Source organism: Notechis scutatus, chromosome 1 (assembly GCF_049901735.1).
Source record: "Notechis scutatus isolate UNSWTSFEM ecotype Mainland chromosome 1, rNotScu1.2, whole genome shotgun sequence".
Classification (NCBI taxonomy): Eukaryota; Metazoa; Chordata; class Lepidosauria; order Squamata; family Elapidae; genus Notechis; species Notechis scutatus.
The window spans coordinates 65,134,917-65,206,673 of record NC_142009.1 but is presented as its reverse complement, the minus strand read 5'-3'; the positions used below and the strand labels follow the sequence as shown (position 1 = coordinate 65,206,673).

Below are 71,757 nucleotides of genomic sequence, written 5' to 3'. Positions count from 1 at the left end.
CTGCCAAATGCCAGGAGTTCGATCCTCACTGGCTCAAGGTTGACTCAGCCTTCCATCCTTCCAAGGTTGGTAAAATGAGGACCCAGATTGTTGGGGTCAATATGCTGACATTGTAAATCGCTTAGAGAGGGCTGTAAAGCACTGTGAAGTGGTATATAAGTAAGAGCTATTGCTATTGCTAAAATACTACAGATAGACCCAGGCATATGACCCCAATTGAGCCCAAAACTTCCATTGCTAAGCAAGAAAGCTGTTAAGTGAGTTGAAGCCCATTTTATGACCTTTTTGCCATGTTGTTAAGTGAATCTGGCTTCCCCCAACTGATTTTGCTTATTGGAAACTGGCTGAGAAGATTACAGATGGTGATCACATGACCCCAGGACAATGCAACTGTCATAAATACATGTAAGTTGCCAAGTGCCCAAATTTTGATCATGTGACCATGGGGATGCTGCAATGGTCTGTAGGAAGTTAGCACCCACACCTCTCCTCGAAAGTTGAAATATCCTAGGAAATATTAAAAAGGCAGAATATTTCCCCTAAAAAGAATAGAAACTCAGAAGCAGAAACTCACCCCCCCACACACCTTTGTTAATGGGTGGGCTATAAAGGCCTGGGCCAGAATATTTTACATAACAAAGATCTCCAGGTAAAGCTATAGCAACTGCTCAAAAGCCTTTTCAGTGCATCATCATCCAGCAAGGCTCAACCAAGCCTGGAACTCAGGACAGCCTACAGAGTTGCCCCTGCATGGCCTCATGGGAGTCTGACAACCAGTTAGAAACAAGCTTCAATTCAAATCCCAACAAAGGTTATAAAATCCAGGCACTCTGAGCACCTCAGCCTCTTCTTGACCTTCTCTTTTCACCTTGAAGCATGTGATCATCCTTCCTTTTCACTCTGGGGCTCCAGGCCATGTGGTCCTGTCCTTTAAACCTTCCAAACAGCCTCCATGTTTCCAGTGTCTTTTTCCCCCACTTGGAACTGAACCCAGAAGGATATTTCTTCCAACAGTCGTAAAGATGAAAACTGGTCATAAGTCACTTTTTTCAGTGCCACTGCAACTTCAAACAGTCACTAAACAAACGGTTCGAAGCCGAGAACTATCTGTATTTGTTTTGATTTATTGTGAAAGGAGGGCAAAGCAATCCTAGTTAATGTTGAAGTTTTATGTAAAATGCCACTGAATGGCCAACTTGATACCACAAAAGTGAGCAGGATTGGCTGCCATACTCTGCACTAGGACAGACTGGCAAAGCATGGGCAATAATTGGCTGAAGATCTTCTTTAAGCATTCAGACAAACACCATTAAGACATATGAAGAATGGCTGCAGGATTTGGGTCCGCTAATCTAAAGAAAAGAAGAATTACAGGAGACGTGGTAGAAATATTACAGTATTTGAGGGGCTGCCACAAAGAGGAGGGGGTCAAATTATTCTACAAAGCACCAGAGGGCAGAAAACTAATCAAAGAGAGAAGCAACTTGAAATCAAGGAGAGACTTCCTAACAGTGAGGACAATTAATCAGTGGAAAAGCTTGCCTTCAGAAGTTGTGGGTGCTTCATCACTGGAGATTTTTAAGAAGAAACTAGACAGTCACTTATCTGAAATGGTATAGATTCTTCCAGAGGTGGTATTCAGCCAGTTCTGACCAGTTCTGGAGAACCGGTAGCGGAAATTTTGAGTAGTTCAGAGAACTGGCAAATACCGCCTCTGACTGGCCCCGCCCCCATCTATTCTCTTCCTCCCACGTCCCAGCTGATTGGCTGGGTCTTCTTTTGTTGCCCTGCACAGGAGAAAGGAGCTGGAAAGCAGGTTAGAGGGGTAGGAAGGGAATGGGGATTTTGCAGGTAACCTTCCCCTGCCACGCCCACCAAGCCATGCCCACCAAGCTACTCCACACCCACCAAGCCACACCATGCCCACCAAGCCACAGCCACCAAGCCATGCCCACAGAACCAGTACTAAAACAATTTGAATGCCACCACTGGATTATCTTGCTTGAGCAGCGGGCTGGACTAGAAGAGCGCCAAGGTCCCTTCCAGTTTATTCTAATCATTCTGAAAGCATTTAATGCCCACAAATAATGAGAGCGTTAAGAGATCACAGGCTGAATTGAAATCCATCCTATATTGGGTATTTGAAGTTCATTATGAGTATGCCATACCTGTATTTCATATTTTCAGATTGGAAAATTCTACAGGAGACTAAGGCAACATAAAATATACCATGCTGGTAGCCTGATAGCATACATTCTTTCCCATTAGCCAAAGACTGCTGAAGAATATTACTGTAAAAGGTGAAGGGAAAAAAGGAGAAAAGCTTTATACAGGAGATGTCAGGAGAAAAATCTCTCAGAAGGAACGTTTCTCAAGGTCTCCAGTCAAGGAAGAAAAAGTTCCCAAATAAGCAAGCAAGAGAACCCACTTCATTTGTTCAGAGTTTCAAAGAGTGCTTTAAATAAAGTCCCTTATTAAAGAATGACAGACCTATATTCAGGCCTTGACTTTAAGCATTATCAAGAAGCAAAGAGTTGTCAGGCATTTAAAAAGAATGTTTACCTGGTTAGTCACTAGGACGGCCACAGAGAGACCCATTTAGTCCAGTTCTTTCATTGTCTTTCATCACCAAAGGTGAGTCATCTTACAAAGGGAGCAAATGGGCTGGAATCAGGGCTTTGATGAGTCAGGCATGAGCCAGGAACTCAAAGAACAGGAGCCTGAGGAAGACTGAAATATATCAACACCTCCCAAAAGGTACGTAGTATATGAAACTAACATAGATTTCACTGATCGTAGTTCTCTCTGAGCTTAAGTTGATCTCACCTACACACCCTCATGATTCTGACTGCATGTTGCAGGCTCAGATGGATCCTTCTATACTTATGGAATCCGAATAGGTTTGCTACACCACTTTAGAGAGACACTACAATTTATAGTAGTAATAGAACACAGGTTTTGTAGGCTAAATGTTCCAGTTTTGGTCCTCATGTATAAGTGTCTGTCTGAAAATGGGGAAAACCAGGAAGTGGAGGCCATCCTGATCTAAAAGGATGGGGACTTTGACTCAGCCTACAGCAACTTTCTTCCTCTCCGATCACTATTCTGCCAATCTGGACACCAGATAGCGAACTGCCTGAAGTTGTATAACAGGTCCACTCAAAACCTCACACAACATACTAAAGGTTGTATTTGTATAACATACGAAATTAGCTTTAATCATTGTTAAGAGTTTTGTGTAAAAACCCAGCCTGCTGTATGTAAATAATAATTCATGACTGTGCAAACCCAGAAAATGGGTTCATTCAGAGAACTTAAGTCTCAGCCAATCTCCTACTGCTTCTCACTGAACTGCCTACTTAGCGTTCTTGGATTAATCAAAGTTATGGTCAGTCTGGGAAACTAATTGCTTTTCTAGCCTTTTCCGTATGTCTCCGTTACTCATCCTGTTTCTCCTCTTTTGCGTTTCTCTTCCTTCAGAAGATGTTGGAACCTCAACTTAGAGGAAAGACATTCATAGCTTATGGCTGCAAAAGAAATTGCCCTCCTGTTCTATTATTGATCAATACATAGTAACATAGGCCTAAGACAGAAGTAGGCTGCAATTAAACAATTAAAAATCTCATAAAGAACCTGGGGCATAGCTGTACCACAAAGAAATCTGAATGATGAATTCATAAGATGTTAGTTGCTTAGTTAGATCTCCGCTGTGTAAAAACGTATTAAGAAATTATGTGAAAATAGGCAAATCTGTTCTTTAAAAAAAAGCTAAGCCCACATTCCAAAAGATATTGAATGCATGTATGGGCTACATAGTATGGCTCTCAGTTTCAAAATGAATGATTGGAACTATTTTTCAGAAGGTTTGTTTGGATATGACAACGTACATGGTCACAACTTCCTCTGTTCCTGTAATATGATATCAAAATTCCTACTGGAAATGGTGACAAGCCCAAAGATTTATTCTCCTGTCCCAATATCCAAAGACTGCCAACACTGCAAAAAGAAATTGCCCAAAGCGTTTCTCACTGCACCAAACCTTAAAACTGGATGTAAAATTATCTGATTTGTGACTGTTGAGAAAAACAGTGGGCTTCCCATATCACTTTCAAAATCTGGCTAAGAAAACAACAAAAATAGCAACAGCAGAAAACTTTAAAATGAGTTAGTTTTGTAACCCCTGTCATTGCTTGGAAACTACTGACATAACAGTTTAATGTGATCACCGTTTAATATTTAGTTTATTATTGTGTTGGATCCTGGAAAGATGCATAATATGAATTGTTTGCCTGTTTCATTTCTCATCACAGCCAACATACATGAGGTCTCTCCTTTGCTTTCCTCTATTTCCTGCTGTCTTCGCTATTATAAGTTGTGTTGTGGGAGTTCTATTTATAGTACAAGGAAAGGAAAAAGCACTTCTGGAGGCAGGAAAACCAACCAAGGAAAGAATCAGAGGAAGTGCGGCTGCCATTTTACCAAACAATTTGGAAAGCATTGAGCTTCGAAACTCACAAGTGTTGTCATTGTTGCTAAGAATATGAACTGAGCACAATTCCTTTGTTTGTCCTCCAGAAGTATTCAAAAGGGCAGCTTGAATGAGAAGGATAACAGAATGAAGAAATCCTAATTTAATCTGTGTACTAAGTAGCAGAGCAGTACAGAGGTAAAGTATCCAGTCTACATTTTTATTTCTAGATTTCTTAGCGATGCAAATAAGGTTGTCTTTCATCAGAATTCTGCTTCCCTAAGCTCACTGCTCCATCTCTGTGTTTATTACTTTGATTGGCTGGGATCGATGGGAATTGTACTTTGGCACCTGAAAACTAAATGTGCTGGGGACATTGAATCTCAAGTGGAAGAAACTGGGATGCCAATACAGGTGCTGTGTCAGAATTTCTATAGATACAAAAGGAGACTGTAATAAATCAAAGAAAGATGAAGTCTGACAATATCTAATGCCCGTGTTCTTGAATTACTCATGTCTACATTACTGAAAAAGTACACTGTTAAACTTGTTGTGTCTGGCTTGTGGCAAATATCAGAAATTGTATGAGTGGGACATGATCTAAATGTCTGGTCTTACAAGGGCTGATCCTACTGCTAAAAGCAGCTAGAGACCATTTAGCGACGTATCTGCAAAATCTCCTGATGTCTTCTCACTGGGGAAATTTTGTAATTGCATGGATTTTGTTGGCTTGCTTTCATGGATTCAGAACTTTCATTAAGACACACTGGTCACTGTGAGAACGGGCTGTGATTCACAGAATCCTATGCCTTCATAAATGTGTTAGGCTTTACAACGGTCCAAAACTTTGTTATTGTTATGGTTGTTGTTGTTGTTCTAGCTTTTTTGGTTTCTACTACTCTCCTGAACCATTTAGAACATAATTTAGTAGAAAAGAAACTATAAATAAACTGATGGTGATGAATACTATCAAGATAGGATAGCTGTATTTGTTTGAAACAATGGCAAATAGTTTGTTCTTTGTGTTGGTAGAAAACATCAGTGGTGTAGTCGCCTCTGGTCTGAGATCTGAAAAGTATTAGCTGCCCATTCTCAACTAGCACTCTAATTTCAGCGGCTAACTTAAAAATCCAGGGTGACTTCTTTCCAACCTCTTGTGTCTTGAGGGGAAGTATAATGGCAGTCACAACTGTACAATGAAAGTCCATCCTTTTTCAGTTCATGAACCTTGTTGAGCTCCACTCCACCACAAATGTGCATGTTGCCTTATCAATCTGTATATTTCTTTTATTGCCCCACTTCCCAGTCACTGGCTTCATCTGACTTCCCTCCCCCAGTTGAGAAAATGACAAAGCCTAGTCTAACACATCTTTAAAAACCATAAGGCTCCCTTTCGCGATATCAGGAGAAGATGGGGACTCCAATACAGCTAGGGATGTTTATATAAGTCAACTTTCTTCATGTGCTGGGTGTAACATGAAGGTAGAGTCACAATGGAAGAATTGTGGTACCAGAGCATATTTCTACTATGGTAAGATTAAATATAGGCCCTTTGTCTATTCTGCATAATGAAATACATTTTTGGAGAAGTTTGTTTTGCCTCTAAGAAAATCAAATTTGTAGGCGTTTCTGGAAGTTAAAAGTTGAAGAGGCATATTACTGTTCTGCAGATATTTTTAAAAGTTAATGTTATGTACAAAATTACGTAGAGCCACATGAGACTTGCATGTTCACCTAATAACAAAAGTGTGTAAATAGAAAGTAGTATAAATTAATAAGATGAGAACATGGGAATATTTGAAACTCTGCTAGACTGAACTGAACAGTTATTTATGTTTGCAAGCATATACATGCAACTGGGGGGGGGATTTTTTTGTGCCTGCAAGCGCCTCCATGATATGCTCCTATCTAATACGTTTTGATTACACTATTTTAATTTTTGAAAATAAATGAAAAGCAGGCACATTGCAAAGCAAAATTCCAAATCCAGATGTAAAATTGATCTAAAAACACTTAAAAACTAGAATGTAAACCCTGAAAGGTGATTTTTTTAAAAAAATTTAGTGGTGGAAAGTAGCATCTGGGATTACTAAGAGAGCAGGTAGCAGGAAGTGGCCTCACCAGTTTTAGTTCTGGTGAATGGTACTTTGGGGTCTGACTATATTTCCTGCACTCATTTTTTGAAAGCACTCATAACATTATCATATGTTTTGGGACTCAGATATTACACTCTAATTCTAGAATGGAAGAGTGCTTGGGGAATGCTTTCTAGATGTCTTCTTGATGAAATGGATTACAGCTTCCAAAATTTGCAGCCAGTTCTTTCCCATAAAGCGAAGATATTAGATTGTAGAAAGCTGATGTGTCCATTGCCTCCTGACTGGTATAGATGTGAATAAAGAAAAACAAAAACAACTTTCTAATGGAAACCCTCACAGACATACAGTACAGTCTTGAGAAATAACTACACAACCACAATAATGCTGTTGTTCCAAGAATTTAGTCAGCTTGCATTCCACAAATAGCGCAGCATTCCTCAAAGACAGATCTCTGAGCTGTAGTGCTAATTCGTTTTTTGAAACTTAGAGGGTTTTTAAGGCCATATGAAGGATGGCAGGAGTTTGGTCAGTCAAAGCAGAACAGATTTTCTAAAAACAAAAATCTCAGTCTTTGGCTGCCTCCTTCCTTGGATCCCTGCTGACGAGTTTCAGCTGATAGAAGAGAAGAACTGTTGGGTTTGTTCAGTCATGATGTTCAGTCTTGTGTCTGACTCATGACATCAAATTTAAGATTGTATAGGCAGTAGAACAATAACAAAGCTTCAGGGCGATCAAACCATAAATGTTATTGTTCTTGGCTGAATCATGGCTTCTGTTCACATTTATTGTGTAATCTATGGGCAAAAGAAGTCCAAAACTTTGTCCTTTCATTGTTAATGTTGTTGTTGTTCTGCAGACTTTTGGTTTCTACTACTCTCCTGAACCATTTAGAACATAATTTAGTAATCCAGAAAAGAAACTATAAATAAACTGATGGTGATGAATACTATCAAGATAGGATAGCTGTATTTGTTTGAAACAATGGCAAATAGTTTGTTCTTTGTGTTGGTAGAAAACATCAGTGGTGTAGTCGCCTCTGGTCTGAGATCTGAAAAGTATTAGCTGCCCATTCTCAACTAGCACTCTAATTTCAGCGGCTAACTTAAAAATCCAGGGTGACTTCTTTCCAACCTCTTGTGTCTTGAGGGGAAGTATAATGGCAGTCACAACTGTACCATGAAAGTCCATCCTTTTTCAGTTCATGAACCTTGTTGAGCTCCACTCCACCACAAATGTGCATGTTGCCTTATCAATCTGTATATTTCTTTTATTGCCCCACTTCCCAGTCACTGGCTTCATCTGACTTCCCTCCCCAGTTGAGAAAATGACAAAGCCTAGTCTAACACATCTTTAAAAACCATAAGGCTCCCTTTCGCAATATCAGGAGAAGATGGGGACTCCAATACAGCTAGGGATGTTTATATAAGTCAACTTTCTTCATGTGCTGGGTGTAACATGAAGGTAGAGTCACAATGGAAGAATTGTGGTACCAGAGCATATTTCTACTATGGTAAGATTAAATATAGGCCCTTTGTCTATTCTGCATAATGAAATACATTTTTGGAGAAGTTTGTTTTGCCTCTAAGAAAATCAAATTTGTAGGCGTTTCTGGAAGTTAAAAGTTGAAGAGGCATATTACTGTTCTGCAGATATTTTTAAAAGTTAATGTTATGTACAAAATTACGTAGAGCCACATGAGACTTGCATGTTCACCTAATAACAAAAGTGTGTAAATAGAAAGTAGTATAAATTAATAAGATGAGAACATGGGAATATTTGAAACTCTGCTAGACTGAACTGAACAGTTATTTATGTTTGCAAGCATATACATGCAACTGGGGGGGGGGATTTTTTTGTGCCTGCAAGCGCCTCCATGATATGCTCCTATCTAATACGTTTTGATTACACTATTTTAATTTTTGAAAATAAATGAAAAGCAGGCACATTGCAAAGCAAAATTCCAAATCCAGATGTAAAATTGATCTAAAAACACTTAAAAACTAGAATGTAAACCCTGAAAGGTGATTTTTTTAAAAAAAATTTAGTGGTGGAAAGTAGCATCTGGGATTACTAAGAGAGCAGGTAGCAGGAAGTGGCCTCACCAGTTTTAGTTCTGGTGAATGGTACTTTGGGGTCTGACTATATTTCCTGCACTCATTTTTTGAAAGCACTCATATGTTTTGGGACTCAGATATTACACTCTAATTCTAGAATGGAAGAGTGCTTGGGGAATGCTTTCTAGATGTCTTCTTGATGAAATGGATTACAGCTTCCAAAATTTGCAGCCAGTTCTTTCCCATAAAGCGAAGATATTAGATTGTAGAAAGCTGATGTGTCCATTGCCTCCTGACTGGTATAGATGTGAATAAAGAAAAACAAAAACAACTTTCTAATGGAAACCCTCACAGACATACAGTACAGTCTTGAGAAATAACTACACAACCACAATAATGCTGTTGTTCCAAGAATTTAGTCAGCTTGCATTCCACAAATAGCGCAGCATTCCTCAAAGACAGATCTCTGAGCTGTAGTGCTAATTCGTTTTTTGAAACTTAGAGGGTTTTTAAGGCCATATGAAGGATGGCAGGAGTTTGGTCAGTCAAAGCAGAACAGATTTTCTAAAAACAAAAATCTCAGTCTTTGGCTGTCTCCTTCCTTGGATCCCTGCTGACGAGTTTCAGCTGATAGAAGAGAAGAACTGTTGGGTTTGTTCAGTCATGATGTTCAGTCTTGTGTCTGACTCATGACATCAAATTTAAGATTGTATAGGCAGTAGAACAATAACAAAGCTTCAGGGCGATCCTCAAACCATATCTAATGTTATTGCCCTTCTTGGCTGAATCATGTGGCCAAAACAGTTCTGTTCATGGCTTGTTGCTGCCATTTATTGTGTAATCTATGGGCAAAAGAAGCTTGCTTTGGCCCCAATATATATTTAATGGTACAGCTTTGTCCTTTCAATTGTGGTAATGATCTGTTTTGTCTGTCACTGGAAAAGCAGGATTCAGTGATGGGAGTATCTGCACAGACCTCTCTGCTAGAGAAACACAAATAGAGCAGTGGGGGATATGGGCATCCAAGGGCAAGGAGAACAAGTGTCATCATGTGCACATTGATGTCATCACACCTACAATATAAATGTATGTTATTTGCAAATTTCATAATTTGTGCCTTGCACAATGATGTCATGAGTCACTCATCATCATTGTAGTTTGTACCCATGCCTATCATGGTAGTTAGCTAGTTCATGGTGAATTGCTCTTAAATCCCTTTAAGTAGGGATTAAAACTGCCTACACTCTATAGCCCTTTGGGATTACTTGCTGCTTCACTGGAAAAAAAAATGAACAGCCTGATTGTGAAAACAAAAGCACATTTTTCATGATTGTTTGCATATGCATGATTCTAAACTTCTGCAATCTGGTTATGTCCACACAAGGTTGTAGTGTATTTGAACTGTCTACAACTAGTTCGATGCATCTGGTAAGTACTTGGACTGACAAAAATACATTTTAAAAATTGTGAGAAAATAACAGAAGATACCTACTACTTTCTCCTAGAACATCTCCCTCTGGTTTACAGATCAAGAATTCATACTAGCATAAAATGTCCACGCGGCACATGAACTGATGAACTCATGATAAAATTCATGTGCTTCTCCACACAGAAGTAGCTCACTCATCTAGAGTTAAGATGGTGTCAGTCACCTTCTTCCTTCCTGAGGATATTTTTATCCTCAATCCCACACTCTCCATCCTCTCTCCCTCTTTATCTTTCTCTCTCCCCCTCCCTTCCCCTTCCCCCCTCCAGCGAACATATACTTGCCATTCTCCTTTCCTTTCAAATGCTTCTTCCTTCCTCAAGTAATGGCTGCTCAGTGTTGGACAGTGGGTCCAGTTTACTCTTTCAGATTTTGAAAATGTTGATTGGGCCAGTGGAGTGCAAGCTCACCACCTTTCTCAAAGGTGTCCTCCTTGGGTGAAAAGCTATGTCCAGTAGTAAGTACCGTCCTCTTTCTGTTAAGCTCCACCTTCCTCCATCCCTTTGCCTCTGACCATGTGAGGGTTTTTTCTCCCTTAGTTTACTCAGAGATCTTTGGGAAAGGTTTTCTTTCACTGCTCTTTGTTTCAAATTCTGTTGGTGAACAGCCTCCAACTACAGGTCCAGTCTATGATTGATTCCCCATCAGCATTTCTTACCTGTTGTTATTACATTTGGGATCCATCTTTGTGTGGTTGAAGTATAAAACCTTTCAAGCTCAGAATTTCTTTTGTCTTGATCTTTATTGGCAATGTCTCATCCACATAATGATCCAAGGAAGGTTTCCAGAGCTCTTTCTCTGACTTTCCCTGTTAGATGGGTCCGCGGGAATAAGAGGCAGGATGCGGCAGGAACAGGTAACAGTCTTTATTTCGTGAATTAAGAAAAAAGCCCCTCAGCCGTGGCTGGCATTGGCTTTTGTAGCCAGCGCTGTCCAAGGCTTCAGCCACTGACGGGACTTTATTTCTCCCACCAGTGGCTGGGCCACTGAGTGGAGTCTGTTAGCCGACTCCACTCGATGGCCATATTAGGTAATACTTAACACCTTTCCCTTCCTAGTTAGAGTTCATCCAATCAGCGCCAGTGTACCTCACATAATCGCATAGGTAGGCGGGGCTTTGAGTGGTACAATTGGACCTGCGCACATCACTCATTCCTGGGGCGGCGGCCTGAGCGGGTAGGTCGGCCACTGCTCCAGTCCCTGCATCTTGAAGTCATCTTGTGGCGTGGCAGGAACTGTTGAGCCTGAGGCCTCAGACGTACTTAGGTGTCCCCGTGTTCTGTTCGGGGTTGAGGCTAGCCCATCAGTCCTTGTTCTGGGTTCTGCAGGTAGGGTCTCTGCTAGGGGTCGTTTCGCTTGTTCAAGTTGGATTTCTGGTCAGTTGTCTGCGGTCGGCCTCTAATTTGGTCGATGTGTCTTTCCCACTGTTTTCTTTCCTCTGTCTCCACTCGATAGGATCTGGGTCTGGTGACTGCAGTGATTTTGGTGGGTACCCAAATGGGTCCCTCTATGTAATTGTGTGTGTAGACCAGGTCCTCTATGGAAAAGTTCTTACATTTCCCGGTGGAGTCTATTGGAGTTTCGGGACTGTAGTTTGGGTGGATTCTGTATAGTGTTGATCGGAGCTTCCAGCCCATCAATAGCTCTGCTGGGCTGCAGTGTGTTGTCACATGGGGTGTGATGTGTTGGGCCAGCAGCATTCTGTCAATCCTTTCCTGCCAGTCCCCTTTACCCATTTTCCTGAGGGTTTCCTTGGTCGTTCAGACCATTCTCTCTGCCTGCCGTTCATGCTCAGATGTGCAGGTGCTGAAAGTACGTACCTGATTCCTAGTCCAGCTAGGAAACCTTCAAATGGTTGTGATGTTAACTGGGGCCCATTATCGGAAATGAGGATGTCAGGTAGTCTGTAGGTGGAGAACAGCTTGCAAAGGACTCTTATGGTCGCTTTGGTGGTGGTGGATGTCATCCAGATTACCTCTGGCCATTTAGAGTACATATTGACCACTATGAGGAATGTTTGTCCTTGACAGGGCCCAGCGAAGTCGAGGTGCACTCAGGCCGATGGGGCTGTGGGTGTCTCCTACTTCCTAGGGCTGGCTGTTGGAGGGGCTGGTCAGGTTACTTGACAGGGAATGCAGGTGGCGACCCTGGTCTCTATTTCTTTGTCCAGCCCCGGCCACCACACATAGCTTCTGGCTGGGGCTTTCAGGAGGACTATCCCTGGGTGGCCCTCGTGTAGTATTGTTAGAACTTTGTTTCTTAGGGATGACCACTCTCTACTACAGCCCTTGAGTACGAATAGCTTAGCCTGCCTGTTTTTATATGGTTTGAGTTCATCCCCTTCTATGGATTCCAGCCATCCCCTCCATACCTAGTTTGAAATTTGTGCCATGGTTTTGTCATGTACCGTGAGTCTGGCGATTTCTACAGATGTCATCAGTCCAGGCTGTAGTTCTTCTACTAGAAGTACTGTGGTGGAGGGTGCTGGGTCTTCAACAATATCCGGAAGGGGGCAGTGACTCAACATGTCGGTGTTTGAAGTACTGTTAGAACTTTGTTTCTTAGGGATGATCACTCTCTTTCCTCATAATATACAGCCCTTGAGTACGGATAGCTTAGCCTGCCTGTTTTTATATGGTTTGAGTTCATCCCCTTCTATGGATTCCGGCCATCCTCTCCATACCTAGTTTGAAATTTGTGCCATGGTTTTGTCATGCACCATGAGTCTGGCGATTTCTACAGACGTCATCAGTCGTCAGGCTGTAGTTCTTCTACTATAAGTACTGTGGTGGAGGGTGCTGGGTCTTCAACGATATCCGGAAGGGGGCAGCGACTCAACACGTCAGTGTTTGAAATGTCTTTTCCTGGCCGATGAATTAGACAGTAGCTGTATGTGGCCAGGAATACAGTCCATCTTAACATCCTGGGTGATAGGATGTTTGGTGTAGGTCTATCTCCGGCAAGGATGCCCAGCAGTGGTTTATGGTCGGTAATTTAGGTTGAATTGTCTTCCATGCAGGTATTCATGGAAGCGTTTGACCCCTGCTACTGCGGCAAGCGCTTCCTTGTCAATTTGGCTATAGTTCCTTTGTGTTTTGGATAGTGTTTTAGAAAAATATGTGATGGGGCTTCTATCCCATTGGGTAGTTTGTGGTTGAGGACTGCTCCGATTCCATAGGGAGAGGCGTCGCATGTGAGTGTCAATGAAGTGTCTCGCTGTATTGCATGAGAACTCTGTTGGATGTCAGGATGTTTTTAATTTTTTTAAAAGCGTTGGCCTCGCGTTGTCCCCAGGTCCAGTTGGTCCTCTTATTAAGCAGTCTGTGGAGTGGTTCTGTGATAGTTGCTTTCCAGTTTATAGTCAAAGACGTCGCTGAATTCCTGTTCCAGTTCTGCGATGTCTGCTGCCAGGTGCGGGGTGGTGGTCTCTGCTATGTGAACGCTGGTGATGTTGATCTGGAGCAGCTGGAACCATTCTCTTCCCAGTAGGCTTGGCAGGTTCCGGTCTACTATGGTGAGTGGCAGGTTCCCTTGATAGCAGCCATATTTTATGTGGACTGTTTTCCTGCCCAGTACAGGCATGCAGCTGCCCTGGTAGTCCCTTAATATGATAGTCTGTGGTTCCAGTTGGTCATGCTGCAGTTTGGGTTGGAGTCTCTTGAGGGTGTCCCACAATACCATGGATATGTAAGACCCCAAGTTCACTTCCATCTGGCAGGGCTTGCCCTCGATGGACATGGTGGCCATTACTTTGTTGGCCTCGTAGGCATTGGCGTGTCTCACCTGGGTCTGGGCATACCCAATGAAGGTGAAGTGTGCTTCTTCTTCCCTGGCATCATCTCTCCTTTTGAATTTCCCACCAGAGGCCTTCCACCCCTCCCCCTTGGTGACCATCTTGCCTCGTGGGTGACAATGCCTGCCTACCTTGCTTGTTGGTTGGTTGGATGGCCCGGCATATCTCCGCGATGTGGCTTCTGCGCTCACATCTTCGGCAAATAGTGTCTTTAAAATGGAATGCCGGCAGTGTTGATGTCCCCTGCAACCCCCGCACTCTTTATTTCTCGGTTTCCTGTCTAGCTTACCAGGCTTCACCTTGTGCACTTCCTCGTCTTCGTCTTCGCTTGCTTCGGAGGTGGAGGCATTGTGGTTGGGGTATTGATCCATCTTGGTTGCATGGATCCTCCCTGTCCCTCTGATCTGCGCTGGCGAGTTGTCAGAGGACTCTGCGGCTCGCGCCTCATTGATGGCTTCTTTGAAGGATACATCCTCCCGGGCCAAGAGTTTCTTTTCTAGGGCTGGGTCCCTCATTCCCAGGATTATTTGGTCTTGGATCATTCCTTCAGTGTCTGGGAATCTGCAGTTTTTGGCTATCTTCCACAAGTCCACCATGAATGAGTTGATTGTCTCCCCCTCTCTCTGGCTCTGCATGTAAAAGTCATACTAGCTTGCCAGGTAGAAGGGAGAGGGGCCGTAGTGTCCCTTGAGTGCCTGTTGGAGTTTGTCCCAGGACACGCTCTGCAGGTCGTCCGCTATTAGGGCATCTGCCATCTCATAGATTTTGGTGTTGCAGTAGGTCAGGAACAATGCTTTTTTCTGTGCATCGGGGGCTGCTTGGAGGCCGTTGACTTCCAGGTGCAGGTCGAATTGGCCCATGTATGAGGACCATTTCTCCTTTGCCGGGTCATAGGGGATCAACATTGGGCAGTGTGCCAGGCTGTTCAATCATTGAGCCATGTTGGTCAGCGGGGTTGCGATCATTGCGATGGCCAGTAAAATGGTGTCTGAGTCCCACAAGGTGTCCTTTGTTCTCTCCACAGCTCAGGATCCCACCTTCGTTGCCAGTGTTAGATGGGTCCACGGGAATAAGAGGCAGGACACATCAGGAACAGGTAACAGTCTTTATTTTGTGAATTAAGAAAAAAGCCCCTCAGCCGCGGCTGGTGCCGGCTTTTGTAGCCAGCACTGTCCAAAGCTTCAGCCACTGAGGGGACTTTATTTCTGTTAGCCAACTCCACTCTATGGCCATATTAGGTAATACTTAACATTCCCCACACAGCAATAAATGAGAATATATGAAGGGTCCTTGGTGCTCTTTGAACTTGCATATTTTCCTGCAGATATTTCATTACCCAAACCAGGTAACGTCATCAGTGCTAGTCCTGATAACCAACCTAACTCAGAGAGCACCAAGGATACCAGCAGTGCTGGTAGAGGATACCACCTGAGTAATGCTGAGAGGACATTATAGTCTTCTACTCATATGCCAAATTCTCTTGGCCAGTTTACATGACTGGAAGGAGGGATACTCTTACCACTGTGCCCCACTGTGTCCCAGTCATACCTTAGCTTCTGAGAGTGGATTTGGAATCTATTGTAAGGAAGGCAGAAATGAATCGGGAGAGGTCTGTGGTATGGGGGGGTTCTTAAAGGACTCTTCCCCAAAGAACTCTAGCCTCTTGGGATATCAATGTTGTATTAATGTAGCTATCAGCAACAGGCGTACAAGCATTTCACACATTTTCTTAATAATGTGTGCATGCAACTTAAAAAATGGCAAAAAGGATTTCCCAGTTGCATCTGTACATCAATGTCTTATGATGATGGGTTGTATGCTGCAAAGGAGCAGGAACAATATGAAGATAAAGAGTCTTTTCTTCTATGTCTCTAATATTGTCAATGTGGAATTTTAATCATGGTGTAGTTCATGAACTGTGGGCCCCACCTGACTGAGGGAACAATGTGAGCTCTTTTTCTATCTTAATTGTGCAGGCTGGAAATACACTAAACCTTTTTACCCCCTCAAAGCCAAGCATTTGTATCCTCTAGTCTGTTTAGGAAAATCCTCAAGATGATGATTAACTGAGTTCCGTACAGGTCACAAGATGTAGAGATGGCATGGGTAACGTTTTGTGTCAGCATTGATGTTGCTGTCCTGGCAGCCACTTGTCACCAAAGGCCATGTTCCTGAAAGTATGACCATAGTTTGAGGAAGGCTGAATTAGACATAACAGAGATGAAGTAGGCCAATCAGAATAATAGATATTGTAAATTGGAACAGACCCTTCAGAAATGCCCTTGCTATGGATATGAATATTTTACTGGTGGCAAACAAGCTAGGTAACTTGGTTGTCAAAGCTGGTGGCCACTCTGGGCATATGATGAAAGAAAATAATATGATCACAATATGCACCTACATCAATCCCGTTGAATGGAATTGTTGTGCATATAAACCATGCACATTGAAAGGAATTCTGCCTTCATGAGGTCATTCAAATTATTGAAAGAAGAGCTTCGGGGAACGTATTAGTGCAAATACGGTTGTTCTCTTTACGGTGTTAAATCAATCTCATTCTTTCTGAACTTCTACCTTTCTTCCTTTAAAGCCAACTCCTGCGAAGGTTTTGCACAGACCAGACTTTTCATTAAATGAAAAGCACAATGGTTAGAGTGCTGGTCTGAAGGCCTATCCATACAGGCTCTGTTCCCTGTTCCAGAAATAGCTCTGCCCCTGTACTGTCTTCTACAGGTGAACTGATGTATCTCTGGTTCACTTGCAATAGATCTCAAATGATAGAAAAAACAAATGGAAAGCTTACTACGTCAGGCAAGCTGGTTTTCCACTGGTCAGAACTCTACCTCATCCTGCCTCCTGGACTCTGTGGACTATATTTTGTTCCCCACTTCCATTAGTATCCCATTCCTGCTATCAGTCTATAGACATGTTTCTCTTTTTTTCCAGGTACATAACAATGTGGAACTATGATTAGATAGTGCAGGGCTATACAAATAGTGAAAACAGGAAGTGCAGCTATCTCTGTACTTGCAAGCATGGATGGGATTCTTTTGCAGTATTTACCTCACACTTTCAATCTGATTACATTATAGAAGCTATACAGCAATAGAGGAACAGTGTGGAAGGAAGGGAGGAGGTAGGGGGAGGGGGAGAAGTTGCTGCTAACTACCTTCTTGCCCCACTGCCATTTCTAAGTAAGTTGCTTCCTCAGGCAGTAGCTGGGTAATCAACTCCCTTCTCCACCTCTGACCAATTGGATCATCTGGAATCAAGGAAAGGGGCGGGGGGTCCAATCAAATCATGGCATCTTCAGAAGTCCTGGCAACATCTCTGGGACTCAGTTCTTCTCCTGTATTCCTCATGGGGTGAAGAAAAAGCATCCATGCGACTCTCCCTCTGCCCTCAATCTCTGCCACCTGCAGGAGGGGCTTGACAGAACTGTCTTGGAGGACCCACCTGAGAAGTTTGCCTTGGGTTCCAGAGAGTCTTACTTTAAACTCTGGAGAGTTTGGTGGTAAAAAATATAGATATGTGGTTATTTTGTCATTATGGTTTTTGAAAGACCCTTACATGTAACAGGGGAAGAATGTGTTTGGAGGCAAGAAATTTCCTTCTTAGCAACTGCTCAGAGGTGCAAGTTGTTTTGCAAACCATTTGCAAACCCTTTAAACTTGTACACAAGTTACAAATGTGCAATCCTCACGATTTCAACATTCCCAGAAAAACTAAATTCTTAGTTTACTGTTAGAAGTTCCTGGATCTTGTCATAATCCACTCCTATTCTAAGCAGGGTTTATATGCTTTCTACTTTGTATTTTAACAGGTTTTTTTTTTAATCTACAACTACATATAAACAAGATAAAGTAAAATAATTCATACACTACAATAGATGTAGGGAATGGGGGACTACTAGAAATGATTTTCTCTCCCATTCGTTGGGAGATGTTTGGGGGGTCAGGATGCTTACAAGGTGACAACTGTTGTACTTTCTCTTTGTCAACTACAGCTAAACTTTTATTGGCTTCCAATCTGGCGCTGCCTACTAGAAATAGGAGAATTAAGATGATTGCCCTACAGAAATTACAGTAATAATGATTGGTGTCAAATGGTTTCATGAGGAATTGAGGTTGGGAAACAATATGATGTGGCGATAAGCTAAGAAACCCTGGTTCAAGTCCACCTTCAGCTATGGAATCTCACGGAGTCACCTTCAGTGAATCTCTGTCTCTCAACTCAATCTTCCTTGTGGGCAGCAGCATCTGCAGAGAAAATCTTCAGGGAAAATAACGAAAGAAGGATTTGCCATTGTGATGCATGCAGTGCCCCTACGTTGTGATATTGCATGCATGTATAAAAACTTGTGTTGGTATGTTGTAACACTGTTGTTATGGTTTTGATAAAAGTGTCGATCCTGTAATGTACAGAGTAAACGTGAGTTTGAAGGAAATATGCAGGAACTGTTAGCTCAGCAAAAGTGACTAAAATATTTTTGAAGCCCAGAACAGGGAGTTAACATTTGGAAGTAGCTCAGGCAGATGCCAGGAGGAGGAGGAGGAGGAGGAGGAGGAGGAGGAGGAGGAGGAGGAGGAGGAGGAGGAGGAGGAGGAGGAGGAGGAGGAAGAAGAAGAAGAAGAAGAAGAAGAAGAAGAAGAAGAAGAAGAAGAAGAAGAAGAAGAAGAAGAAGAAGAAGAAGAAGAAGAAGAAGAAGAAGAAGAAGAAGAAGAAGAAGAAGAAGAAGAAGAAGAAGAAGAAGAAGAAGAAGAAGAAGAAAAGGGCTTACAAGATTCTGTTATTACAGCCAATCTCAGTTACAGCCTTCTTGTGGAATTGAATTCCTTTCTGATCCACCTAATGGGGCTGACATCAGCATAGCTCTACTTGAAGGTTCTTTGGAGAAAAAGTGTTATTTTACACTATTTTGAACTCCTAATCATCTAACAAGATTATCAAATATTTTATTGTTTCTTGTTGCACTTAGTTCCATGGACTTACACATAGATATGCATGCACACCCGTCACTGATCAAATGAAGTGTTCCACATCCTCACATTTGTGCCTTTGCTTTTTGTGGAGTCTGCACGTTATCTCTGCTTACAGTGTGAACCCTGTAAGACATTTTTCTGCGGCCATATCTAGAGAAGGTTTTTCTTTCCATCATGTCCTCCGGATGCCTTTAAGCTCAACCACTTCACATGAGAGCTGCTTATTTATTTATAGCCAGCTTTTAATCACACTTGGATATTTTTAAAATGTCTTGCCTGGTGATATCGGAGTTGCTTTCGTTCATATATTTGCTTAAATCTCATTGTTTGTCCAGCAATAGCAGAACCAGAAAGGTATAGCAGTAAATCCAGCAGCCACTTTCTTCTGGAAGCCCACTTAGGAGAAAAGCCTAAAGATAAACAATCTTACGGGATATGATTAGAGCACAAGCATGTTCTTTGGAAAACTCATGCCATACTTTCCCCCAACTCACTGCCCTTGGGCTGTGTCGGGCTGTAAATGCTATGAACCTTAACCAGCAGGACTACCGACAAGCTAGCTGGCAATATGGACATTGTAGTCCAACATTGGAAGGGTGTCAGGGTGGGTGAGACTAATCAACACAGACTTTCCACTGTTCAAATCAGGCTGATCTTGGGCTTTTGCACAGTCTCTTTGCATTGAGGCATATGCATGGATCGGATCAGGGATAATGTGTATTAAAGAAGGACCATTTAGCCATGTCAGAGGTAAGGAGCTGTGGTTGTAGAATTCATAGAAGATAAATTGAGACTAATGCGATAAATGAAGAATTCAGCTACATGAATGTTTTTGGCCCCACTGTCTCTTGCAACATCCTTTCCCCCCACCAGCCTCTCCTAAACAGAGAGGAATGAAACGGGAGAGAGGCCCACTGGGGAGAAGAGAATGACTATAAATTAAGCCTGGGCACTATCATCATCATCATCATCATCATCAATTAAATGTAAGTTTCTCGATTAAATTTAAATTTATTAAACTTGAAATCGATTCCTCTCTCACGGCAGGAGAGAGGAAAAACATTTGGAAGGTAACTCAACATGCTGCTTCAGTGGAAAGAAGGGAGTATAAAGAAGTTTATTTTGGAAACATCCTTAAGGTTCTATCTTTGAATCCAGGCAAAGCATTTTAGAATGCTTTTCAAGTGAAACCCAGGGACAGATATGGAAAAAAACTTACTCAGAAATCTCCTAAGGCATTCTAAGTATAAAAGACCTCAACTAAAAGTGTTAAAAGGTTATTGAAGCTGCTTCACATGCTTTCAAAAGGACGTCAATTCAGATTATCTAGGGAAATAGTGGGTGGGGTGGAAGATTATTTTGGGAAAGGTAAGGTTGAGCAAAGACCAAGCAATGAATTAGATCCTATCAAGGTTAAACATCAAGGAAACAGAATGTCCACCAAATATTTGTTTGCATTTCTTTTTTCTTTGGGTGCAGACAGCATTGGAATGCTACTTTCCAATCAGTGAGGTGATGGAAAGGTATGTTGGCATAAATTATGCTGCCCTCATATCTGATCCTTACTTTGCCTCAGTGATACGATCCTTACTGTTTTAATGCAAAACAAGTTAAGAAAATTGATTGGTAGAGTCTCCTAGCCTCATTTCCCTTCCTGCTGAGCACAGCCTGACAGTGGTGGCAAACAAGCAGCAGTTGCTATCCTTAATGCTGTGATGAGGCAGAGGTCAGCAAGTGCAGGTGGCTTACAACAACTAGTTTATTCCAAAGGTGTTTTTTTGAAGAGTCATGTGGACCTTGTTTTTCCTTGAAGATGTTTTGCTTCTCATACAAGAAGCTTCTTCAGAACTGAAGAAGCTTTTTGGATAAGAAGTGAAACATCTTCAAGAAAAAACAAAGTCTAGTTGCCTCTTGAAAAGCACTTTTGGGACAACTGGGTGACTGATAATCTCCATAGACCACAACTAGTTTAGCTGCCTGTTATTTTGCCTAACCAAGAGGCCGTACTTGCAGAAGTGGATTTCAGAGCTCTTTGAAAGAGTGCTAGAGTCCAAAAATAGTTTAGTTCACAAGTCACACAGAGTGAGGAGATAACTGATCATGAGCTCCACCTTCGACTGATCCTACCACAAGACTGGCATTGCTGGTAGTAAGTGACAACTACCAACAATGGGCTATGAGCACCCAGCTGTAGCCTATGGAGCAGACAAAGAAATAGAAATATGACAAAGTCTAGCCATGCTAGACACATTGTTGGCAGAAGCAGCAGAAAACTTGCAGTACACTCATTGATGACACAATCAATAACACCAGCAGTACTTGAGAGTAGTCATCTAGCTTTTCAACTCATATATACCCTGAGCTCTGGTGGCTCAGTGGTTAGAATGGAGTATTGCAGGTAAACTCTAGCCACAGCCTAGAGTTCAATCCTGATGGGGCTCAAAGTTGACTCAGCCTTCCATCCTTCCAAGGTCTGTAAAATGAGGACTCAGATTGTTTGGGGCAATATGCTGATGTTGCAAACTCCCCAGAAAGTGCAGTAAAGCACTATGGAGAAGTACAGTATATGAATCTAAGTATTATTGCTAAATTTAGTAATAAGAACGCTAAAATATCCAGTAGTCTTCAAAAGACCATCATTAAACCTGTGCATATAAGAAGCCCATATAAGATTTCACTTGGCATTATGCTTCTGAAAAAGCAAGCATTTGGTGTCTTCAACAGCTGAAGCCAAAATGGCTGGAGGGGGCAGGCGGTAAGTAATAATTGGAGAGGGAAGGAGGAAACCCATTGAAATAGGCAATAAAAGAACTAAAATAGGCAATAAAAGCTGGGCAGATACCAACCCCTGACCATGTCATACATCATATAGCTAAAGAAACATCATAGATCACATCCATGGTAAAAACTGTGTGACAAGGAATTGGGAAACACTACTTTAAAGTTGTGATCGCAAAAAAGAAAAATAATTTAAGCTGCCTCTACAAGGAGCTAGGAATGAGATGAAAGCAAAGACCTGAGATGGTGGCATTTAAACAAGAGTTTGGGGACATTTTCAGGGACATGAATTTAAAGGGCATGAAAATCAACTTTATTATTGTGTTCTGTTACATCCCCAATTAAAATTATGCTAAATTTTTTACAGTCAGCAGTCACTGTATTGTAGATCAGGGGTGTCAAACTGGATTTCTTTGAGGGCCAGATCAGCATATTAGTTCTCCTCTGCAGGCCATCAGCAATGGGGGGCGAGGTACAGATGCCTCCTGCAGCACTCTGCCAACTGAAAACTGGCTTGTTTTTGGCCCATTTTCAGGCCATTTTTGGCCCATTTTCCAGCCAGTTTCCAGCCCATTTTCAGCCAGCAGAGTGCTGCAGGAGGCCATGGAGGACAAAAATGAGGCACGGGGGGGGGGGGCACACACAGCCTGTTTTAGCTGCCAGAGGCACCACGGGTTGGTCCTTTGATACTTCCAGGCTGGCCCTGCGGACTGGATACACTGCAGGCCTTGAGTTTGACACCCTTGTTCTAGACAAACTACATTGGAGGGCAAGGGAGCAACTTAGAGCAGAAATAGATGTATGTATAGACTTTTCTTTCTTTTTGTTTTCTTTTAACATTCACTCTTTCCCACATTATCTAATCTTCAGAGAGAGAGAGAGAGAGAGAGAAAGAGAGAGATGTATTTAAAGTTAACCAGGCATGGAGAATTACATGAAAAGGAAAAGGATTTCATTTTCCCTTTATATCAGGGGTGTCCAACCTTTCACCTTCCCTGGGCCACATTAGAAGATGAAAATTTGGTTTGGGCCGCACATAATTAAATTAAATAATAATTAAATTAAATTAAATTAAATTAAATTAAATTAAATTAAATTAAATTAAATTAAATTAAATTAAATTAAATTAAATTAAATTAAATTAAATTAAATAATTAAATTAAATTAAATTAATAAAATAATAAAATAAAATAAAATAATTATTTATTATTTATTAAAAATTATTCATTTTTATTTTATAATTTTCCGCCAAATTTTGCGGGGTGGGGGGAGGGGGAGAAGAAAGCTCGCCGCCTCACGCCTACCTCTCCTCCTGCAAATGCAGCAGCGGTGGCGGCGGCGGGGCAGAAGCAGCAGCGGCGGCGGCGGGGGCAGAAGCAGCGGCGGCGGCAGCGGCGGCGGGGGCAGCAGCGGTGGTGGCGGTGGCAGGGGCAGAAGCAGCAGCGGCGGCGGGGCAGAAGCAGCAGCGGCGGCGGCGGGGGGCAGAAGCAGCAGCGGTGGCGGCGGCGGCAACAGCAGGAGGTGGCGGGGCGGGACTTTTGGGCTGCAGCTGCCCACATTTTCTGTTGCTCACCTCGCCGCCTCGCGCCTACCTCTCCTCCTGCAAATGCAGCAGCGGTGGCGGCGGGGGTTTTAGGGGGGCAGAAGCAGCAGTGCAGCGGTGGCGGGGGCAGAAGCAGCAGTGGTGGCGGCGGCCCAGCAGGAGGACTTTTGGGCTGCGGCTGCCTGCCTTTTCTGTTGCTCGCCTCGCCCGCCTCAATCTTTCATGAAGGTTGGGGTGGGCATTGGGCCGCATTACGCCCATGCGGCCTGTGGGCTGCGGAGTTGGACAAGCCTGCTTTATATGATAACAATCTATGTTATAATTCTTTGAGGAAGCCCTCAGTTTAATCTGAGAGGGATGAGGAATCAAGGACTAGAATATAAGCATATTCTAGTCCTTGATTCCTCATCCCTCTCAGTTTAAATTTCACAATGTTGCACATGTTGCCTTTCTTTCTCTTAGAACAGATATAGCTGGCTGGAGAATTCTGGGAGTTGAAGTCCACAAGTCTTAAAATTGCCAAGTTTGGAGACCCCTGCCTTAGAACCACATTAGTAAGTTATATAGTTCGCTTACTCCCCATTTCTCCTTTAATGTGGACAGCAGAAAGAGTTTGATTTTTATTGTTTTTTGCCAACCACACCTGAACTCAAACAGGCCAGCCTCAGGCCTTGGTTTATGACTATCTTCCTGAATCTAACCCTAGAGAAAGTTAATTCAGTGCCTTTACTAAGTTGCTACTGAATGTGAGATGGGCAGCTATACAAATCTGATTTAAAAAGTATGTACGTACATACATAGATATTAAAATTCCAGTTCTACTCAACTTGGCAAACAGTAATTAATAAAAAAATGGGGCAAAAGTTTCTATACTCCTTTTCTTAAACATGACTGACCAAGTGTGAGGCCAAGATCAATTTTGGTCAGCTCTCAAGCAAACATGGCATAATATGGCGTTTAACCACATCTGAACTCAAAAAATGTGACTAATATTTACTACAGTTGATTTACAAAAAGCTAGCCTCAGGCTATGGTTTATTACTATCTTCCTGAATCCAACCATAGAGAAAGTAAACTCAGTGCCTTTACTAAGCTACTATTGAATATGGGATGGGCAGCCATACAGATTAACCTGTGCATATAATAAAATTAGTAGGTAAAAACAGGGTCAATTTGAAATTCAGATCACCAAGGTCCACTCTCAATGGCAAGTCTGTGTAGCAAGATGTCCTCTAGATGCTAACAGAGATCAAAGGTTCTGAGTTGTCACAACAAAGGAGGGATCAAAGGAAGCACATTCAAGGTCAGTCTCAGCTTCTTACAAAAGTTGCTCTAGCATGTGAATATTCTCTCTCTCTCTCTCTCTCTCTCTCTCTCTCTCTCCTTTGTCTCTCCCTCTCTCTTTTTCTCTCCCTTTCTCCCTCTTCCTCCCCACTCCCCTCCAACCCTCCTCTCTCTTCACCTAGCACAGCCAGGGCTGCCTCAGCTGATTATTCTGATTATTTTCTTACTCCAGAGCAATAAAAATACAAATCCTGCTATTTAGGAAAAACAACAACAGCACAATAAACAACTAATCCCGGGGTGTAACTGTGAGCAATTTGGTATTTCTCTGGCTTTTCGTTCAGTGTCATTGACATTCAGACAGATTTCAAGACTTTGCTTGTCCATGAAGCCTGATTCCAGGGTTACTTTTTTCAAGATCACTCCAACATTTGGAGGAAGTTTTTTCAACTCTGCTGTGCTTTGCTTCTCCTGCTTGGACAAAGATATTGTATATCCTTACAAGGAATGTTTATCTCTAATGTTTATCAGCTGACCAAGCAAATATCTTCAAAGAGGCAGCAACTACAGAAGACAATACTAACATCAGAGGTGATAAGAGCACAGATAAAGTGAGATTCCAATTAGGATGCTCTGTGGTCTTTGGGGATAATTTGTGCACTCAGGAATGTGAATGACACTACAGTGAAAATATGCAAACAGCAATTTACAAAAACAAAATAGTTTGTTGAATAATCCATAGTGGTCTGGAACAGACAAAATGTGGGTGCCAATGCTAAACTATTCTGGGGTGATTGTTAAATCATATTGCAGATTGGTGTCTGATGTTGAGGTAAACCATGTAATAATATGGAATTGAATTTAAATATTAAATTTGAAAAGAAATATGCCATCTCTACTGTATGTTGTTACATTTTTCCCCAGTCAGAACAGATGGAAGAACTAACACAGTTAAGGTCAAACTGAAAGAAACGCTGGGAGGGATTCTTGATATTTGAAAGGGTGGGAATGTCCTTCCCAAAGAAAAATGATCAGAATACATTGTAAGAGTCTTCAACCTTGACCCAGGCTTGGCACTGTTTTCTGCCTGTGTGCTTTCAAAACAGCCAGTATATATGGAAGTGTCTATAAATTGTTGCTGTTTCTGCACAGCAGAGGAACTAAGAGATAATGCTGCAGTTTACATGGTGGTTGCCACGTAGGCTGGATTTATCCAGCTAGTCTACCATAATGGTAGTTAAAACCATGTTGGCAGCCTTCCGATATGTTGGATTATAATATCCATCACCTCAGCCAGCATAATTATTGTGTTGACTAATAAGTGGCATCATCCCAGTGATGATTTAGGATGATGGCAGCTGGAGTCCAATGTTTCTGGATTTGGAAAGCAATGGTTGGGGAAGTTGAAGTGAACACACTGACTTTGAAAAAAGGAAATTTAGGACCAAATTGTTATTCTACTCACAACGCCTGTGTCACTTCTGCTTTAACATACTTCAAAAGGTGTTATTATTGAAGATAACATGAGATAAGTTTGTTTTGCTGTTCTGAGCTCTTAGGTAGCAGATGGGTGTGATTCAAATGTGATAAACAAATCCTTTGGCCTTTTTTCTTCTTTCCCCTCATATTTCTTGCAAATACTTTTAAGCCTACTATCAATGAGTCTTTTTATGTTTTCTTCAGTAACTGTAGCAGGAAATATAATTAAAGCTGCCTTTGTTATTTACTTAAGAACTTGCAGTGGACAGTCCTCAGCTAGTGGAAGAATTAACTGAAAAATAAATAGGTCAGCTGTTTTTGAGATTATGAAATATTTGAGATAAATTTAACTCTGCTAAGCACTAAACTTACTGTGTTTCTTCCAAAAGCTTCTTCATCTCAGTTATTCTCTTGCTATTTAACAGTGGGTCCAGAAGCTTTTGGGATTTCATTGGTTCCTTGTATTCATTTATCAAGATATTATACCTTTATACTTATACTATACCCATATATCAGTCTCCCCTGACTGGGGATTTTCCAGATTTGCTGGAACCAATTTGTATCATTTGCAGATAGCAGATCCACTCACTTAGGCCTGATCAAAGTTGGAGTAGGCTCTATAGGAAGAAGTATTATGACTTCTGTCCATAAAGTCCATAGTCAAAATGATTCTAGGACCTCACCATTCAGTTCATACAATGTCCAATTTTGTAATGATTCCTTACTCCTTTCATATCACAAAAATATTTTTCCTCTCACCCGATGTTTATACTTTATTTCTCAATATATCCCTGAGTATTCCCAGAATCCTCAGCTATTGTGAAAGATTTCTCCCTCTACCTGAAATCTCCATTTTCATGGAAATAAGTCTTTTGGATCTCGCCAAGTTCCATTTCTTCCATTATTATTTTTTTGCCTTCCTCTATTGTCATTTTGAATCAAGGTAGTCATGTCTAAAACAGGGAAACAAAAATGATATAGGTGATACAGATATCATAAGTGCATGTATTCATTTATGTGTATAAAACTAAGCTGCATAATCTAGGCTGCAAACATCAGGAAATGGTAACTATTTGCTGCTATCTTTGTAACCCAGATCTGGTAGCCTTGTACTTGGAAGTAGTGTCTATAAATAAAAATGCAATACACCTTACTAAAGCAATGAAAACTGAGACCAGGGGATCAGATAAATGCTTGACTCATGCCTGACTTACCTCTGCTGTTCTTCCTACTGGTGGAACTTAATGTGTAAAAGGTTACGTAGCCCTTCCAAGTCTTTCATGTAGAAGACTACCCTCTATAAAGGTACATTTTTCTGCCTTCATCCCACATTGTTGCTTTGCCTCTCCAATTCTTCTCAGCTTGGGAAAATGATGGTTGGGACACTTTTTTCACCAACCCACCTCAGAGTTCTTAACATCTTCAGTGTGACTAAGACTAACAATGGAGAAGAGCAGAATGTGTGTCTGTAGATGTTATAGATGTTAATTTTGCCTTAAAAATATACAAAATATTCTGCATCATGGATCCTTTGGAGGAAAAAAAAAATATCAGGGTAAATCTGATTCTTATGGCATCTAGCATTTTCCAAATTCAGCTTAATTGTAGAATTTATAACTGTAGAAATCAAACCTGATTTTCCACTTCAATATTGTTTTCCTCTTCTTCCTTCTTTGTTTTTTTTTTCTTCTTGATTTTTTTATCTTCAGGCCTGAGGGAAAATTTGAAAGCCTATAGTCTATTTTGTGGCATGCATGTTGATCTTGATAAAGGCATTGTCCAACTGATGATTTTCAGGTGTTATCTATCAGCACGTATGTGTCTTTTGTATTTTTTGAAGGGGAATAAAAAATAAAATGTCCTAAGAAGTCACCATGCTAAATGTTCAGCTGGAAGGGAGAGACGGGTGGGTGCAATTTATCAAGCACAGATATGTTTCACGAAGAAATTTGTTCATTAAACAAAGTCAGGTGCACAATTACTTCTGAAGAATACTACTAGTAGTAGAGAAATACATTCCATTATTTTTGTTGTTAGCCTGAAGATAAGCTTTCTGAAGTATCTTGAAATTTTCTAGATTTGGAAATATAAACTAAAAGTATCAAATACTAATGCAATCCTGATTTGGGCAAGACCAGGTTAAGAGATTAGGGGTGGCGGCATTTGTGGGGACCTCTGCCAATAAAAATTCATTGTTAAATTATGTGATGGCACTGTTATATAGAAAATCCATTTCGTATAGTAGTCTAGAAAGTGAAAAACTGTGTTCTGGTCCTACATTAGGCACAAAGATAGTTGGGTGACTATGGGACAGTCACTCTCTCTTAGCCCAAGGAAGAAAGCAATGGCAAGCCACTTCTGATATTACCAAGAAAACTTCATGGATTTGTCCATGTTTTCACTAAGATTTCAGACTGATTAATGAGGCAATGGTGGTAGCATTGTGATGCCAACTAGCTTCTCATCTAATCTGTTTGCATGGACACAATTTTCTCATATCAAAGTAACTGGAAAAACAATCTTACTTATTTTAGGCATTCGTTCAATTTAACAAAAGTAACCTGGGTTTCCATGCTTCTGGCAGAAAGTAAGCAAATCTAAGAAACAGAATGAAATAATAGCACATTTTGAAACCACAATACATAAAGCAGATTTCAGAAAGGAAAAAGGAAATGGAAACCAAAATGCTGAAGATCATTTTTTTTTCCCTCTGAACATCAGACCTGTAAAGGCTCCATATTCAAAATGCAGATTTTTCTATGAACACTTGTGGAAAAAGGCTAACTTTTCTCACTCCAAATCAGGAAGTGAAACCATTCAAAAACGGCATTTTCCCAGGACTCATAATAATACATTTTAAATGACAATATGAACATGTCTGAATTGATCTGCATCGGTGTTAGGAAGATTATTAACGACAATAAACATCTATCATATTTTCTGTGCAAAGGACCATCATTGTCTGTTTATACTATAGCTTTCTGAGCTTCTTCAGCTTTTCTCACCTATAAATACAGTTGCAATCTTTGTTCCTTTTTTCCCTAAGCTTTTTTTTTTTTTACACGATTTAATTCAGAAGAAGATTCCATTTTTCTTACCTATGTGTTGGAGAAGCCTTTATTCAGCTGGCATTCAGGGAAGTGTCTATTTCTGACATGATAAATATAGGGGAAGCTTAGGTATCTTTTTTGTCATTTTTTCCTAAAGACTTCAAGATTCTAAGGTAGTTTTACAACAGTTTTCCTTTATTATTACAGGTACTCCTCGACATATGACCAAAATTGAGTCCAAAATTTATGTTGCTAAGTGAGAAAGTTGTTAGGTGAGTTTTGCCCCATTTTATTACTTTTCTTGCCACAATTGTTAAGTGAATCACTGCAGTTGTTAAATTAGTAACCTGGTTGTTAAGTGAATCTGGCTTCCCCATTGACTTTGCTGGTCAGAAGTCAAAGGGGGATCATATGACCCCATATGCAACCATCATAGATATGAAACCAGTTGACAAGCATCTGAATTTTGATCACATGACCATAGGGACGATGGTTTGAGCATGAAAAATGGTCATAAGTCACTTTTTTCAGTGCCGTTGTAACTTTGAATGGTCACTAGATGAACTGTTGTAAGTCGAGGACTACCTGTATTTTACAATACATGAAGTGAGGCCAGTGTATTATTAGTATCATATCACACTTCTCAGTTACCAAATACTTACAGTGCTCAGATATCCAGAATTCTGCTGGATAGCCTGGATTTTTTTAATCTCTTCTCCCCCGTGTACCTCTAGTCTCTAGGACTCACCTTTTGCCCTGCTCTATCCTGGATTACAAAACTCCAATCAACCATTGGATGGCAGCAAAAACCTTTAGCTGCCACATGATGTCCCTTGGATTGTTGTACCTCAGAGCTGGTAACCCTATACCAGTGGTGGCAAACCTATGGCACGCATGCCACAGGTGGCACGTAGAGCCCTCTCTGTGGGCACATGCACCGTCACCCCAGTGCAGCTCTGCCACGCATGCGTGTGTGCCCCCTGCTGGCCAGCTGGTCTTTGGGTCTCTGTTGTGCATGGGAGAGGTGGGGCGCATGCGTGGGAGGTGGAGTGCACGCACGGGGGTGCGTGTGTGTGTGTGGTGCATGCATGGGGCATGCGTGAATGCAAGGGGCACACGTGCATTGCATTTTGGGTATGCGTGTCCGCACGCTTTAGGCACTCGGTGCCCAAAAGGTTCACCATCACTGCCCTATACTTTTCTGGCTTCTAATGGGACCAGGCTTGGAGGCAGTAAAAGGGTGTGACTTGGCTGTCTTCCAAGGAGAATATAGTGGTGAGGCAGAAAAATATGTGAGTGGTAAGTTGTGGCCAAATAAATTGCTGGGGCAGAATAGAGCTTCCAATATTTTATCTCTTTCTGTACCATGATCTATTGGTTGTTAAAAAAAAACCTGAACATTTACTAGAATAACAGAGTTGGAAGGGACATTGAAGGTCTTCAAGTCCAACCCCCTGCCTAGGCAGGAAACCCTACACCACTCCAGACAAATGGTTATCCAATCCATTTCATCCATATGTGCCTAAGTGAAGGGCAGAAGGGAAAGAAACAAGAAAGCCATGTTATTTACTGGCCAATAATAATTTTGCCTCTTATATCCTATAGTAGGATATCATAGTTGATGGTATTGAACACCACTGAGAAATCTAAAAGGACTTAAAGCACTACTGGAAAATCTAAAAGGACCACAAAGGCTGCATTCCCTCATCTAAGTCCCAGTAAAAATCACATACCAGAGGAATCAGTGCTATTTCTACCCCATGACCAGGTCTGAAGCCTAAATGAGGTGGGTCCAGAGAACCGATTTCCCCTAGCATCATTTATAGCTGATTCCCCATCATAAGAGGTAGACAATGTGCAAAATTGTCACATAAAGCCCAAATCAAAGATTGTAGTTGTTTTTCAGTGGGAAGTGCAATCAGCTGCAAAAAAGCTCATGGCCATCATTCTTTCTTTGATTTTGACCTCCGTTCTCTAATGAGTGGGGGGTGGACCTTTTTAATCCTTATAGGATCTATGAATATTTACTTAATTAATCACCTGCCATTTAATCTATGAATTGAATCGGTGGCTTTTTTTCCCAGACTCCACTTTCTTTTTAAGATACAGTTGAAAGGTTAAGACATCTTACCATATTATACATGCAAAAACAAGTGTTCCAGTAATAATGGAAAACTAACTTTAATTAGAGGAAAGCTAACCTGTTCAAAATTTGCATGTTCCATGAAAGAACATTTCAATGAATACCTAAAACACATCTCCCAGAATTAAAAGTGATCATTTTAAAATTCCAGTTCAAGGGCACAACTATATAAAATCCTGCAGAGCCCAGTTTCTAAGGCCTCGGGGAACAGAACAATGGTTACAGCTAAGGCCACACGGACTTTTTAAAAAGAAGTTTTAAAAATCTCCTGGCAGGACAAAGATTGACAGTGATGTCACCAAAAATGGGTTAGTTCCAAATTTGTGTTTTGTTGGGGTAGAAACTTTGGAGACGGAGGCTGATTTTTTTAGTGTATTTAAATATGTAAGTTTTGTGCTAAATGACAATATGTTTTAATTTTAGCTATTAAAAACAAACTAAACTGAAATGTATTATAATGAAGGTGCTCCTTGGGCTATAAAAAGAGCCTTGATTAAAGGAATTCCCCACACACACCAATCAAGTAATTAGTAAGATGTTGCTGAAATCTGTCCACAAATTGAGCAATTGATGTAGGATTACTGTAATACCAGATGGAAAAATAAAATGCGCAGGTTAAGCTACAATGCAATGTTTTTATTTTCTATCATAGTTGGTCCTGCCTTTAGCTAAGCAACCTTATCTGTTTTATATTGAACGTTTATGGTTTGTAAAGGCTGAGTTGAAATTATAATTTTGAGTTGTAGCACAGGTTCTACTCACATGCTGAGATTGATGTTAAGAAAAGAAAGTGGTTTGTTGTTTAAATGGGGGTAGAAGAGTGATTGTTGGAGTCTGACCTCTTGGCACAACCAAGAGATTTATCAAAGGGTGCATGTGACTAAGTTAAGTAAGAGACACAGCCCCAGCGTGAAGGAAACAGCTGCTCATTTTTGCTTTCACACTTGGCAGCTGGACAAAGAAGGGAGATGTTTGTGTTGAATACCTCTGCAAAACTGAGTACAGTAAGTGATTTTCCCTGTTGTCCTTGGGTTGGGAATGTGTTTGCATTTTTTTTTAAAGCCAGGAATACTACTTTTTCTCTTGTAGCTTCTCTCGTAAAAGTTGAACTCTAGCTTGTTCTGTCATGGATCTAGTTCCACAAACAATCTTTTCTGCAAGACCCTTAACTAATACACGGACCCGGCTTATTTTGCTTCAGTGAAAGAAAAATAAATAATTGTAATTGCTTTTCAAGGGTATTCGACTTGGCTTGCCTGGCCATGTGCGGTTTAGAATGGGGGATGCTGCCTCTTTAAAGAGGGAATACTCACAGCTGCTGTAGCTGCTGTTGTTTGTTGTGTTGCTTTTTGCCGGAGAAGCTGTATCTTGTACAATTCTTCCTCCCACAAAACAAGGTACAAAACAATGCAGTCCTGCTTATGGTGTGCTGGCTTTTATTTCCTGGCAATGTCACGAAGAGGTTCACGATATCAAGCGCCTTGTAGAACACTAAAGCTGTTCTATAGCAATTTAGAACAGCAGCTTCTTAAAGCAGCTCAGCACTTTTCAGGGGCAGCTATCTGGGGAAAACACATTGCTGACTTTGGGCTAATAAAAATGCAGCAGACAAAGGCTAGCATGCATCATGGTGCCAGGCAAGGCTTCCAAAAATATTGTTCCTATCTGCATAGCTATTGGGATTGCCAGGAGAGAACTACTTGTAGCAGAGCAAGGAGTCCCTTAATTGCTACTAGCTGTTAGAATTTGCTTTTTGATAAGGACTCTGTTGTCTACTACATGCATAACTTACTTTAAAGTCTGAGGGGGGGAGGAGGAAAGCTGATTGTCTTTGGGGCTGTTGGCAGCTTCTAGGAGCCTCTGATTGGCCACTGTGAGAAATAGGATGCTCCCTGGGTGGACTTCGGGTCTTGATGTTCTTTTTTAACTCAATGAAACAATTCAAGGTTGCCCTTGGAGCCAGAATTATAGGGCCTGATATGATCAGTTGAAGGTGATGTGGCAAATAAGCCACCCTACCAGGATTACTGCTAGTTAACACAGCAAATTTAATTCCTACCTGTGATAAGTCTTCTCTGTGTTTTATGATCATGGGTGGCATTTGCACTTATCTCCACGGCTACGTTTTGCTTTAAAATAAATACAATCTTTTTCTACACATAGCAGAAGAGTAGATGCAAGGTCCTTTAAATTTCTGTAGTCATAATGATGCTGCAAGCTGTAGAGGCTCAGATGATTTCCTGTCTTGTCCAGGTTGACAGTTGTGATTGGACTACTATTTCAGGAATGCAAAAATGAAAGTAAAGCATGAAATGTCATGCTGGAAAAGGGAAGAACAGGAATGAAATTTGTGTTGATTTTACAATTGAAGTCATGGAAACCTAAAGGAATCCACAGTATAGTGGCTAAGATTGATAGGTGTAGTTTGGACTAGTGGTTTAGGCATCAACTTAAAAGTGAGCGACTGCAAGTTCTGGTCCCACTTTAGCCATGAAAGCCAGTTGGGTGGCCTTAGGCCAGTTGTTATCTCTCAATTGAACTCACCCTGGAAGGTTGTTGCCGTGGGGAAAATAGGAGCAGAAAGGTGTGTTGGTTATGTTTGCTGCTTGGGTTATTTGTAAAAATAATAAAGGCTGGATACAAATAAAACAAATAATCCAGCTCTCCCAGTTAATTGGAGGAATTATATTGCCCATCATTTAAATGCTAGTACTTGATTTTATGTGTGGGAATTTCCATTGCTGTATGGAAACCTGACTGCATTCTGTTTTTTCCCATGATACAAGTGATATAGTCTCACAATTTTCCTGTATTAATTCAAAACCTTTCAAAAATTACTTCTGTCTTTTTCTTGTTTTCAGCAGCTAATGTTTCTCTGTTGCAATAGTAGCAAAACAGCAACCATTCTATGTCTAGAGCTAGCAATCCACCAATACATTTTAAAATTTTCTGCCTGCCCATTGATAATTGAGTATTCTGAATTAGGATTAATTCAGATGAGGAGGCTCTCAGAAATACATTGCCTGGATTAGGGGGAACATATATATACACACAAAAAAAAATACTTCAAGGGAATAGTTTTCAGTAGAAAATTGGGGGAAATGGAATGAAAATCCCTCCTTGTATCAGGATCTTAAACCAGATTAATTTTAAAGGGAACAGAAAAACAGTCATGTATTTTTCAATCCTTTTAGCTAAAGAGATTCCCAAAGCAGATCTTCCATATCTACAACTTTTCCCATAGGAATTTTGTTGTAGTTTTTTGGGGGGGAAGAATATTCAGTACCAGATAGATCAGGGGTCGCCAACCTTTTGGACCTCAGGGACCACCAAACTCATAATTTTAAATCCCACAGACCACTAATATGAATTTTGACTGAGGGTGGCTTGCTGACGTTGGTGGGAGAGAGAGAGAGGGAGGGAGGGAAGGAGGGAGGGGAGGGAGATGGAGGGAGAGATCTGATCTAACCTCGGAGGACTGATGGTGATGTTTTCTCTCTCCCTCTCTCTCTCTCTCTCTCTCTCTCTCACACACACACACACACACACACACACACACATACATACTCTCTCCAAGAGAGAGAGAGAGAGAGAGAGAGATCACTCACTCTCACACACATACCCTCTAAGGCAGCCACATTCGTAACCTGCTTTTCAGCTCCGTTAGTAACCACTGAGATAGATAGCCCTCTTCTAAACCAGTGGTCACCAACCAGTAGGCCAGGGACCACTGGTGGTCTGTGAGAAAATTTTGGTGGTCTGCAGAGAAATGTCACCCCCAAAGCACCCCCCCAAAGTAATTAATCCAGACTGCATGGGAACACAAGGCAGCGTCGCCAATATGGCCCACAGGAACACAAGGTGTGCATCGCTTGCATTGCGAACAACATGAGGTAGTGAGGGGAGGGGGGAAAGGGCGGATGGCGGAACTTGCCCCATGCGCCTGACCTGACCACCGGGCTGCTTCTTTCGACTTCTTTCTTCTGCTTTTGGCTGCACGCAAGAAAAGCATCAAAAGTCTTTCTTTCTCTCCCCCAAACTCTGCCAGAAATGAGTCTTTGGGACCCTGCAAGGCATCCTGCTCCAAGAGGCTGCGCCGACAAAGGTTAATTTCTGGTGGAGTTTGGGGAGAGAAAGACTTCTGCTGCTTCTGCTGCTTTCCTTGCATGAAGCCAAAAGTCTCTCCCTCCCCCCCCCATCTCCCCTGAGAACAGAGCTGGAGACGGTATCCTGCGATCCCAAATAATGATCGATCGGTAGGAAAACGGGGTAGGGAATTCTCCTGCAGATTTTTTTCCCTGCAGCCACCGTCAGTCAAAATTCATATTAGTGGTCCGCGGGATTTAAAATTATGAGTTTGGTGGTCCCTGAGGTCCAAAAGGTTGGCGACCCCTGTTCTAAACTATTATGGAAGATAAATAAGGAACAGAGTTTAGTGGATTTTCCCAAAGAAAAACAATGGGATTTTTTTTTTATTTCTTTTTTTTTAAAACAAGTTTTATTAATTTTCAAAACACACAAGTCATCATTATCCATTACATATTTAAACCTTTTCAAATACTATAATAAAAATTTTATAATAACATCAATACCATAATCTTATTAAACTCTTTAATAAGAGTTTTTTTTTTGTTATTTCTAATTTCAAAGTTAGTACCCTGATCATTGATCTTTTTCCCTTTGGTCAATGAGAGTGAAAACACACACAAGATTTAAAAGACCTTTGCCTTTACAGAAAACATAGGACTATATATTGCTTCTTACTTTCTCTGTTCATGTCAGTGAAATTGTGTTTTTTTAGCATATAGTAAACTCCCCTTAGTAATTCTGTGAGTTAATGTGGACTTCTATGAGAGAGATTGGTGTGTGAACAACAGATAGCCGCAAGGGTCAGGAATGTGTGAAATCACATTTAGGAATTCCCAGACAAATTAATGGATTTTCCATTCTCATGGAAGGTGTTAAGGTAATTGCTGTAAATGGACAGGTGAATTTTAGTGGGAAGGGAACACTAGAAACAAAACACTAACAGGGAGGTCAAATAAAAGTGAAGGCATGGTCTTTCTAAACTACAGAGTTTAGAATACAAGCAAAGCATTGAATGTACAGTAAAGATGTTGAGCCCAGGTCATGCCTCCAAGAAAGTCCCAGTATGTACAAGGATTTGAGACTTCATACTATAGCTCAAAACTTCAAAATTCTGATGTTCAGGTATTCAGCCTTATCTTCAATCTTACTGGCTGTGAAGTTGCCAGCTTTTCTTTTGAGAGGCAGTGTCTTTAACTTTGGCCTGGCTTATGGAAATGTAGAAATTCTAAAAAGCATCTTCAACAGAAAAAAAAAGTAGGCACTTCTATTTAGGTGGTATAGTTGTTTACAGTTGGAGCAGAAAAGAAATTGTCTTTATGTCTTCAAATATGTGATTCAAAGAGAGCCTTGTCTGAATTCTAATGTGAATTCAATTCCGATTTTGCATTATGACAACCATGTATTGCCGATGAATCTTACCTGCAACAGTAACCTTCTTGTAGTGTACTTGTTCTAACAGACTTGTAATACTGCATTCCTATTGGACAGACACCATCGCCGGATGATTGGTTGTTAACAAACAAACCCGATTGGCCGCCTAAGCGGCGGGAAGTTTAAATAGATGCCATTGGTTGCGAGCCGCGAGCAGCCGCTATAAAAAGGGCTGCCGCAGCTCGTCTTTAGTTGAGTTACTTGGTTGTTAAATAAAGAGCTGAATTCAACTCCGTTCTCAAGCCTGTTTTGTTCTGGCGATAGAACACTTCTCCATCTAATTACATTAAAATATGTTGAATTATAATGCACTCTAAATGGCTACGTTGACTGGGAAGGTGCCTGATTGAGGATGGTAATCTATGGTTATTACGTACATGGATTGCAATAGTTAAGAGCTGAACGTGGTGTGAGAAGACCCAGAAGTGTGAGCAGACTCATGGAATTCACTGGAAGGGAAGATAGTGGCTATATGGATAAAATGAGGAGAGACCCTATAATATACTGCATGAGTTTTCCAGAACTGGCATATTAAACAGATACAAATAACAACAAAATACAAATTTGTAAAACAGAATCTTTATAATTTAAATCTCACTTATGAAAAAAGCATAATTGTGCTAAGGAAATACTATTATCATCATATGCTGGTGCCTATATGAGACCACTCTATAATGAAAGAAATAAGTCCATGGTGAATATTCCCTCCAAAACCGGCTTGGGTAAATAAATTAAGATGCATGTCATTTATTGAAATCGCTGATCAGGCACTAAATATAGCACAGAGTTGCTCAATGTAGCTTGATACCTGTTTCCTAGCATAACCTCTTTTGGGGGAGGGACTTGGTATCTTCTGATCTGATGATGAATCCTGATTGAATGGAAACAAACCTATATCAATGTAATAGCTCTATTCTTCATAAACATGATTATCTCAGGGTTGTTGTTGTTTTTGCTGTTTTTATTGATAGGTGCTTTTTGTCTCTACCAATTTCTTTTCTAAAGAGATTCTGAGATTTTAATAGCAAAAGTAGGTTTGGCAAATGCAACAGTTATACGTTATAAGAGTTGTGGTGGTACAGTGGTAAGAATGCAATATTGCAACTAAATCTGCTGACTGCCAGTAGTTCAATCCTGAGTGGCCCAAGGTTGACTCAGTCTTCCATCCTTCTGAGGTCGGTAAAATGAGGACCCAGATTGTTGGGAGCAATAAGCTGACCCCGTAAACTGCTTAGAGAGAGCTGTAAAGCGGTATATAAGTCTAAGTGCTATTGCTATTGTGCCTTATTCATATCTGATGTTTTATTTCATCTACTGCTGGGTTTGCTATGCTATTATTTACAATACTTCACTTAATTTCTCTTTATACTGATTAAACCGTTTGCCAACTTTTTTCAATAGAATATAAATATTTCAGATAAACAAATACAGTGATTTCACCCTCAAACTATTTGTGTTTTAAATTTAAAGAGAGAGCAGGAAAAATATATTTTTCTTGTTAGTACTTGTATTTCAACAGTTTCTTTGTCTGAACAAACTGCAGGAACAATTATCTATGTACAACAGTTATATCTTGCTGAGTTAAATAACATTTATTATAATTTTATTAAAAATTGTGAGTAATGATCATTCTTGGATCATTGGAGTAATGTTGCATTCTTGTGGCAAGCCATCCATCAGGAAGGATGCAATTCTTTTGGAGCCATTCCCCAAGTGATTCTCACTCATTTGTCAGTTATGAAAGCTTTGCATAAACTGTTTCTAAGATGCAACTCTGCAGGTTCAGGTTTAATTCCCAAAAGGTGCTAGGAAAATAAACATAGCAGCTATCTGTTACTCTTTAAAGCAGCTGCATCTTATCTTGGGCTCATGGGATAGCAACAAGAAAAGACACAGCTGCTTGGACTTGGAGATATGAGCTAGATTCAAACTGCCATCTTTTTGGAATCAAATCCAAAGCTTAGGACAGTTCTGTTAACTTTCTGCAAAGATGAACTGAATTATAAACCCTGATGTCAACGTCTCCTTTCTCATCATCTTTCCACAGTTTTTTGAAGTGTCACGGAGAATGCAACTTACAGTTATTGAATGGGGGCCTTCTTGCTTTTCGTTGCGGTGGTGAAAGTGTCATCATTTTTTTGACAAGAATCAAAGGACAATGGAGTCCAACACACTTGGAAAAGCTGCAACACTGGATGAACTATTAAATACCTGCATTAAAATGTTTGGTACAAATCTTAAATATATTTTTAACTCATCTAAACACTTTCCTCTTCATCATTGCATTCATAATGGCTTGGATTCTTAACATTTGGATTACTTCGTTTAGTATAGTTATATTTTATCTTAATATTATTTTAATTCAGAGTTGTTAGTTTCAAAGATTCCCCATAAACTCAAATTATGAACTAGTTGAGGCTGGCCAAATTAAAGCATTCCATTGCAGTACTGACCAAAATGAAAATTAGTGGAAGGATTTAATAAAATGCTGCTTGTGCCTGGCTGGATACAGCCATATCTGAAAAATCGGTCCATAATATTGGTTGTCATGGGAAAAGGTTATGATAACAAAAATAATGGCTAAGTTGGTGCCCACAATTTCATCAGCCAAGTACAGTCAATAAAAACTATTTTCATCATAATTTCAAGTGAGTTTCTTATGGAGAGATTTGTATTGCTCTGTCTAGTTCACTGGCCAGCTATAAGAAATAGTACATGAATAGGATGGGCTATAGGACAGAATGGACCTGGTGATGCAGGGGTTAGAATGCAATACTGCAGGCAAACTCTACCCAAGCCTGGAGTTCAACCCTGACAGAGCTCAAGGTTGATGTACCCTTCCATCCTTCCAAGGTCAGTAGAAAGAGAACCCAGACGGTTGGGGGCAATATGCTGATGTTGTAAACCATCTAGAAAGTGCTGTAAAGCACTATGAGGTCACATATAAGTCTAAGTGTTATTGCTATTGCCTCATTAGGACAACATCTGTAAAATAATTTTGCCAACTTGATACCATCTGATCATACATTGGAAAAAATATTTAAGGAAATTGAAGTCCAATATATCTAGCAGGTACCAGATTGGGGAAATGTATCCCCAGAGAACTGCCTGGTGTACACATTTTTAGTCTAGTACTATATGCCAAATGAATGGACTTTTCTGATAAATTCATTTCATTTCACAATGTAAAACTTTATTTTTATTTTTGTTTCTATTTAGAAACAAATTATTTAGCAATATTTGTACAGGAATTTAACATTTGGATGCTTTTTGTCATTCAGTCATATTCACTGTTCTGTTTTCAATTTATCTGTTCTTTTACAGACAACAAAGGGGAGCTGAACGGCAATAATTTGCCGAGAACGTTTCTTTTAATGCATCGATGGTATCTGTCATCCACAGAACTGGCAAATAAACTTCTCTCCCTATATCCTTTCAGAGAGTTATGTTGAGGATTCTTAAGCATCAGTTTATCCAGTAATAGTAGTCAAAATACTTTCAAGGTAGAACTTGATGGGGATAGTGAAGCCATTTGACAAACATAATTAAAATCTAGAAACAGTTATTTTTATTTGGAGGAAGATACATGAACTCTAAATGTACTTGTGGTTGCAGGCAGCTGGCATTTCAAGTCCATTAGAAGTTTCATTAAAATCCCTCTATATTATTGGGAAAAAATTAACAATGGTTAATTCTTGTGGAACAGAGATGGAGCAATTGCATATGGAATAAGACTTCATTTCTTCTGGAACTTCAGTGAACTTCTATAGGAGTTCCTATTTGTTGAAATAAAATAACTGGGATAACAAGAAGGTGCTAAGCTACAGCACTGTTAACAATGTACTGTAGATTTTTTGTTTTAAGCAATAAATAACCTGAGATTCAGGGGTGGGATTCAAATTTTTTAACAACCGGTTCTGTGGGCATAGCTTAGTTGGTGGGCATGGCTTGGTGGTCAGATGACTGGGTGGATGTGACTTGGTGGGCATGTCCAACTCAATATCACTCACATCGAGGCACACATCTCCTTGCTTGGCCTCTCATGACTGTGGGGATGCTGCAACAGTCGTAAGTGTGAAAAATGGTCATGTCACTTTTTTCAGTGCCATTGTAATTTTGCATGGTCACTCCACACAAGCAAAGTATCAGCAAAGGAGGAAAAAAAACTCCAGAGAAGTTCCTGAGACAGGAAGTCTAGTCCTGCCAAGAATGTAATAAGGGTTAACGGAGAGACAGTTTCTGTAAGCAACACCAGAATGTTTCCTTCCTGCCTTCCTTACAGGATTAGGCCAGTAATTTCTTCTCACAACCGGTTCTCCAAACTGCTTAGAATGTTAACAACCGGTTCTAGCGAAAAGGTGCGAACTGGTACAATCCCACCCCTGCTGAGATTGTATCCAGTTTCTTCAAAGTGACCGTGGTGGAAAATTAAGCCTTGTATAAGTTATGGATACCTTGTGACTTGCAAATGTAATTCTTGTGAATTACATAGAAATATATAGTATAGTATTGTATTGCAGTATTCTATCCCTATTCATATTGTACTACATTTAATATAGCTTTAAGTTTCTATTATAATCTTTGTAATCATGTAATAATGTGCTGAACTTTTTTAGTTAAACATATTTATATCCTACCTTTCTAATATTGTTTGGATATTATATTTAAGGAGAGAAGCTTAAAAGAAATATTAAGTATCCGATTCAATTACAATTAAATGATGTAACTGTAGTAGCTTAATCAAAATGCTCTTTTTAAGCAAATTAAGAAAACCAAAGGAATTTTTTTAAAACCTCTTTAACAAATTTACATATAGAAATGCCAATGGAGGAAACTGCAGTGAAATCCACTTAAAAATCTGTTACTTTATGAGGTAAATGGAATTTTAAATTTAACTAGAATATGTAGTTTTCAAGGCTTAGGGGAAGAAACACCCCCGCCCAGTTTAAATTGAAACTATTGGTGGAGCTAAATTAAGTGACTCCAAATAGCCATGATGGAACACTCCAGAATCAAATGCCCTCATACTTTTATTTAATAACCAATTTCCACTAGGTCTGGAAAGACATCCTTCCATATCTCTTGAAGACCTGTTGCCAGTCAGAAGATGTGCTTAGACAACTAGTGTCCTTGTTTGGTATAAACCTCTAAGGCAGTGATGACAAACCTTTTGGGCTCAGTATGTCAAAAAATCAGAAAATATCAACCTTAATACTGGTGACATGTCATTCTACCCCACCCCACCCCCTGGACAAAAGAGAAATGAAGAGCAATAAATTATCTAAATGTACTATTAATAGATAAATACTTACATAATTGTAAATATTTTTCAAAATGCCTACCTGAGGCAATTCTAGATTGCACAATGCTGGCTACTTTGGAGAATGCTCTTGCATGGCCTTGCAACTGTCCAAAAAGAGCAGAAAATCACATTGATTCTTACAGTGTATGTAGAGACCTCAGAGGCTCCGTGAGAGCAGAGCCCTCTCCAGTGGTGGTATTCTACCGGTTCGGCCCAGTTCGGCTCAACCGGTAGCTCCAAGGATCATCTGTGAGTGAACCAGTTTGCTCTGATGATCAGCTGCTGGTCCCACCCATCCTCCCGCCCCTGCTCTACTCTGACCTTTATTTCCTGGATTTCAAGCTCAGCTGCTTTGCGCAGCACAGCGGATTGCCACACGTCAGCTGTTTAACACACAGGGAGATTCAGTGGTGGGATTAAAAAAAAATACTATTGGTTCTGTGGGCATGGCTTGGTAGGCGTGGTGTGGCTTGGTGGGCATGGCAAGGCAAGGCAAGGATACTGCAAAATCCCCATTCCCTCCCCAGCCCACTAACCTGCTTTCCAGCTCCGTTCTTCTGTGCAGGGCAACCAAAGAAAACCCAGCCGATCAGCTGGGACTCAGGAGGCAGAGAAGAGATGGGGACCAGTCAGAGGTAGTATTTGCCGGTTCTCCGAACTACTCAAAATTTCCACTATCGGTTCTCCAGAACTGGTCAGAACCTGCTAAATACCACCTCTGGGGAGATTGCAGGATTGCAGGAGAAGGTCAGTAGCAAACCCTCTGTGCATGCGTGCAAGACGCATGCTCACCAAACCAGTTGTTACACTGGTTGAATCACACCCCTGAGCCATGTCCACCAAGCCACACCCACAGAACTGGTAGTAAAAAAATTTGAATCCCACCACTGGCCCTTTCATGTGACGTCCAGAGGGTCCAAAGGCCTGGTGTATCAGTAAAAATGTCATGGCATATCACCTGTGATACGTCTGCTATAGGTTTATCATCACCGCTCTAGGGTGATTAAATAGTACCCTAGAGTTGAGAGTAGAACTCTTTTGCAAGGGAATCCTTTTTGGGTTTTATAGAAGAATTATTATATATATTTCTCTGTTAGACAGAGAAAATGTCTAAAACTGAGTATTTAATATTTATGGAACTGCTGTTCATGGAGTAGAAAACATTCACTGGTTGAGAGACCACGTAGTAATGCAATTGGATCCATGCCCAGACAATATACCCAGCTGATATAATTGATTAAAAGTATGATCTTCTCTGGTTGTGAATTTTGTTAATACATAGTGTAAGAAATCCACGGCTGATATATCATTAATTCTTGGGTTAACAATTTCAGGTACTGGATTTTGGAATTTCCTGCAGAATTTAATCTGGATCTTGGTTTGGTTCATCTGATTGAGGAGTTTCAAGAATTAGCTTGCCATCTAGGTTATGAAGAACATATACACCTTATTGACATTTCTAGCATGTAAGGATTATCACCTGTGAGGTACCATTATTAAACTAGGATTCTCAACAGCATTCCAAAGAAGCAAAAATGAATTGGTGTGACATATTTGAAATGCCCTGTTTTATTACGTTATATAAAAGGTTTAATAATCTTCACATCAAATGCTAACTACCAAAGTAATAATATCAGTCATGTAAAACTATTAGTAATGATGAAGAATTATGTAATAGCTGCCTCTTTAGATAAGTGGAAAGAGAGTATGAGTTATTATTATCAATCTATATAACATATTTTTGTTTGGAATGTGTGTGTATGTGTGTGTGTGTGTGTGTATGTGACATTTTATATATATAATTATATATAGTATACTATGTATAATTTTCAAAACAAACAAGTTATTTTATGTTATATAGATATAACAAAATTGAAATGCTCCTTTCAAGAATGAATTGGCATTATGGCTGTAGGTAGGTTTTATTCCCAATTGATGCAATTGCAGTGATGCAATTAAATTTTAGGAATTGTCACTATATTCCTCAGAAGTATAGCGCTTTCCTAATAGTCCAGGGGTGTCAAACTCTATTTCATTGAGGGGCGCATCAGGGTTGTGTTTGATCTTGTGTGGCCAGGGTAGGTGTGGTCAGTGATGTTGAGCTGACCACATCCACCCTGGCCATGCCCATGCTCATGGGCTCCTGAGTGCTCTGCCAGTGAAAACAGGCTCCCGAGCTCTGTTTTTGGCTGTGATGGCCTTCTGCAACCCTCTGCCAGCGAAGACGGAACTTGTGAGGGCCACCTTGTGAGCCACAACCCTTGCGAGCTCTGTTTTCGGCTGTGACAGCCTCCTGCAACCCTCTGCCAGCAAAAAGAGAGCTTGGGAGTGCCACCCGTGGATCTCAGGAGTTCCATTCTTGGCTGCAATGGCCTCCTGAAACCCTCTGCCAGCAAAAATGGCACTTGGGAGGGCCGCATGCAGCTCCATTTTTGTTGGCAGAGGCACTGCAGGTCGGGCCTTCACTGTTTGCAGGCCAGCCCCGCGGGTCAAATCTAAGCACCCCTCAGGCCTGATCTGGCCTCCAGGCCTTGAGTTTGACACCCCTGTAATAGTCTATTGGATTGGCAGTTATCAGTCCTGATAATAAAGTATATGGCTAGCCTTCTATAGTCACATCAAAGTCCTGAAAAAAAAAGGGGGGGGGACTTTTCAGGCAACACGTCCCTAGATGTGCAGAAGATACCGCAGTATAACCTCAGAATGTGAGGTATACTTTTCCCAGTCTTGGAAACAACTCCCTTTTTTTTAAAAAAAATATCAAGTGTCTAAGGTATTAATTAGATCGTGACTCTACTGTTAAATGTTGCCGTTCACAGTTCTAGATCCTAAGTACTGACTACACTAAAATGCCTCTCTGTGTCTCTCTATTTAATTTTTGCACATATTGTTAATGTTGACCCAATATGAAAGATTGCTCTATAAAGATTTCAAAATTTATAGTATTTTGAGGCAGCACACACTAGATCAATATAATTATCTCACGTTCCAGACCGATTTCACAGTCTTGAAAAATGTTTCTGGAAAAAAACTTGAAAAACATATATAGAAATCATCTATCCTGATAAGAGTAAGTGAGCCTTTAGCCTTTAAGATGATATACTCTCTTAATGCTTTGGATATTAACTTCCATCATTCCAAACCAGCATGCCTGAGGTTAGTTTTCTATGATTGTGGGTTATGGAATTGTTTTGAGATATCCTTGTAAGAAAGAAAGAAAAACCAAGGCTAATAACAGTGAACAGAGGGAGTCTCCCATTCCAGAAGTAATAGCAATCTAAATAATTGCTTCTGGAAATAGAAAAAGGACTGTTACATTAATGGTTTATTTTCATATTTCCTAGAAGCATTTGGCTGAGTGACCTTTGCTAGATCAGTTATACTTTTGCTTTGATCCACAGACCTCGGCTTATATTTTATACAAGTAGTCCTCAACTTACTACCACAATTCAGCCCAAAAAGTTCTGTTGCTAAGTGAAACATTTGTTAAGTGAATTTTGCCCCATTTTATGACCCTTTTTTCACAGTTGTTAAGTGAATCACTGCAGTTGTTAAGTTAGTAACACAGTTAAGTGAATCTGGCTTCCCCATTGATTTTCCTTGTCAGAAGGTTGTAGAATTTTGTTTCTTTTTATTTTTCTTATATGTATCCATTTCATGTATTCATAACTATGTCTATACTTATACCTATTATCTTGTAAGCAATTGACAAAATAAATAAAATAAAAATAAAGAATCTGATCACATGACCCCAAGGCACTGCAAATGTCATCAATATGAATCAGTTGCCAAGCATCTGAATTTTGACCACATAGCAATGGGGATCCTGCAATGGTTTAAGTGTGACAATTTAGTCATAAGTCACTTTTTCAGTGCCATTGTAACTTTGGTCACTAAATGAACTGTTGTAAGTTGAGGACTATCTCTACTTGTCTCAGCACACTGACTTCAAGCAACTATCTCACTCTCCTTATAGTATATGAAGATTTTAAAGTCTTCTATCTGACTTTACGTCAAAAAAGAACATGGAAGTCTTCTTCTTTATATGGCTTGACAATGGCCATTGTTTTCTTCTGGGGCATCAGATCAAATCAGGCTCTACGTTCTTTCTTTTTTTAACAGACCCTCTTATGATTGGATGAGAAGAATCACACAAAGGAAAAAAACATCCAAGAAAGGAAAAGCTTGCCTATTGTTTGATCATTTGGAACCCATTGAATTAGCAGAGCATCTCACTTTTTTGGAGTATAAATCTTTCCGAAGGATCTCTGTAAGAATTTTATAATTTCTCATACTACTTTGAATTCATGGCAAAAAGTGCTCATAACTATGAATCTGACCTTATGACGAAGGTTCCTTTAATCAAGTCCCAATGCTAATTCATGCATGCATTCTTACTACCTATTTACTGTAGCATCAAGAGATGATTTGTTCATTGCATGTATGAAGTATCAGGGATAAATTATTAACCAAATCAAACAGAATCTTTTTAAGCAGAACAAATTAATTTTTGTACCATTGATTATCAATTAGGATGCCATAAATACTATCGAGAGTTCCTGTCTATTTAAGACAGAGGCATTTTTTATGGATTTGCCTTCCTAGGACAGAATATTTCTTAATAGCCCTTCTCGTTTGCTCTGTGAATGATTATTTACTAACCATTCCTAAATGGTAAATGGCTACTGTGTGAGCTGATGTGTTTAGCAGCTTCTGTATGCAAAACAACAACCATGGGGTGAACAGATGACAGATTCTTGCAGAATTTGAATTAAACTACCAGTGAAATCTGTAAAAGCTTACATTTTGCAAAACTGTCAATCTGATTCCACTTATGCTTTGTCTCTAAGTTTGTAAGTAAAGCAAATATTATAAAAGATACTCCAAAAATCCAACATGTTCTCATCCAAAGAAAGTATGATCATTAGCAATACATCCTTCATCAATTTATTATCAGCAGCTGAAATAAAGAATGTTTAACTCTGGATGTTTATTTCATACATCTAAGTATGAGTATGTTTGGAATCATCTTTGCAGTCACCAGATTACATGCAAAACATATGCAAATAAGTTTAGCTTGCTAATTATCCCACTATATAGAACTGCTTCTGAAATCAAGTTCTGAATACTGTTGGAAAAGATATGAGCGAAAGAGGGTCAATATTTAATCATGACAATGATTATTATTACATTAACAATAATTAAACTGCACACACTCAAAATATTTTCCTTTGGATGAGGGCATCTAAGAAGTAGAGCTTTTGTAGCAAATACGGGAATTCTTGGATTTGCTTTCCAAGAAAATCTGGAGGGCACCATCTTGGGAATGCATTAATATGATTTGAGATAAGCACATGAGAGTGAAACTCCTCCCTTTAACTAGTTTACAGATTATCAGAGTTATGTGATCCATGGTTGCCTGGAGAACAATCCGACTCTGGAAAGATCAATTGCTTTATTTAATGGCATCTCAAAGTGGGTCCAATTGATGGTTCTGAGCAAACCAACTCCTCAACAAAGAGCAGAAGTTATCACAAAATTCATCAATGTTGCACAGGTAATTTTATGCTGTTGGAGCCTGATTTAATCCCGTGGAATAAAATGGAATAAAATGCAGGTTTAAAAAGTATCTGTAAATTTAATGTTTTAAACTATTTCATATTTAATTTACTCTCTTAGAGGAGAAATCCCTAACACTTGGAGGCTATTGGGCATATATATATGGAATTTCAAAAACATGTTGTAGGCCATGTCAAAAAATTGGCTGCTAGGCAGGATTTACCCCATTGCAAAATGTTAGGTTTATAAGGTTCATTTTGTAAGCGGCCCAGAGCTGCTTCAATAGTGAGATGGGTGGCATATAAATTTTATAAATAAACAAAGCATCAATTTTCAGAAAGCTATTTGACACCTGTCTAGGATCTTTATCTCTGCTTATTTTTATTCTTTTGAGGGAGGTTGGCAAATGTCCAAGCAAAGCACTGGGCAACCACTGCCCACCATTTTCTAGAAGATGAAGTCATATATTGTTGCTTTGTTTTGTGACGTGCCAACTTCTCTAAAAATAATACTAAAAATAAGAGCAGAAGAATATTGTTATTGGATGCCATTGGGAAAAATCAATAAAAGGCAAAGCATACATTTAATTCTGGTCTTGATGATCTTCACTATGTTACCTGCTGATTAAAAAAAAGACTATATAAAAAGAGAAGGTGAACCATTTTTCAGAAATGTGCTGAGTGTACTTTTATGTGTATCGTACAAGCTACTTTCCTCACTGCAGACCAATCTTATCATGTTCCAAAATGAGAAAGGATTGAATCTGAGGATCTACCTGGAATCTTTCTGATGATGGGAGTTTACTCTAGATCAGGGGTGACAAACTCATGTTGTTCAGCAGCATCACGTGACATATCAGGACTTTTTTTCCCCTCCACTATACTGGGCGTGGGTATGGCCAGTGCATGATACATCTGGCCCATGGGCTGGGAGTTTGACAGCCCTGCTCTACATCATCATCTTGCAATACCCTTTTGATTGATTTATGGGTGGCCCTGCTAATAGACGTTTTACGTAGCAGTTCCACAAATGTCACAGGTAGAATGTCACAAGAGCAAGGGGTGTAAATCATTGTGCCTATCAATCAGGTTCCAAATGAAAAGTGTAAAGACATAAAAAAACAAACTTTCTAATAAATTGTGCACACCAGTCCCTTCAACAAAGGGAACAAAGGAAGAAAACTGTGACTTCTACACTTGTGTTCAATATCAGGACACAAGTACCAAAAGGTGAAGAGTGCATCATGATGTTGCCACATACATTTCTTCATTACTTCTTTTTTTCATCATTGTGGTTTATAAGCAAATTCCTATGAATATGTGTAACGGGAACATATATAAATGACATTGATTCAGTGTGAAAAATTTGATCAGTAGATCTAACTTTATTTCTGTCTATAAATATATTAGAGTTATGGACTTAACTCTTGAAATAAATAAATTCCAAACAATATTTAAGCTTGTAATGGAATTTTTCTTTCTTTTTTAATCATTATCTTTATTAAAAATATTTTTAATTTATGGATTTATTGACATCTCTGTCTGTACTCAAATTTCAAATATAAACTGCTGAATTACATTTTAACACATAAATTTTGACATTTGGTTGTGAAACAACACTCCTCAGTCACAATCCCATTGGTCTCGTATCCCATTACGATAAAATTGTGTGATTTCACCATATGGAGGTAGTTTATTTAGATTCTTCTCTTCTGAAACCATACATTTGGTCTAGATCAGAGTTTCCCAATGCTGAGAATTTTAATAATTGCCAGGGAATTCTGAGTATTGAAGTCCACACATCTTCAATTGAAGTTCCCAAGTTTGGTTCAGATGAATAATGAATAATATAACCTTTTAACAAAAATGTTTGAATCTCTCCACAGAAACTTCTTCAGCTTCAAAATTTCAATACACTGATGGCTGTTGTAGGAGGCCTAAGTCACAGTTCTATTTCACGTCTGAAAGAAACTCATTCTTATCTTTCTTCAGAAGTTACCAAGGTGTGAGAGTAAATTCACATTTCATTTCTACATAGAGAAAAATGTACCACTACAAATGATTTTTTAAATATCATATACTTTTTTTCCACTGAAGTAAGGGAGATTGAAAATATGGATGTTTCTTATCCTGAATCATATGAATCAGCCATTGGTCCATCTGATTTAATTACTGGCAGGATATTACCATGATAATAGGGGATGTCTTTTTTTAAAAAAAATGTAAAGTTTTCTAAACTTGGATTTTTTAAAAGCAGTTTATGTATTCATACATAGAACTATGGCTCTTCATCAAATATATACAGGAATCAATCATCTGGCTTATTTTTGCAATTGGATAATGATTCCCTTTACAAAAAAAGGTAGATTTCTAGTCCTCCGGTGTAATTTTTCTAAATTCCCTCTTAATCAAAACAAAACCAAGAATGTTCTTGCTGATTCTTGCTGGTTCTTGCCTCCTTTGCAGGATTGGGATGAAATGACTGAACTGGTCTCTTCCAATGGAAACTACTGCAACTACCGCAAAACATTTGCAGACTGTGTCAACTTCAAAATCCCCATCTTAGGAGTCCACTTGAAGGATCTAATAGCAGTTCATGTAGTTTTTCCAGACTGGATCAATGAGGACAAAGTCAACCTTGTGAAAATGCAGCAGCTTTCAGTCACTTTGAGTGAGCTGGTAGCCCTGCAGACTGCATCCCACCATCTGGAGCCAAATATGGATTTAATTAATCTGCTGACGGTAAGATTAATATGCCTTCTGCAGTGCTACTTGAGGATTATTCAGAAATTTCTGCTGATGTACTGTGGAGGTACTCGTAATATTTTGGTGGTATGGATACATAATACAGTACCATACTGTAAACCTGAGTTGATCATTTGTATATTTTTAGCCCAGTTTAATGACTGGTAGTCAAATTTAAGCTTTAAAAAGTGTAGCCAGACTTTGCTTTAAGGACTTCCTTCATCTATATTCAAAACAGTCTCAGAGGTCCTATCCAGAGATCTACCATCAAAATCAAATAGACCGATAGTCATTATAGACTGGGCCTTCTCAATTATGAAGTTCCCTTGTATCTGCTTTATGTATAGACTTTCAAACAAGTATTTTAAAAAACAATTTTCTCAGCAGCTTATTCCTAATAAAGTTTTGGTGTTGTTGATCTGAAATGCCTCTGAAAGATCTTTAGAAAACCCTGCTGGTCTTTAGTTTGGTTTGATTATTGTTTGGTTTACACTGGAATTGTTTTATATGTTCACATATTTTTATGGAAGTTGTGTTGGGAAAGCTATACCTTGCTTTGTTTTTACGATGTCAAATTAAGCAACAGAAAAATATTGGGCTGAGAGATCAGTCCAGATCACAATCTCTTATAAACTTGATTGGAACAATTGCATCTTGTAATTGTAATTTATTTTAATACAGTATGTTCAAAGATTAGAAGCTTGCTTTATCTCTTCTGAAATTTTGAACCACAACTAGAATGCGGAATGCTTTTCGGATCAAGGAAGAATCTTCTGGTTAGCAAAGTTTTTGTTATTGCAAGAGAGGCATAGAGAGAAGCTCTTTAAATTGAAACTCCCTGTGTCTAATATAACAACACAAACTTTTATCAGTCATGCTTCTAAAGTAGTTTGTCGTTGTTATAACAAATGCTTCTTTCGTGAATAGCCAGAAAAAAAAAATGAAAAAACAAGTACTATGTACCAGGGTTCTATCTCTGTTTTCTCTTTAAAATGTTGGGAAGGGGGCAGGTAAGCATTCACTTCTGAATTAATATAAATGTTATAAATTTTGGGGTATTGTACCTAGAAACCATGGGATGCTGAACTCTTCAGTGTGGTTTTACTGTTTTGTAAGAAAATTATTTTCCTTCAAGTTCTGATGATCAGAGATTAGTAAGCAGATGATAAACACTATGTTTTGAACACTATGAAATACTAAACAGCCCCCAAACTGTTGAGTAGCCCTCAATATTTTGCACTAAAACTGTTTTTTATTCAAATTAAGAACAGGGTCCTGTATTACATATTCCTCTTTCAGTGTCATTCTGATTTTCTGTTGGTCATATTGTTGCACTTTAATGGGTTTTTTTTTCTTCACTGTAGGTTTAGCCAGAGTGAAATAACTATAACAAGTGTATTTAAGGGAAAGTTAGAATGAAAGAAGATTGCCAGCAGTTCTCCTTACTACAGCAGTCTAAATGCTGGCAATGATTCTTAATATTGTTGGGCTCTCTCCCAATTTTTTTAATATAATTTATTATGTAATGGGTTGAGAGCATCTTTCAGATTTGATTAAATTTTAACAAGAGCAGCTGTAATCCACTACTTTTTTGCAGCCACAGTTATTGCTAACATCTCCAGAACTTTATTTTAGTTTAAAAGATAAAAATAAACAAGCACACACATACTCATGCATATATACCTACTTATAGAAGCATGGTTTAAAAAAAATCAATATCCTTTATGAAAATAAAATAAAAATAGGATATTTATCATGTGCTCTTGTTAGAAACAGCCAGCTGAGTTAGGTGAAGGAATAATAGTTGAAACAGGAGCACTATCCAGCTCTCTCCCTACACCTGTTGCTCCAATAGTCTCTACCACACTGTTCAGTCCCTTCCTTGGATGTTTTCCCTGTGCCATTAAGTAGTGCCTTAGTAATGGGTGATCATGGCAGCCAATGTACAATTCACCTCCCCAGGGTGATGACTGAAGGACAACCAGCAAAGCAATACTGTGCTTTGGAGAGCTATACAGCAGGTTCTGACTAGTTCTGGAGAATTGGTAGCAGAAATTTTAAGTAATTTGGAGAACCAGCAAATACCATCTCTGACTGGCCCCACCCCCACCTATTCTCTGTCTCCCAAGTCCCAGCTGATTGGCTGGGTCTTCTTTTGTTGCCCTGCACAGGAGAATGGAGCTGGAAAGCAGGTTAGTGGGATGGGGAGGGGAATGGGATTTTGCAGTAACCTTCCCCCAGGAGTGGGGAAGGAATGGAGATTTTGCAGTATCCTTCCCCTGGAGTGGGGTGGGAATGGACATTTTACAGTATCCTTCCCCTGCCACGTCCACCAAGCTACACCCACCAAACCACATCACGCCCACCAAGCCATGCCCATAGAACCTATAGTAAAAAAAAAAATGAATCCCACCACTGATCCAATGTACAATTCACCTCCCCAGGATGATTGCTGAAGGACAACCAGCAAGGCAATACTGTGCTTTGGAGAGCTGTACAGTTTAGATGCAATGAAATCAATTCCTGGAGCAGTGAAAGTAGGGTGTTTGGTCCCAATTCACTGTCTATACCTATCTAATGTTCAACTGGGCTGTTTGGTTTCATTTGGTCTAATGGGAGAAGTAGTTGGGGTTCAGGATTCCATGCGTAAAGGAAAGAGTCCCAGCTTAAAGGATTAGTTTAATCATTGGAGAGCTTTGCTGCCCTTGTGACATCCAGACATTTTGCCAATGAAGTGTCTGTCTTCTCCTGGTCATAGAAAACCTGTTGCTCTAATAATTTTTTAACAAGATGACTAAAATTAATTTTAACTGACATCATTAAACATTTGTCACTTACTTTTGGTAGCGCCAATGGCCATTGCTAGACTGGAACCACAACAGTGACATTTTTAAATAGAACATTTGGTTCTTGTTCCATTCAGTAACTGGTTAGGCCTATAAAACTCAAAGAATTTGGGATCTGCTAGATGAATTACTGCTGTCTGCTGTATGAATCTAACAAACATTCAGGCATGATCAACAGGTCTTCTCCAAATCTATTCCCATTTGAAATTAAGAAGACAATGGAAAAAGAATCTTCTTGGCTATGGGTCTCATATTTGTAGCATCCTCCCCTTTTTTTAGCCACCATCTTAAAATCTTTTCTATTTGAGCCATTTTATTTGCAGCACTATTATTTTTTTACGTTTTTTAAGGCTTCTTGTGATAACAATTGCTTCCATGATTTTATGGAATTTCTCTCTGAATGCTATTTATTTGTTATTTGACCATGTGCTGCTGTAGACCTTTATCCTAGTAAATCTATGAAAGCTGCAATTGTTTGGCAGTAGGATTACTTCCAACTGAACCTGCTAAGGAAGCTACTGCAAATAAAAGGAAATAAGCAGGGCTGATCATTAGCATTGCACATGGTGTTTAAGATTGCATATACCCATCTGATAAAAAGTTGTTTCATTATTTATTTAAATTATTTATATTGCCATCCATCTTACAACACTGAATCTGGCAGGTGTACAAAGATTAAAACCATCATAATGGTATAAAATGGTGCCCCAGTTAAACAACCCCCAGAACAAAATCATAGTATTCACAAAGCTGACCTATCTGCCTGACCTATAAGTGTGGAGAAACAAGATAAGTCTTCAGAGATTTATGAAAGGCTATAGCACGGTTGGGGCCCTCTGGATCTCAGTGGGTTCAGCTACAGAGAAGGCACAACTGCCAGATCCATGATGGCATTATTGAATGGAGGGGTTCTAAAACATGGTCTTCCTTTTAAGCCTAGAGAATGGAGGAAAGATGGTCCCAGAAATAGCCTGCTCCTATGCCATATAGAATAGAATAAATGGTAATCATCTGGAAACCTACTGGGAGCCAGTGCACTCATGAAGCTACACGTTCTATGAGAATATCAAGAGCGGTCAGAAACTTCAGATGGTCCAGAATGCTGGTGTGTGGGCACACACCAGTATTCTGGACCACCTGAAGCTTCTGAATGCTCAGCTCAATGTAGAGGGCATTTTTCTAATTTAAATGGGAGATAGCTAAGATATGGTTCACCATGAGCCAGGCTTCCCGGTCCAGGGAAAGATGCAACAGGTGTACTAGATGAACCTGTGTAAAAGCCCACCTGGTGTGGCTACCCCCTGCTTTTGAATAAAATCTGTGAGAGTAGGAAAACCACCCAAGTTGCACACCAATTCTGAATGGAGACGTTTGTCCTCCTTCAAAACTAAAGATGGGAAATCTCCAGGACTGAGGGCCTTAAAACCTAGAGCCACTCAGTTTTTCCAGAATTAAGTTGAAGCCTGTCCTCCTCCATCCAGATCTCCACAAACTCTAAGCACCTTTTTTGCAGTTAAATAAATCAGTTTTCACAAATGGGCATTTTTTTGCTGGAAAACAAAAGTAAACACCAGAAACTGGCAAGAAAGACCAAAAATTACAGTCACATGACCAAAAATGCTGCAAATGGCCATAAATGCGAACTGGTTGCCAAGCACCCAATGCAGAGGAGGGAATGCAACCATCACAACTTCAAAAACAGGTTGTAAGTTGCTCTGGAAAGGTTCTTGTAACTTTTAGCTGCTAAGTGACCAGTTGTTGAGCAAGGACTACCTGTACTATGTTGCTGCTTTTTTTTCCCAGGATCATCCTTTATTTACATTACCTATTCTCTGTTCCTTTCCTACTGTCAAATGTTGCAGTCTGGAATATAAACTCTGATAAAAAATTAAAAATGTGATTATATTTATATATACCGTATATGCCGGCGTATAAGACGACCCGGCGTATAATACGACCCCCCAACATTTCCACTCAAAATATAGTTTGTTATATACTCGCCCCTTCCGCATGCCTTCCACTTTTGCACTTTTTTTTTTTTTTAGGCACTTTGTCTATCGGAATGATCTCGGTGAAGCCGAAAGGAGCAGCAGCTTCTCCCAGCTCCCAGGAAACGAGGCTCGCACGCTGGGCTCCGCTGAGGATCGGCTGGGGCTGTCAGGAGTTGCACCGCTGGCGCGCTCCAGCTCTCAGTCCCGCGTTGCCTCGGGAAGGGAAAGGCAAAAAGGAAGAGCCGCGGCGGCGCTTGCAATGGCAGCAGCGGCTCCTGGTTTTGCCTTTCCCTTCCCGAGGCAACGCGGGACTGGAGCCGCGGAGCCGCGCCAGCGGTAACAACTCCTGACAGCCCCAGCCGGATACCTCAGCGGAGCTCGGGCGGTGAGCCTCGCTTCCTTGGGAGCTGGGAGAAGGCTGGCTGCTCCTTTCGGCTTCACGGGATTCGCTTCCACGGTGCGCAAAAGTGCCTCAGCCGGGCAGCCGCAGTGCTTCCCAATTACTATTTGCCGGGCGTATAAGACGACCCGGCATATAAGACTACCCCCCAATTGGAGGCATCTTTTTCAGGGCAAAAAGTCGCTTATACGCGCAAATACGTATATGTATGTATGTATGTATGTATGTATGTATGTATGTATGTGTGTGTGTGTGTATATATATATATATATATATATATATATATATATATATATATATATATATATATATATATATATATATATATATGGTATTCGGCTTGGTTCGGGTATTTTCCCACGCCATTGTAGTTGTTCTTTTAAAGTTGTAGCAACGTTTCAGCAGAATCTCATCTGCCATCATCAGGCTTCTGTATTGTGTCCGTCTGTGAGTCAGACTTTTACAGTGGTTTCAGATTTAAATTTGGGGCAGCCTATTGCTGTGCCAGAATGGTTTTTTCTTCATCCTGATTGGTTGGGAGTCTTGGTCTGTGTTTATTGGCCTCGAGTTTGCTGTGTTCTGCTTGATTGGTGTCTCTAATATCTTCTGTCTGTTTTTTGGCTCTTTTTGTATCTTGGTTGGGTGGCAGCATTGTGTTACTTTATTGGAGGCCTTTAGTGCAGCTTGGCTTCGGGTAAATGGACGGCTATCATTAGTTAGGAAGCTGGCTTTCATCTGGGTGCCTGGTTGGGGTGTGTTTGAGCTGGGGGGATCTGTTTGTGCCCAGGTGTTTGCCTGGCTTGTGGTGTGGAGATTTTTTTGTTTGTGAGTGCAGGCTTCCAAATGATTGACAGCCTGGTGGAATCACCTCTTCTATTCATGCTTTCTGGTCTTTTTTCAATCTCTATGGCTTCTCTGATGACTCTGTGGCTAGGGTTTTCCATAGTGGCCAGGGTTTTGGTGCCATTGAAGTTGATGCTATGACCTGTGGCTTCCATGTGTTGGACTAGTGAGGAAGTGTGTTCCAGCTTTTTGACTGCATTTTTGTGTTCATCCAGGCGGGTACTTATTCTTCTATTGGTCTGTCCAATGTATGTGGCTGGGCATGATGCACAGGGGACTTCGTATATGCCTTGGTTTTCCAGGTCAATTTTATCTTTGGGGTTTCTAAGGATGGCTGCTATTTTTCTGTCTGTTTTGAAGGCAGTCTTGATGTGATGTCTGTGCAGTATCTTACTGATTTTGTCTAAGTTTTCGCGGGTACTTACATGTATGGTATTCAGCTTTGTTCGGGTATTGAATACCATACATGTAAGTACCTGCGAAAACTTAACATACATACATACATACATACATACATACATACATACATACATACTTCAGCTTTGTTCGGGTATTTTCCCACGTCATAGTAGTGGTGCTTTTAAAGTTGTAGCAACGTTTCAGCAGAATCTCATATATATATATATATATACATATTTATATTTTAATTATATATATATAAATTATATATATTTAATTTATATATATATATATATATATATATATATATATATATATATATATATATATATATATATATATATATATATATATACAGTATATATAAATGTGTGTGTATATGTACATATGTGTATATACACACCTACATACATACATGCACAAAATGAACAGTATTTTATTTATGACTTTGCCAATTCTTAGTGAAAGGTGTTCAAGCTCAGATCATTGACAGAAAGACCAGAAGGAACAAATTACTTTTAGAGTTGTCTTATTATATCTCATTCTTAATTGACCTGTTCCGAAAATATGCAAATGCCTGGAAAGCCCCAGTTGTTTTTACAGTTGAATGAACATATGTGAACTACAATCTTTTAGAAAATTTCAGATTGAAACTAACTCAGGAAATGTGTTTTTAAAGATGCATTTTAAAACTAGGTGAGAGGTAAGAGAGGTACTTTTCATCCCAAGAGTATCTGGCGTTTTGATCAGAGTCAGAGGGTTAAAAGGCCTCAAGTGCTATTTTATTATATGGAATTGTTTCTATGTTTCTGAGCAGAAGCCATATATACCCCGCTAGTTTATCAGACTCCAGGTCCTTTCTGACATTTATAATTTCCAATATGTTTTCCTTAATTTCTTTAGATGTTTAGGATAACTATGTGCCATTGTTTTTCTATTGAGCCTTACAGTAGGGTGAGACATCTTATAGTCCTTCAAGTCTGGCCTCTCTGATTTATTCATTAATGTCTTGTTAAAATAGGCTTCTGGTTGGGGGGGAGGCATTGGGGAAATAAATGAAAGAAGTAGTAGAAAACAAATGAAAATTACAAACAGAAAATGGGGCTACCTAAATCCTTTGTAAATTCTGTAAGGAGACAAGGTATTCCTTACCTAATACATACATCCCTTACCTTGAAGTCGGCAGAGATGACATACAATTATTCTTGAAAGTAAACATCTAGAAAGAAAAAAGGAAGGCACATTGAAAATGATGCAGTAAATGTCACAAAAGATGTAAAGTCCAATAAATTAGCAGGCTATACTTCCCACCCAGATATATAGAAACAACTGTACCTAATAAGCTGACATTTGGGGGGCCTTCTTTCTTTCTCCCCCCACAATCAAATTGCCAAGGATAATCTTCAGGTTAGAAAAAAAAATAGGGAGGCATGAAGCAGAGTAAATGCTGTACAGGTAGCTCTCAGCTTGTGACAGCAAATGGGACTCATTGCTAAGCAATGTGGTTGTAAAGCAAGACATTGCAGTCTTGGTTGTTGCCGTTAAGTGAAGACCATAGGGGGTCATTAAGCAAGGACTTGTATGATTAAGACTTCTGATTTCCTGCTAGCTTCCCCGTTGACTTTGCTTATGGGAAGCTGACAAGGAAAGCTTGTTTATGACTACTGAGATTGGCCAACAAAGCAGCTTTTGTTTTGGCAGCAGTACTTTCCTCTCCTGCAAACGTGAAGAAGCCTGATGTGAGAAGCCTCATGTGATTATGACACGATCAACTATTAAGTTGAAATCACACACAAACACACGCACATCAGTTTCTGCACAACTAACTCCCAGTTTCTTGACATGGTTCCCTCCTGGAGTATTAATGTATGTCAAATTTACAAACGTACTTTGTAGATTTATATTTTGTTTCATGCATTGAATGACGGCAAATGGGTCATGGGTGGGAAGAGACGAACTGTCCGCAACTGCTTCTTTTAAGAGTGGTGTTCCTATAACTGAAACAACTATTAAAGTTTATTGTGACATATATGTTTTTTAAGGTATTAGATTAGTTGCAATAATTAATATATGCTATGTTTACTTTTATTTGACTTTCAGCTTTCACTGGATCTCTACCACACAGAAGATGATATTTATAAGCTTTCACTGGTGCTAGAACCTAGAACATCTAAATCAGTAAGTAAATACAGCCATATCCTACTATTTTATTGTTATTTTTTCATTGTATTTTTGAATTTTTTCTAGAGGGGCATACTGAGCCCCCTTAAATCTAGATTTCGAATTCTAAGAGCTCTAAGCAGGAGAATTTCATTTCATTTCACTAATTCTGTAGAGCAAGAATTCTCCCACACAACCTTCCCACATCAGCCTTATATTTTAGAGATTGTTGCTGTAACATCTCAGAAATGTAATTTCTTAAGGCATATCTTAATTTAAAAAGACACTTTTTAAAAGTATTATAAACATGATGTCACTGTTTAAGCATATAAAAGACTGTCATAAGAAAGAAGATATGAATTTCCATGGTCATAGAATCTAGAAAGAGAAATAATAGATACAAGTAGCAGGTGCTTTGATTTTATTTAACTGTAAAGTAAAAATCCTGTCAGTAGACTCTGTACAACAGTGGAACTACCTAACTGCAGATGTTGTGAGTTCTTTACCTCTGAAGATTTTCAAGAGCCCCTTAAGGAAGTGTATGGAGATTCTCAGCCATCCAGGTCATGGTTGTCCCAAAGATGTTTTTTTTTCAAGAGGCAACTGGACTTTCTGGTTTTTCTTTTAAGACATTTCGCTTCTCATCCTGGAGCACCTTTGGGACCCCTTAATTGGCTTTACTGTGCATGGCAGAAGGTTAAACTGGATGATCCTGGTGGCCCCATCCCAAATGTAGAGACTGAATAGGAAAGAACTATTATGCAAAATATAGTTGTTTAATTTGTCACTTTGGCTTGTGTGTATTTCTCTCTGTCTCTCTGTGTGTGTACTTAAAAAAAAAGCTCTTCAGAAATCTTCCAGAAAATCAGTTGCTCCTGGCACTTCATTCATACTGAAAATTTTAAAAATGCTTCTCTGTTTTGTTTTGTTTTCATCACAGCCTGCCTCTCCAACAACCCCTACAAAGCCAGGAGTACCCCTTGAGTGGGCATCTGGTGTAATACCAAAGCCTGACCCAAGTATTATTAATAAACATATCCAAAAGCTAGTTGATGTGAGTATTGGCAGTAGAATTCCAATTTATTTTCCTATCTTCTCACCTATCTCACGAATGCATGAATGTTCTGTATTCTCTAATTCACTCCACCATATTCAATAGTTTTTAATTGACTATAATTGTATTAGTGGTGTAAAATTAACTTTTACTTTCGTAGAGCACTTAATTAAATAAAAAAAAAGTTAGGTCATGCGCAAACAAGCAGGGCTTTCAGTAGTTTCCAAATCTGAAATCTCATGTACAAAACCAGAGTTTATGTCATTACGCACGATGTGCATATATACGCACATATGCATATATACACCTTCAAGTCAGGGTCGACTATTGGCGATTCCCTGGACAAATCCTTGCGGTATTCTTGGAAAGATCTCAGAAGTGCTTTGCTATTATTTCTTTCCTAACTGAAACAGAGTGACTGGCCCAAGGTGGCTTCATGCCTAAGACAGGACTAAAACTTACAGTCATTTGTTTTCTAGCCTGGTGCCTTTAACCACTGTACCAAACTGACTCTTAAATATTATAGAGGCACACAATTTGCCTACTGAAGAATATGTGGCATTTGGTTAATGCATTTGTCAAGCTCCTGTCCCACCAATTAACAACAATGGAATTCAGAATGAACTTTCAAAATAGAACACTGACTATTCCAACTTTGGCTGTTTTACCTTAGGTGACAAAACAGTTGCATGTAGCTTCTCTATGCAGCATTGTAGCATACCCTAACAGAAGTTAAATTTGGTTTAGTGCCTAAAGAGTGCAGTGTTGAATCTAGGTAGTTTTTTTTTTCTGGGAAGTGACTTTCCCAAATTCCAGACCATCCCGAGAAAGCTCTGCTCCTGGAAGACCCCTGCCAAATTTCAGTTTCAAAGGCATCAGATTAGGAATTTGATGTTGAATTGGGAGCAGGTTGCATAGATGAGCCTGCTGGAGTAAAGGCTGGATAAATTTGCCTCAAATTATATTGAATTTGCCTAGCATTGCTCCATATTTAATTATTCCTCTCTCAGTCTTTTTCTTGTTTAATAATTTAATTGTTTTAATTGGTTTTTGTGTTTGATTTTAATAGTTGGTTGTATTATTTGCTGCCCTAGTCACCTTGTGTGAAATGGGAGGCCATGTAAATTTAATCAATAAATAAAATGAATTAAATAACGTGAATGAATTCTATATTATAACATATGGAGTCTCCTGTTTTACTCTCTTGTTCCTTATTTCATGGCACAGTTTAGGTATGGGTGATATTCAAAGTTCTTTAGACCAGGATCTAAAATTATCTAATTTTATCTGCTGTCATGTCTTTTTATATTTCTATATGAGTTATGGTAGGCATAAAAGAGCTAGTTTGCTCTAGTAGTTTAAGGCACCAGGCTAGAAACCAGGGGATTATGAGTCCTAGTCTTACCTTAGCCATGAAAACCAGCTGGATGACTTTGGACCAGTCAGTCTCTCTCAGCCCAACTCACTTCACAGGATTGCTGTTGTGGGGAAAATAGGAGCAAGAAGTATTAGAGATGCTCACCGCCTTTAGTTGCTTATAAAAATGATAAAGATGGAATATTAATATTAATAATAACAATAACTTACTGCACTTCCTTTTATTCAGCTGTTAAGTGCATTAATAACTATATTATTTATAGTTTATTTTAGGATGCAGCCCTCTGCTTTGTTGTCTATAATCATTTGACATTTTCTTCTCTTTTTCTTATTTCCTTGCATCTTCAGTCTGTTTTTAAGAATTATGACCATGACCGTGATGGCTATATTTCACAAGAAGACTTTGAAAGTATAGCAGCAAATTTTCCTTTTCTGGACTCATTCTGTGTATTAGACAAAGATCAGTAAGTGTCCTGCTCTTGGTATTATTTTCAATGCAACCCTATTCGTGTTTAAGGGCAATTATATTCTTGAGTCTTCCCCCCCTTCACCACCTGCCAGTTTCTGGCTTTCTAAGGCTTGATGGAGTTTATACTTTCTTCCTCCAAGATGCTCTTTTTATGTCCCATTGTAACTTTCAACATTGGTATTTCCTGGTGATCTCCTTACCAACCTGCTATACCTAGCTTAGCTTTCTTGGAACTCAGCCAAGCCAGCTAGGCCCTGCCACTTACATGCACATTTATCAAATGTAAATCCTAATTTTCTCAATCAGGCATCTTCTGAATTACATGTGTACAAATTTGCAATCTTAATTCTGAATATACTTTCAAAAACCGGTGTTCATTTCATGAAGGAAGGCAAATATACAAGTCCTAAGATAATGTTGCAGGATACACATTCTTGTACAGTGGTTGCCAACTGGTGGGCTAGGGACCACTGATGGTCTGCAAGAAAATTTTGGTGGTCCTCAGAGAAATGTTCCCCCCAAAACAATTAATCCAGGCTGCACGGGAACACAAGGCTGTGCCACCCACATGACCTGCCCAACCGCTGGCCCCCACCCTTTGGCCAAGCACAAACCTTACCTTCAGTAGAGCCATGCGAGCTGGAACTGGAAGGTAAGACCAACAGCGGGGGAGAGAAATCCTCCCTGGGGTGGCTTGCTGACATTGGTGGGAAAGTCGGTCCCATATTCCTGAGCTGCAGTAGTCACAGGACTGGCCCTTTGGTCATCCAGGAGCAGCTCCTCCAGTCTATGGCAGGCCGGTGCATGTGGATGGAGGAGCAACTGCTCTGGGACGATCAAAGGGCCAGTCCTGTGACTACTGCAGCTCAGGAATATGGGACTGACTTTCTCACCAACGTCAGCAAGCCACCGTCAGTCTAAATTCATATTAGTGGTCCGCGGGATTTAAAATTATGAGTTTGGTGGTCCCTGAGGTCCAAAAGGTTGGCGACCCCTGGACTACTAGAGAGAAGTTCCCTGAGGATGGGCTCCAACACCAGTCCAAAAGCTTGGAAGACTAAACCTCTGATCCCAGTGATCAACCCAGCTTGGATCCTGCAACATTTATTTCTTTTAAATTACCTCCAGCTTTTCAATAATGGTCAGGATTGGTATTACTCGTTCTCTTTCTCAGTCATCATCTCAATACTCCAAGGGACAGATGACTTATACAGGCAGTCCTCACCTTATGACTACCATTGAGACCAGAATTTGTGTTGCTAAACAAAGCAGTTGTTAAGTGACTTGTGCCCAATGTGATGATCTTTTTTGCCACAGTTGTTTGGCAAATCACTGTAGTTATTAAATGAATCACACTGTCATTAAGCGAATTCATCTTCCCCCTTCAATTTGGCTTGTCGGAAGCTGGCTTGGAAGGTTGCAAATTGGGATCACATAACCTGGGATGCTACAACTGTAGTAAGTACATGCTGGGTACCAAGCATCTAAATTCTGACCAAATGACCGTAGGGATTCTTCAATGGTCATAAGTGTGAGGATTGGTCAAAAGCAGAGGTGGTATTCAGTAGGTTCTGACCAATTCTGGAAAACCAGTAGCGGAAATTTTGAATCGTTTGGAGAACTGGCAAATTCCACCTCTGATTGGCCCCGCCCCCATCTATTCTCTGTCTCCCAAGTCCCAGCTGATTGGCTGGGTCTTCTTTTGTTGCCCTGCAGAGGAGAACGGAGCTGGAAAGCAGGTTAGTGGAGTGAGGAGCAAAAGGGATTTTGCAGTAACCTTCTCCCAGGAGTAGGGAGGGAATGGAGATTTTACAGTATCCTTCCCCTGCCATGCCCACCAAGCCAAGCTACTCCCACCAAGCCACACCCACAGAACCAGTACTAAAAAAATTTGAATCTCATCACTGGTCAAAAGTCACTTTTTTTCAGTGCCATTGCAACTTTGAACCATTGCTAAATGAATGGATGTAAGTCCGGACTACCTGTATTTCCATTTTGCTTTACAGTATCTTTTCTTAGATTATTTAATACAAATGGATGAATGAATCACAGTCTGAACCTTGAATCTATTAGCTCCCAAGGAAAACATATGGAAAAGTAATTCACGGTCAGCATTACCCATATCAACTTGTTAAGGGGTGGTGGCGGGGGAAATATGTCAAATGTTGGGTCCAAAGCTCTGCCAGCAGGAGTGTTCCTGTGCAAATTTCTGCTTGGAACTTGGCCAAAAAGAATCAGAAGGTTTTGAAACCATATTTGTTGAAATACCACCTTTCAGAAATTGGAGAAATTAACCTCTTTGGAAAAAAAAGCCTGAATTCTGTTGTTTTCTGTAGCATGGTGATGATTGATTTCCCCTTCCCTTCCTGACATTGTTCTTTTTTTAAAAAAACAGGGATGGTCTTATCAGCAAAGGAGAAATGATGGCATATTTTCTAAGAGCTAAATCACAGCTACAGTGTAAAATGGGACCAGGTTTTATACATAACTTCCAAGAGATGACCTATCTTAAGCCAACTTTCTGTGAACATTGTGCTGGATTTGTAAGTATACAGTGGTGGAATAGGAAGATTAAGATGGGTTAAAGGGTAAATAATAGTACCATCATACTTGATCCTGCCCTATTTTAAAACCTGAATAATGTTCAATACACACACACACACACACAGAGAGAGCACAAACATAATACGAAAAAGTAGGCCAGGTGTTTGTTGTCTGAGTGTGTCTCCATGTAGTTTTATGGTTGGTGAAACTGGTTTTACTTCACTTGTTTATCTGTTTTTCCACTATTGCTGTTTTCCATTTTTCTGATTGAATCAGAATTGAGCTGGAAAGGACCTTGGATATCTTCTAGTACTTCTAGACCAGGGATGTCAAACTCTCGTCGTCATGGCCGCGTGACATGACATATTGGGACTTTTTTCCCCTTTGGTAAACCGGGCGGGGGCATGGCCAGCATGTGATGCATTCGGGCCCGTGGGCTGAGAGTTTGACAGCCCTGTTCTAGACAGTAATAAGAGGGAAGCAGAATGATTGCACAATGCCTTTCATCCCCATCAGGGAGACTCGGGGGTTTTATCGTTAAAGATAACAGAATTCAATGGTGCAATCCTGTACATAAGTACTGAAAGGAGGAAGCTTCACCCGAGTTGAGTGTGCCTTCTTCCAGATAAGTCAGTAAAGGATTGCAATCTTGTTGGGTGTGTATGTGTCCATTTTTAATATTATTGCAGGGTAGCAAAACCAAACTCTATGGTGCATCAAGGTCTCTGAAAATGGGTTTAACCGAAATGCAGAAACAGGCTCTGGTGAAGAATCTTCTGCTGATTCACCGGGAAAACAGTTGTGTGTGATCTGTTGAATCAGTTCTGTGCTGGTTCATTCGTGGGCAATGGAATGTGTGGGCAAAGTCTCACAGTTGAATGGATAGTTCTTTCTAACAGGAAGGGTGTTGAGTGGAGTAATTTCCTGTTTGTGCTTTTGTAGCCATTGTTACTACGTTCATAAGGAGGTTGTGTTCCTTCCGGCTTTCTTTTTTATTTCTTTTGTCTTTAATTACAGCTCTGGGGTATAATCAAGCAAGGCTACAAATGCAAAGGTACTGTAAATCATGCATAGCCACTTCATTTCTAGAGTTTGATTTTTTTTTTGATTGCTGGCAAAATGCCATTCAATACATTTTTGCATTCAGGTTAATCTGAATAAATGTCATCCTGTGCATGCTTATTCCTCTGCTACGCTTCTGAATTACATCCAATTTTGTTGCTGCAAACATATAACTTTTAACTAATAGTTCACTCCTGACCACTAGTTCTTTGGGAGAAGCAGAAAAATGGAGCATTCTCACCTGCCTGCCTGCCTCTTTGCAATTTTCCATGCTCCTGGCAATTTTCCAGGCAATTTTCCATGCATTTGCCCATAAATCTTATTAAGGAACTAGAGCATAATCCTTTCTGCTCAGCTTTAGAGTCCATACAGAATACTGCATAATTTAATTTTCCCAACATATATAAATAATCGGTGCTGCTTCCCTTAACAGCAGCCTGCAGCTGAGATTTAAAATGCTTGAATACATTACATCTGGCAGTATAAAGGAGCCATGACCAGCAGAAATAGCTGGTAGTCAGGATTGGGAAAATGCATTTTAGAGGGGAAAGAACATGCCAGATGTCATATGGTCTAATAGTTGCGGCAATCAAAATACTGATAGGCCAGACTACTTATGTTGGTCTGCTATTTTTACAGGTTCCTCTTACTAACATTTAATGGCATTAAACTCCCATTAAATTAACTGGGATTCAAATATGCTTTACTTTAACTACCTTGCAATGCTGTCTATTTTGCTTATATTTTTATACTGAAAATGAACTGATCTTATCCAGTTGAGAAATTGGTTATTTGAAAGCAATTGATATTCTGAGACAGGTGGGAATGTGAGAAAGAGATTTTAAAGTAAGGAATAAATCTATGCGTAGAACTCTTACTTTTGGACTGAAGAGGTAGTAATCAGTTTTTAATCTTTTTTTTCTACCAGTTTTCTTCTTCATTTCATATTACATGCTGCTCCAGTACATAACCATGAGATTCCAAACATACTTTCTCCATAGCAATATTTGTATCATTTTGGCAACCTATTCAAGCTGCATTATAAGTGCCAAAAAGTTGGAAAGAGCAAATATGTCTGCTGTTATGTCATAGCCATAGGAATATTCCCAATACCCCTTTCGGTGTCATACTGCATGTTCTGTTGCCATGCGTATAATATCAGTTATCCAGGGTTTTTACTTTTGAGTTTTGAAAAAGTTTTACAAATGCAAATTTTATGCTGGCCTGCCTCATTTTGGAAATAGCAGTTTACCAAAACTAACTATTTTTTATTCCTTTGCTGGTGATTTACTCCAGATTGTGGTGCCAACTGCCACAAACAGTGCAGAGATCTGCTAGTTCTAGCTTGTAGGAAATTTGCCAGGGGGACTTCACTGAATAGTGGTCACGGTTCTTTGCCCAATAGTCCATCACTGCCTGGAGGTAAGAAATGACACCATATTTCATGGCTCATTGTTTAACCCATGCTTTTCATGCCTCAGCAGTATTTGAAATGAGTGTCTCGAATGCACTAATTATTGTCCTTGTGAAATAATGAGCTTTTGTTATGATTTGAGATGGCCCTCTTATTTAGCTTGCACAGTTGCAAAAGAAAGCCTGAAATTATTTTAATGGGGTATATCCTCCCTGGGCTCAATCTGCATAGTTGATTATTCCAGTTCTCCCACTCCTGGCTAAGGATACATTACTATACCAGAGCACTCATCTGTATTTGGCAACAACTCAAAAGTCCTTTAGAGATTGCATACAAGTTTCATCATCACTGTCCCATTTCATATGGAACTCCTGCTGTCGATATAAGGATTTGTGTAGTTGCTGCTTGCAGGTATGCTGAAATCAGGCCCAGTATCTGAAACAAAGAGTTCAATTTTTGTTTAGGGTCAATTATGTCACAACAGTAATTGACTATTTGTGTTTCTTATGTTTACCTAAATAATTTCCAATGTAGTTATCTGCTGTGTGAAGAGATCTCTTTGGGAAAGGTTAAATAAATGGTGGTTTAAAGCACTGGATTTATCTTTGAAAGGCTTACCTTGTTAGGAAGTCCCTGAGAGAGTCAAGCCATCTTAATATGTATTAAGACATTAATTCATGTTAAGACTCTTCGGACATTAAGATCTGCAGAAGAGTCTCTTAGAAACATCTTACATATAATAGACAGGTAACATTGCTGTAGAATGCACTTCCATGGAAAATGTTTCAATTATCCAGGTCAAAGGTGTCCCAAAGGTGCTTTTCAAAAGGCAACATGACTTTCTTGGAGTTTTTTTCTTCCTCAGAAATGCTTCACTTCTCATTTAGAACCGAAGAAGCTTCTTGGATAAGAAGCAAAATGATTTCAAGGGGGGGGGGGGCAAGAAAGTTAAGTTCTCATTTTTTCCTCTTTCAGGAAACTCTATCTGCCCAGAAGATATAAATACTTAAAGAAACCTAAAAGGATATGTTAAGGATAATTTCCTATTAATTAAGCGTTTATAAATTTGGATTTAGTTTATGTGATTTTATCAGATGTGGAAAATAAGTTAGAAAAAGTATGAAATACAAATCTCCTTGTGCAACTTTGCTTTAGTTAGGAAATAAATGTGATTTCCAATTTAATGAAAAGAACAAAAAATAGCAAAACATTTCATGGGTTTGAAAAAACAGGGTTTCCCCCCCCCCCCTATAAGATAGATGCCAACGTGAAGCTTCAAAATGTGCCTGCTTGCTATCTAGATTGATAGTGCAAATCATGGCTGAACATAAGATATTTATTGCTATTGACTGCATTGACCTATTTACGGTTTTGAAAGAAAGATATTCTTTGTAAAAGTATTAACTGAGATTAGTTGGTCTTGAAATTGGTAGGATTATTTGCTTACTAGGAATTTAAATGTTTGATTTTTAAGCAGACAACTTGGAGGTTTCTTGATTTATGTATCAAATGTCACACATTTAATTATTGGTTATTGTAGGTCAGCCTTCCCCAAGTCTATGCTCTATACGCTAGGATTATTTATTGTAGGTTTTGACATATTGAGAGTTGTGGTCTCACACTTCTAGAATAAACCAGATAGCGGAAATAATTAAAACTTTTCTGATTTACCAGTATGATGGGGAGAACTAAAATAGTGTTTAATTCCATCAAAATTGTGGGATGTGAAATGTATATGCATTCCTCAAAGAAAAATGTGTAAATTACAGGTGCGGTATATACTTTCCAGTTCTGAAAGACTTCAAATTACAGAGATGTTTTCATTTTTCCTAGCTGAAACTAATTTGCTATCTAGCCAACATTTGTTCCACATTTGTACTTTACATTGACTTAATTGATTTGCACTTTGTTATATTGCAGTACAAGATGAAGTATTTAAATTCCCCACTGTAACCCCACAAAACCAGGATCTTGATAGCAGAGCAATCACACTTGTAACCGGCTGCTCTCAGAAGATTTCAGTTCATCTCCAGCGGGTAACCACTAGTCAAGCAACTCAGACAGAACCACTGTGGAATGAACCAGGTTGGGGTGATTCAGGATCACACACTTTCCCCAAAATGAAATCCAGGTTCCATGGTAAATCTGGAAAGAATAAAGGTTTTGCAAAATGGGAGAATGAAAAGTCTAACATTCCAGTCAACAGGGACACAACAGTGTGTGTGATGGATCAAAATGGAACAGAGACTCTTCTAGAAAGACAGGAAGTCAAGGTTTGTACTATAAAATTCTTAAGGGTTTAAAACCCTGTTCCTTCTTTCACAGTACACCATAAATTTTAACATGCTGTTTTTGCAACTGTAAACTACAGGGCAAATTATGTCCTGTTGGTGACATATATATGTGGGCACGCCATATACATCAGTGCGACATATAAATTTAATAACCAAATAAGTTCAGGAACTTTTTTCCATTAGATAAAGTAATGTATATATGGAATTGTATGTTTATTGTGTATATCCTCCCTATTATGACAATGTATTTGAGATTGGCCACTGTGTTACATATGATGTGCAGAGATTTTATATTTAGAACTCAATACTCGAGATAAAAATGATTGGTTTGAAGGCTATCTAATGTGGTAGTGTCAGTCTCTGTGAGGTGAGGTGATGGTTGAACCTGTCTTTGAAAGAGGTGGCGTGTGCCCTCTCCTCAGAAAGTCACTGCTGGACTCAACAGTCCAGAACAATTTTCATCCATTTTCCAACCATCTCTTTGTAGAAAAGATTGCTGAATACTATGTAGGCAGTCAGGCTGGGGCTTTAAACGATCCTGGAGGGATCAGATTATGTAAACCCTTCTCAATCACTTTTCATATTGGGGCACATGAGTGAGAAAGCAGTGGTGATAACTGTTGATGATCACTAGTGGAGCCAAGAGGGGTTAGTTGATACATGACCGCCTGTAGGAACTGACAGTGGGTGCCATATTATGGTAGTTCTTCTTTGCCAATGGTTGGTTGCTACGGTATTGGTGGGAGAGGAAAGTTTCTGCCTAAAGCTCCTGAAATATGGAATGTTATAGGGTTCAAATTTCTTACCCCACTTGTTTTAACAGCAAAATGAGGCCACTATATATTTTCGGTGTCATATGCTGCCAAGAACCACTATGGAGTTAAGCAGCCTTATAAATTGTACAGAAATAAATAGTATAATAGAAGCCACCTGATGCACCCATTTCAGACTAAATGGCTGCATGTTAAAAGCTTTCTGCTGACAGAAAATCAGCATGCCAAGGTGAAGAAGCCATATTCTTATCCATAACAGCAAATAAATATTAGTATACAATATAGGTAGATTAAAGCACAGAATCCCTGCATGTTGAACCGATACAATTCAGCCTGGTGATACTGATTTTGTGTCTTTCTTCTTGAAGTATGTATATCAATCTCCTCTAAACAAAACACTGAGAATTGTTTCCTTTGATTTATTATAGGCTTGTTGATTTGCTTCAGAAAATCTGCAGTCAGAAGATAATTCAAGAAAACAGTGTGTGATATTTTATAAATCGCCTGGATATGGCTGAACTTCATACCAACGTTATATTCATCAGATTTTATCACTGGTGACACTTAATGACAAGACTACACTATTTATTTTGTCACACAAATAATTTGATCAATCTTGCACTGATGGAAAACAAAGGAACATTATAACTGCAGAACATCTGCAATTCTGTTGCCAGCAACAGAATCCTGGCTCTGAATCTATCACTACTAAAACCATCACTACCAAAATCATATGGGCTTATCGAAGCATCAGTTATCAAAATTCCTGGATCCAAATTTTGTCAACCTGCCACATCTCCCATTAACTGAAAGCTGATTTTCTTTCTGGAACTAAGAGCTCAGGTTCCCCAGTGGCTACATTCACATATTAGTCATTAGGTTGAGGGTTTTCTTTAAAAAAATTATTTCTCAACACGTATGAAGCTATCTAAATTTTTATATTCAGTTTGTGATAATCCACAATGTGTGCTTGCTATTTAATTCACAGAACTGGATGAAATCATATTATATACTTGGCATACAAAGATTGTGGAGTTTAGGTGGTGTAATTTAGCCTAGCTTTCTTCAATCTTAATATCTGCCAAGTGCAGTTCACAATTCCCATCGTCCCCAGCATGGCTAAGAGCCAACCACACCTGGAAAGCACCAAGCTAAAGAAATCTGAAAGAAGAATAAAAGTTGGTCTTTCACTGTTTCCTAGAATGATGTAAACAAGTATTATGTTTAATTTCATGGTTGTTGGAGCAGTTTTGTGGGATTTTCACACCTTTTAGCAAACTGGAAATAAACACTGGATTTCATAAATAGCAAATGTTTTATTACAGCACATTTGATGAAAATCAGAGTTGACAGAATCAGTATCCTTACCTAGAGATTCAGTAACATTCTGATGTGTCATCTTGCTCAGTACTGTAACTTTGAAAGAGGCCAGCTGCAATCATGCATCTGCTTGAAACATTATCCTGTAGGCTAACTTGTAAATTGCACAGAATCTTGCCACATTATTAATATGTGATATGGCCACAAAAATAGTTATTTCTGTTTTAAAAACATAAAATTAATCGGTGCCTTGACAATATGGATTTCTGCCTATTTAAATCCAAATAACTGGAGTGACTTCAATTTATAACTTATTCTATGTTGCAAAATATAAGGGAACCTTTTTTAAAATTAATATTTAGCAGATTCTATTTCTCTGTAATATCTCTCACTACTTCCACCAAATTATGTAATTCATAAACCTAGGTCTTAAAATTATCCATAAGATTTATCCATTTAAAAAAAAATGCAACATTTTTGCATTATTTGCAAACAACTAAAGTATGGGAAAAAAAGCAAAAAAAGTA

At 39.6% G+C, this 71,757-nt stretch overlaps 1 protein-coding gene and 1 long non-coding RNA gene across 3 annotated transcripts; both read left to right on the top strand.

The window, feature by feature from the left end:
- Nucleotides 1-4,529: 4,529 nt before the first annotated feature.
- LOC148132832 (uncharacterized) lies at nucleotides 4,530-38,829 on the top strand. 2 transcript variants are annotated; one of them, XR_015749745.1, is made up of 4 exons: nucleotides 4,530-4,666; nucleotides 14,925-14,996; nucleotides 29,224-29,288; nucleotides 38,727-38,825. It is a non-coding gene; the product is annotated as an uncharacterized LOC148132832 (long non-coding RNA). The 2 variants fall into 2 exon arrangements; XR_015749744.1 differs by lacking the exon at nucleotides 29,224-29,288 and having other exon boundaries at nucleotides 38,727-38,829.
- Nucleotides 38,830-41,460: 2,631 nt separating this feature from the next.
- On the top strand, nucleotides 41,461-71,487 carry RASGRP3 (RAS guanyl releasing protein 3). Its single transcript, XM_026680818.2, has 14 exons — nucleotides 41,461-41,552; nucleotides 43,316-43,447; nucleotides 46,104-46,251; nucleotides 47,365-47,538; nucleotides 49,426-49,542; nucleotides 50,006-50,281; nucleotides 58,864-58,941; nucleotides 59,864-59,977; nucleotides 61,703-61,818; nucleotides 64,219-64,366; nucleotides 65,385-65,421; nucleotides 66,726-66,851; nucleotides 68,764-69,116; nucleotides 70,339-71,487. The coding sequence occupies exons 1-14, from the start codon at nucleotides 41,548-41,550 to the stop codon at nucleotides 70,345-70,347; spliced, it is 1,833 nt and encodes a 610-aa protein (XP_026536603.2). The 5' UTR covers nucleotides 41,461-41,547; the 3' UTR covers nucleotides 70,348-71,487.
- Nucleotides 71,488-71,757: the final 270 nt, after the last annotated feature.

What these genes read in the sequence shown, in the direction of transcription:
- RASGRP3 (XM_026680818.2), top strand. An exon ending in AATTCATCAATGTTGCACAG is followed by an intron (nt 47,539 to 49,425) that starts GTAATTTTATGC and finishes ATCTCTCCACAG; the next exon opens with AAACTTCTTCAGCTTCAAAA. An exon ending in GCAAGGCTACAAATGCAAAG is followed by an intron (nt 65,422 to 66,725) that starts GTACTGTAAATC and finishes GATTTACTCCAG; the next exon opens with ATTGTGGTGCCAACTGCCAC.